Source organism: Calliphora vicina, chromosome 5 (genome assembly GCF_958450345.1).
Source record: "Calliphora vicina chromosome 5, idCalVici1.1, whole genome shotgun sequence".
NCBI lineage: Eukaryota > Metazoa > Arthropoda > Insecta > Diptera > Calliphoridae > Calliphora > Calliphora vicina.
In genome coordinates this window covers 8,135,524-8,207,612 of record NC_088784.1, presented here as the reverse complement: position 1 = coordinate 8,207,612, position 72,089 = coordinate 8,135,524, and the positions used below count along the sequence as shown (strand labels likewise).

General features: G+C 29.5%; 7 protein-coding genes across 7 annotated transcripts; 4 read left to right on the top strand and 3 right to left on the bottom strand.

Annotated features, from left to right (window-relative positions):
• Positions 1-33,681: 33,681 nt before the first annotated feature.
• LOC135959874 (gustatory receptor for bitter taste 22e-like) lies at positions 33,682-35,058 on the bottom strand. The gene is made up of 2 exons (XM_065510990.1): positions 33,997-35,058; positions 33,682-33,927 (listed from the first exon to the last, which is right to left on the bottom strand). The coding sequence occupies exons 1-2, from the start codon at positions 35,056-35,058 to the stop codon at positions 33,682-33,684; spliced, it is 1,308 nt and encodes a 435-aa protein (XP_065367062.1).
• Positions 35,059-37,412: 2,354 nt separating this feature from the next.
• LOC135959871 (putative gustatory receptor 59d) lies at positions 37,413-38,824 on the bottom strand. Its single transcript, XM_065510975.1, has 2 exons — positions 37,790-38,824; positions 37,413-37,574 (listed from the first exon to the last, which is right to left on the bottom strand). Exons 1-2 carry the CDS (start codon positions 38,822-38,824, stop codon positions 37,413-37,415), a joined length of 1,197 nt encoding a protein of 398 aa, XP_065367047.1.
• A 3,354-nt stretch (positions 38,825-42,178) lies between these two features.
• On the bottom strand, positions 42,179-43,424 carry LOC135959867 (putative gustatory receptor 59d). Its single transcript, XM_065510967.1, has 2 exons — positions 42,387-43,424; positions 42,179-42,331 (listed from the first exon to the last, which is right to left on the bottom strand). Exons 1-2 carry the CDS (start codon positions 43,422-43,424, stop codon positions 42,179-42,181), a joined length of 1,191 nt encoding a protein of 396 aa, XP_065367039.1.
• Positions 43,425-47,084: 3,660 nt separating this feature from the next.
• Positions 47,085-48,220, top strand: LOC135959865 (putative gustatory receptor 59d). The gene is made up of 2 exons (XM_065510963.1): positions 47,085-48,140; positions 48,209-48,220. The coding sequence occupies exons 1-2, from the start codon at positions 47,085-47,087 to the stop codon at positions 48,218-48,220; spliced, it is 1,068 nt and encodes a 355-aa protein (XP_065367035.1).
• A 3,663-nt stretch (positions 48,221-51,883) lies between these two features.
• LOC135959863 (putative gustatory receptor 59d) lies at positions 51,884-52,969 on the top strand. Its single transcript, XM_065510962.1, has one exon. The coding sequence runs from the start codon at positions 51,884-51,886 to the stop codon at positions 52,967-52,969; it is 1,086 nt and encodes a 361-aa protein (XP_065367034.1).
• A 2,728-nt stretch (positions 52,970-55,697) lies between these two features.
• LOC135959860 (putative gustatory receptor 59d) lies at positions 55,698-57,169 on the top strand. The gene is made up of 2 exons (XM_065510959.1): positions 55,698-56,753; positions 57,011-57,169. Exons 1-2 carry the CDS (start codon positions 55,698-55,700, stop codon positions 57,167-57,169), a joined length of 1,215 nt encoding a protein of 404 aa, XP_065367031.1.
• Positions 57,170-62,935: 5,766 nt separating this feature from the next.
• On the top strand, positions 62,936-64,479 carry LOC135959859 (uncharacterized). The gene is made up of 2 exons (XM_065510958.1): positions 62,936-63,087; positions 63,148-64,479. Exons 1-2 carry the CDS (start codon positions 62,936-62,938, stop codon positions 64,463-64,465), a joined length of 1,470 nt encoding a protein of 489 aa, XP_065367030.1. The 3' UTR covers positions 64,466-64,479.
• The last annotated feature ends 7,610 nt before the right edge of the window (positions 64,480-72,089 follow it).

Below are 72,089 nucleotides of genomic sequence, written 5' to 3'. Positions count from 1 at the left end.
TAAAGCGAATAACAATTTAATAAAATTAAATTTACTAATATCAAAGCTGCTAATATAAATGTTTAAATTGTTCAAAAAACTAGGATTTTTTTTTGAAAAATATAATTTTAAATATCTATTTTTAAACTTTAACTTTATTTTCTCTTATTTTGATAATCCGATTGTATTAATATAACAACATTTAGACAAGTTTGAGCAAGTATGACAAATAGAGTTTTGGAATCGATATTAAACATGCCATAAATATGTATAGATGTTTTATGCAGCAAACAATTATAAGAAATCAATTCCACCTACAAAAATATTAGTATTTAATAAATTGTAAATATTATAAAATAAGTTGCTTACTTACCTCTTGTGTATTACATTCTACACTCAAATATTCCCTTAAAATCTCAAAGGTTTTGTGAAACGCTGTTATCACCTGATTGCAGATTAAAAAGTACAAGTCCATGTGAATACATAGTAAGATATAAGATCTATCGCCCATTAAATAGGCATAGACATCCGGGTCCATATGAGGATTTGTCAAAAACAAGATATAGAAAAATCCCATCATGGAGTTGGTAATAATTGTGTTTAATTGTACCCACAAATTCACTGGACTATAAATAACATTCAGCTCTTGTATTAAACCAGTTAAATAATAATATATTAAAGCTAATTTGGGATCCTTGATATGTTGCTGCAATTGATAGTTTAATTTTGTAAGGCATTCATAAATGTAAATCAACAGCATGGCATGTTGTATCATTATGGAATGTTGTATAATCAAGACAATACAAACTAAAAACTCATCCATATAGTTCCACCATCTGCCAGTTGCTAGATTTGACCAGGAATTATAATTCATACTCCCCGCATGACTGACCATAAGAAAAATATTCAAATAAATCCATTTTCTTAGTTTTATATCTCGGCATAAATTATGAAATCTATCAAAGTATGAAGTTTGTATCATCACTAACTTCTTTAGGCATAATTTTATATCATTATCACGTTTTCTTCTTCTCAAAATGACCACCAGTATTAAAATCGAACGTGATACAATTGTTAGGGTATTGGCGAAGGCTATAACCTGATTTTTGTCATTGAATCTGACATGATGAAAATTTGTTAATATGGCAATTGGCAAACAGAATAATACCAATATATTATCACTAGTCACATATGTTTGCAATAGTTTTGATATTTTAAAACGCCTTCTCTTAAAATCAATATTAAGTGTGGTGTAGCCCACTAGAATGGGATAGTAAATAATTATGTTAAGTAACCAATATTGCCATCGTTTCATGGCTAAATACAAAAGTCAACTAATGTCGTTTAATAAAGTGCTTAATTTGAAGTTAACCAAAATTTCATAGTGATGAAATAGATGTTTATCTTGTTAGTTCGTTGGTAATTACTTTATTCATAACTTATTATGCTGCTCGTAAGTGCGTCACGACAACAAATACAACAATAAATGTACAGAAATGTCAAAATTCAGGATAATTAAAATATTGTTATTGTTTTTTAAAATAACAAATGTAAACATAAACAAAGTTTGACAGAAGACCTATATTAAACCACTGCGAATTAAGAAACCGCTGATTTTATGCGGTCACCTTATAAATACGAGTAAAGATTTTTATATTCCCAGAAGTTCTAGGAGACAGTCCAGAACTAGTGATTTTATCCATCATTTAGGATGGGAATTTTGACAATTTTCCCAGGAATTTTGACAATTTCCCTGGGAATTTTGACAATTTTTCACTACGCGATTCCCGGGATTTTTAGTCGGGAATCCCGGGAATTAAAAACTGACGAAAATACATAGAAAACAAGTTAAAACTCTATTATTTTCACCAAAAAACAGTGAACAGTTTTTTGCTTATATCTCGGCAATAATAGACCGCTTATTATTATTATTTATTTGGGGTTTTTCGTATGAAAATTTAATAGAATTTATTTCTTATTGAATCATTCTAATGTCTTTTTCAAATCCATAACAAAATAGCCTCAAAAATTTATTAAATGATTAAATTTTTCTTCAATACAAAAAGGCTTAATGCAATTTTTATACCCTTCACCTTCTTGAGAAGGGTATATATAAGTTTGTCATTCCGTTTGTAATTTCTACATTTTTCATTTCCGACCCTATAAAGTATATATATTCTGGATCCTTATAGATAGCGGAGTCGATTAAGCCATGTCCGTCTGTCTGTTGAAATCAATTTTCTGAAGACCCCAGATATCTTCGGGATCCAAATAATTCTGTCAGACATGCTTTCGAGAATTTTGCTATTTAAAATCAGCAAAATCGGTCCACAAATGGCTGAGATATGAGGAAAAAACCAAGACAACCTCGATTTTAGACCTATTTTTGACCTACATATATCTGGATTACTAAGACATTAATATAGACAATATGGATATCTAATGATAGATATAGATATTTCAAAGACATTTGAAACGACGTATATAAGACAATAGTAAGTTGGACCTACAATGGGTCAAAATCGGAAAAAAAATGTAAAAAAAAAAAATTTTAAATTTAAAAAAAAAAATTTTAAAAAAATTAAAAAATTTAAAAAAATTTTTTCCAAAAAATTAAAAAAACAACTGAAAAAAAAAATTAAATTTTGTTTAGCTAAAAATATTTAAAATTTTGAAGTATAATTTGGTGAAGGGTATATAAGATTCGGCAAAGCCGAATATAGCACTCTTGTTTCAATTAATTTTGTAAATGATTTGATTTATCAAAAATTTAATCATTCAAAGTTTGAACAAATTCTGTTATAAATTAACTTTAAAATTAATTAAATTAAAAATTAGGAATGGATTTATGGAATGAAAGGCTGACATTCTTTAATTACGGATTAAGATTTTATTGAATTAAGCTCAAATTTTATTAATTAACTCGAAGCTCTGATATTTAATAATTATAACACTAAGTTTTTTTTATGAAATTTGGCTATAATATTCCTAATTTACAGTATCATTATATATTTCGGGAAGAGCCGGGTACCCGGGAATGTGGAAAAAAATTTCCCGATTCCCGGGAATCGACAAAGGACGGGAAATTAAAAACCCTAGTGGGAACTAGTTACTTCAATAGCTACGTGACTAGTTATTTTAACACGTGCATGTCCTAAGCAGGGGTCAATTGACCCTTTCTAATTAAAATGAGACTGTCTAATTGACCTCAAATAGTCAGCTAAAAAGTCATATCATCCTACAACTCTCCAATAGATTGCTTTCTAAAGTGAAGTAAAAAATAAACGTTTAAAGTGACTTCACTTTAGGTTACTAAGAGACCCTAAAGTGACTAGTGATATACTTAACAAAAATAAAAACAAACTGTATAAGAATTATATCAAAACAATTTGTATAAAACCAGTTTGTACGAATTACTCACAAAACATTTAAAGTGACTGCACTCCAGATTACTTAGAGACACTTAAGTGACAATTGTCTTCACGCTAGATTACTTGGAATGTATAAAGTCTTCTCTCTGCACTACAAACAGCACATACGTGTCAAATGACCAAAATATATAAATTGGAGTCAGCCAAGTGATAAGACATTTGTGACAATTACTGTCTTCAAGGGATACATTGACTACTTGCTTATCTGCTGGGTTGTTAACTTCGCGTCTCCACACAATTTTTATTTTTTAAAAATAGCAATAACGTCGGCAGAATAGTGAATATTTATCACCAACTTTGTGTTTATGTTCAAGGGGCGGAGAACATGCAATTTATTTCTGTAATTTCTTATTTATAAATATTTTTATTTACATACATATATCTTATTATCATAACTATTTAATAAGATTTGCTTTTGCAAAGAAAAAACTGAAATTTAAAAGAAAAATTTATGTTATAATATTATTGCTCAGCCACAAAGCTAACCCCCTGTCTATACTTGACAAATATTTGTCAAGACAAAGACAAAGTTGTCTCAGCAAAAAGCACTAACAATTTTGCCATAACAAAGCAATAATACTAATAAATGGGGACTATACCTGATAAATTTTTATCTTGACAACCATTTTGATATTTATCATGACAAAAATTTATCAGGCATAGACATGGGATTAAAATTGATAGCGCAATAAATGTTCAAACACAAACACATGCGGTCTACATGTAACATTTCTATGTAAGCTGTAGAATTTAATAGTTGCGAACATAAAAGAGAATTTAAGTATATTTTTCATAACATGCCTCTTTTTAAAGCGATTTTGGAGTTTAATTATTTTCTCAACTAAAATGAAAGTCTACATCCTTCTAATCCCAGAGGAAAGGGAAACGGCACAAAACTGATCCTTAGAGGTAGTTTGCATATTCAATTTGCAGTAATATAATCGCATTCAAAATAATCCCAGCAATCAAGGCAAATAATGAACTGAAATTGATATTAAACATGCCACAGATATTGATATTAAGCGGCATAATCACAAATCCCAGATAAACTATTTCAATCTGGAAAGTAAAACAATATTAAAGTGTTTAAAATATTTCATAGCAAACAAACAAACCTCTGGATTTGGTTTCTTAATACTACATTCCAATATAATGCTCTTCGTTTCCCTTGTACACTGGTTAACTCGATCACATATTAGAAAATATAAACAGATATCGATACACATAAATGCGAGAGCACTCAAATCCAATATATACTCGTATAAAAATAGTTTATAATCCATTATTTTCGTAATAATTATCCATTTATAAGCAAATATGGAATTTGTCAGTAGTTGACCCAAGAGTATTAGGAAAATGACGGGGCTATAGATGTCATTCACTTGCAGCAATAGCCTTAAAAGTTGAAAGTAAATGTCGGCAAAGGCTTGCGGCACTGGTTCATATTGCAGCTGTTTATTCAAATTAGAAAAACCGTGACTAATATAACACAATATCAGGCCGTGATGAAACATAATATAATGTTGAAGGGCATGTAAATAACAATGGAAATAAGTGCCCATTAAATTATACCACTGTCCTCTCAGCAATGTTGAAACAATGACAAATAAAATATTCAAACTGTTTGCCATCACAATGATGATATTTAAAATCACTACTATTTTAGTATTTTTATGCTTAGCAGGCTGTTGCAATTTGTCAAAATATTTTATCTGCAATACAAAAAATATTTGAAGCCATTTCTCCAAGGCTTTATCTCTTTTTAGCCGCCATAATATGACCACAATAAATAAAGCTATACGTGAAAAATAAATGCCACGCCGAGTATACGATATGACAGGATTTTTATTATCAAATATTTCAAGTTCAATAACATTTTTCAATTGATATGCCACCGCAATAGCATATAGAAAATGTTGAAAGTACACAAAGATTTTTACAAACTTATAAGATTTAACAATATGTCTCTCAACATCGACATAAACTGAGGTGAAACCCAGAAATATGCCATGACATAAAGTGAAACGCAATAGCCAATTAGACCAATATGTCTTCACCATGTCAATGTTATAAATATACTGAGAAGGATGAATAATTGCTGACTATTAGCACTCAATTATAAGCTACATATTTATTAGATGTTTATCTTTTTATTATTAAAAATTATTGAAACATCCTGTCATCAATATTCAATATTTGCATTTTAACGAGGTTAAATCCTAAATTAAACTGGAAGTATTCGTTACATTTACGATTTGGTACATGTAGTTCTTCAAGATATTTTTTAACCTCAAATATAGATGAATTTTGCTTACAACATGACGATTTTAAGGCAATATACACCCTTTAAAAAGACACACTGGTAATGCGGTTGCTGTTAACTCGAACAGCGCCTACTGCAACTTGCTGTTACTATTTATATACAGAGTGTCATCTAACGAACAAAACTAGAATGTTCTATTTCTACATCTTTTAGCAGATTTAATGTTAATGTTAACAGCTTTAACAGTTAATGGTGTTATACTTATAAACAATGTTAATAAGAGCATATTATGAACATTGTTGATATGTAGAAGTTTCGAGCACTGGAAATGTTTATAAACATGATATATGCTGCAAGAAATCGTTACCGACCGTTAAATACGAATTTTGTAATGCAATTTCGTAACAATATCTTATGTTTATTAAAATCATTCTAGCCGTTTGGAATTTACACATTTATTTCCACTTTCTTTTGGACTTCCATTCCATTGAAGGTTGATGTCATTGATAAACAGGTTGCTTAATTAATTTTTAATAAAGCGATAAACATCTCGTAAATATGTAGCTTATAATTGAGTGCTAATAGTTGCAATTACTCATCCTTCTCAGTATATTTATAGCATCGTCATGGTGAAGACATATTGGTCTAATTGGCTGTTGCGTTTCGCATTATGTCACGGCATATTTTTGGGTTTCATCACAATTTATGTCGATGTTGAGAGACATATTGTGAAATCTTATAAGTTTGTGAAAACCTTTGTGTACTTTCAAAATTGTCTTTATGCTGTAGTGGTGATATATGAGTTTATAGGTACTGAATTTAACTTATTTGAAATAGAAAATCCTGTCATAGCGTATGCTTTACTTGTCAGACATTTTTCTCGTATGGCTTTATTTATTGTTGTCATATTGTGGCGGCTTAAAGGTGATAAAGCCTTGGAGAAATTGCTTAAGATATTCCTTATGTTGCAGACAAAATATTTTGACAAATTGCAACATCTTGCAGCATATAAAAATACTAACAAAATTTTGATTTTAAATATCATCATAGTGATGGCAAACAATTTGACATCTTTATTGATCATTGTGCCAATTTTTCTGAGGAGTGATTGGTATAGTTTAATGGACAATTATTTCCATAGTTATTCAAAAGCCATCCAACATTATATTATGTTTCATCACGGCCTTATATTGTGTTATATTAGTCACTGTTTTTCCAAATTGAATAAACAGCTGCAATATGAACCCGTACAGCAACCCTTTGCCGATATTTACTTTCAACTTTTGGGGTTATTGCAACAAGTGAATGAGATTTATGGCTTCGTTATATTCATGATGCTCTTAAGTCTACTACTGACTAATTGCATTTTTGCTTATACCATCATAATAGTAACGAAAATTGTGGATTATAAAGAGTTTTTATACGAGTATATATTGGAATTAAGTTCTTTCGCATTTATGTGTATCGATATGTATTTATATTTTCTAATATGTGATCGAGTAAACGAGACTGCAAGGGTAACGAAGAGCATTATATTGGAATGTAGTATTAGGAAACCAAATTCAGAGGTTTGTTTATTTTCTATGAGATCTTATGAAACACTTTAATATTGTTTTACTTTCCAGATTGAAATAGTTTATCTGGGATTTGTGATTATGCCGCTTCATATCAATATCTGTGGAATGTTTAATATTAATTTGAGTTCATTATTTGCCTTGATTGCTGGGATTATTTTAAATACTATAATACTACTTCAAATAGATTATGCATTATACACATAGATTTGTTTATTATGTTGATTTTATTAGTATAAACATTTCATTTGTGTATCGTTTTAATAACCGTCTCGATTTCAAAATGATAAATCAGAATACATCTGTACCAAATTAAATAATCTATCATTTTGTCATAATAATAAAATTCGGGGTGTAATAAAAAATGGCTCATTGTTGAGTCGAATTTTGCACACTTAACATAAAGTGTTGTTTTAAAATTTTTTTTTTATAGAATATATTTCTTGTATCATTGTAATTCAGATTTGAAAATTTTGTTTCTATATTCGATAAAAGTTTGTAGTACTAGCTGACCCGGTTTTCTTCGTCACCCCAATTAGAAGAAAGAAAGGTACTATTCATCATGAATGCCTAATTTCATATTTTTGGGTCCATTATTTTAGAAAATACAAAAGAAATTTACCACTGAAGTCACCTTTTGTGAACTCTAGCTCATTCAGAATCATGTGTGCGTAATTTTTAATTTATAGGTTATTATATTATTACAATGAAATATTCAAAAATTACCATTAAAAAATATTCAAAATGATTCAAACTCAGTCATGATCCTATATGTTTAATATCCTGCTTATAGGTTCATTAATATAGAAATTTCAAAAATACCATTTGAAGAACGAAATAATACTAATAGTTTTTGACTTCGTATTTAAATATGAATTATATTTAAGTTCTATTTAAATACGAAAATGAGTTTCTCAGTGCTTTTTTAAATAATACTTAAATGGCCAACGTTGGCCATTTAAATTCTATTTAAGTTTCATAAACTAGCATATGTTTTTGACAGCTGACTTTTGTTGTTTGGTTTTTTTTTCACTCTATTGTAGTGCGTCTTGCTAAAAACAGCGTCTTGCAAAAACTACGATTCCCATGCGGGGCAATTGGAGCTTCTTTTATACATTTTCCTACCAATAATTTTATTGTTTAATAAACTTTTATTTCTTATTGGGCAAAATGTATCAATTTTTGTTTTGGTTGAACAGCTGTTTTAAGCAAAACTATCGATAAATTTTTGAAATTTAGTAGTGCTACCATACTTTTATCTTATTTAAATAAGACAAATTATGTAGCACTGTAAAACTCAAACTGTATTTAAATACAACTTAATTTTAAGTAAAAATTAACTAAATACGTATTTAAATAACAAGTAAAAAACTGGGCATAAGGATAGAGATTTAGTTTTTACTCAGAAGCATATTACCCCATCTTTTATATATATATACAGTAGCCCAATAAAGTCTACATACAGGAATTCAAATTAAATTTCTTTCGTTGAAAGCTGTATTTGTAAGTTAAAAGTAGTGAAATATATTTGTTAAAAAAATAAATTCACACTAAAAAAAATTAAAACAACATCACTTAAGTCGGGTTTAGCAACATTTCCTATCACGTCCAAAATTTCACCGTTATTAAATTTTTTGATTCTGAGTCAAATAACGAATTTTTTTTTTGGCTTTAATGTTCAAAATATTATGAAACTTAATAGCCCCGCCCACCCAAAAGTAGGCGTGACCGAGAATAAATGTTTCCTTACTTTACTCAGAATCAATAACTCTAATCAAATACTGCTAAAATCGACATAAGACATGTATTATTATATATCTCATGTATATATTAGGGTATTCAATTAATCGGGTTTCTGGTTTAGAGCAAATAATTAATCGGGGTTTTGATTTAATCGCTTAATAATCGGTTAATTTTAAATTATTCGATTAACCGAATAATTTCTATTTTAATTTTAAACTGAAAAACAAACAAAACCTAACAATTCAACAATTCTTTTTATATACAAATGTGAGTTTTTTATTAGGATTTTAGTGAGATCTTCTGAAAAAAATCTTTAAAAAATGAAAATAATTTAAATGTTTGCCTTTAAACGGTTTTTTCTTTAGTTTTAATACAAGTTGACTTGGAAAAAACTCTATCACTGATTGTCGATGTTGGAGAAATCAAAAGTAAGGCATGATAAGGATTATCTAATTTCTTAGTTCTTTTTTAGTTTTTTCAATTTTTTTTTAGATTTTGAATACTCTTAATAGTTTCTTTAAGTTCTGATAAAATACTCGTTTCTGTAATATCCTGCGACTCATTTGGACAAAGTTAATCAGAGAACATTCTAGAAAAAAAGTCATTTTCAAATTCCTTAGTTTCAGTTTTGGAGCTATACTTCAAAAAACTATTGTTAGAAGGGAATGTTCATGAGTTAAGACATAAAATTTTAGTGTTTAAAACTATATTTTTATATAAAGTGCAAAAAAAAAAGAAATTCGGTTAATCAACACAAATTTGAGTACTTAAAATTTAATAAATTATCACAAAACCGAAACCGATCGGTTTTGAATTTTTTAAAACTGTATTACTAGTGTATTCTTGTAAATTATAAAGTGTGTGTATTAAAATTGAGGAGCCGCAAAACAAAAGGTACTTTTTCGCATCTTATCAAGAATTGGTTTTTTGGTATTTTTATAATATTTGGCTTGAAATCTTCTAGAAACAATCAAGTCAGCAAAATTTTTTTAATTTATTTACTAAAAAAATTTGTACTTAATAAAACGAAAAAAAAAAATTTATTTAATTTCGATGTGTAATTTGTTTGTATATTAGATCAGGATTAAAAGCATTCATTTAAAATATTATCATTAAAAAAAACTCATAAAAAACATACTTTTTAATTTTTAACAAAACGTACTTTTTTTTGCTTTATTTTTTAAGGTTCTTTTTTTAAGGTTCTTTTTCCGATATTAATATGGTTTTATATCAAACATCCTTAACATTTAATGTGGTGACTTATGGCAGTTATATGTATCTATTGATAAGTAAGAAACTTGTTAACATTTCCAGGTTCATGCAGTTTTCTAAGGGTGTGAAATAAATAAAACTCATATTCCTAAAAATTTTAAATGTGCGAAAAAGTACATTTTGTTCTGCGGCTCCTCAATTGTTGTGTTAATTTAAATACATAAAGAGTTCTTACAATTTTTAACTACTGATCACTTTTATTTGTAATAAAAAGAATACGGTTTATTTAATGAGATGCAAAAACGTAACAATATGTATTTCATATGTTTTATTAAAATCGTAATAATAGTTTTTCGAACATCCTTCACTGTGTCCTGTTAAAATGCAACCATTGAAGATTAATGTCATTTCTGAACAGGGTACTTAAATCATTTTTAATAATAAAAAGAGATAAACATCTAATAAATATGTAGCTTATTATTGAGTGCTAATAATAGTCAGCAATTATTCCTCCTTCTCAGTATATTTATAGCATTGTCATGGTGAAGACATATTGGTCTAATTGGCTGTTGCGTTTTGCTTTATGTCACGGCATATTTCTCGGTTTCACCTCAAGAGACATATCGTGAAATCTTATAAGTTTGTAAAAACCTTTGTGTACTTTCAAAATTGTCTTTATGCTGTAGTGGTGATATATGAGTTTAAAGATGGTATTGGATTTGACATATTTGAAACTGAAAATCCTGTCATAGCGTATGCTTTACTTGTCAGTCATTTTTCTCGTATGGCTTTATTTATTGTGGTCATACTGTGGCGGCTTAAAGGTGATAAAGCCTTGGAGAAATTGCTTAAAATATTGCTTGTATTGCAGACAGAATATTTTGACAATTTCCAAAATCTTGCAGCATATAAAAATACTAAAAAAATTGTGATTTTAAATATCATTATAGTGATGGCAAACGGTTTGACATCTTTATTGATCATTTTGTCAAATTTGCTGAGGAGAGACTGGTATTTTTTATTGGACAGTTGTTTCCAAAGTTATTTAAAAGCCTTACAACATTATATTATGTTTCACCACGGCCTTATATTGTGTTATATTAGTCACTGTATTTCCAAATTGAATAAACAGCTGCAATATGAACCAGTACAGCAACCCTTTACCGATATCTACTTTCAACTTTTGAGGTTATTGCAACAAGTGAATGAAATTTATGGTTTCGTTATATTCATGATGCTCTTGAGTCTACTACTGACTAATTCCATTTTTGGTTATGGCGTCATAATGGAAACGAAATTATTGGATTATAAACTGTTTTTATACGACTTTATATTGGCATTAAGTGCTTTCGCATTTATGTGTATCGATATGTATTTATATTTTCTAATATGTGATCAAGTTAACCAGTGTACAAGGGACACGAAAAGCATTATATTGGAATGTAGTATTAAGAAACCAAATCCAGAGGTTTGTTTGTTGGCTATGAAATATTTTAAACACTTTAATATTGTTTTACTTTCCAGATTGAAATAGTTTATCTGGGATTTGTGATTATGCCGCTTAATATCAATATCTGTGGAATGTTTAATATAAAATTAAGTTCATTATTTGTCTTGATTGCTGCGATTTTTTTAAATGCTATTATATTATTTCAATTAGATTATGCATTACTCTCATAGATTTGTTTATGTTGAATAAAAACAAAAAGGTTAGTAGTATAAGTAGATAGTTTTAGTACTCAAAATTCGAAAAAATATTTCAAAAAAATTAAACCGTCTCGAATTCTAACTAATAAATCAGAATACATCTGTACAAAATTAAAAGAATTTATCGTTTTGTCAAAAAAAAAAAAAAAAAAATTTGGGGTGAAAAAAATGTTTCTGAATTAAACATTTTTTGGTAAAAAAAATATCGTAAACAAATTTTGTTAATAAAAATTCATAAAAAACTATAAAAAAAATTTTCAGCTACAATTTTTTTTCGATATTTTTGCAAAAAATATTCTATGAATTTCATAATTATTAAAAATTTTATACATTTTTGAAAAGAAGGCACTATTTTCTACACTTTGACATATAATATGGTTTCGAAATTGCATTATCAATTTGAATTTAACGCTCTGTAACGGGTATATTCATCAGGAGAAACTTCTACTTATCAACAATGTTGATAACACGGAAATAGAATATTCTAGTTTTGCTCGTTAGAAAATTCATGAAACTACTAGAAGATGGCACTGTGTATATGAACAGTAACAGCGAGTTGCAAAGCAGTTAGTATGTCGTAGGATCTGTTAGGGTTCATTCTACTGTATTACCAGTGTATTCTTGTAAATTATAAAGTGTTGTTTTAAAGTCTATTAAAATAGAGTGTCTATTTAAATTGTTGTGTTAATTTAAATAAAGAGTTGTTACAATATTTCTAATTAAAAGAATGCGGTTTATTTAAAGAAAATAAACCACCGTTTTTAAAGGGTAAAAACTCCAAAATATGTACCTATATCTTATATTTTATTAAAATCATACTAGCCGTTTGGAATTTACACATTTATTTAAACTTTTTTTCGAACATTCTCCACTATGTCCTGTTAAAATGCAACCATTGAAGATTAATGTCATTTCTGAACAGGGGACTTAAATCATTTTTAATAATAAAGAGATACACATCTAATAAATATGCAGCTTATATTTGAGTGCTAATAGTTGCAATTACTCATACTTTATACTCAGTATATTTATAGCATTGTCATGGTGAAGACATATTGGTCTAATTGGCTGTTGCGTTTCGCTTTATGTCACGGCATATTTCTGGGTTTCACCACAATTTATGTCGATGTTGAGAGACATATTGTGAAATCTTATCAGTTTGTAAAAATCTTTGTGTACTTTCAAAATTTTCTTTATGCTTTAGTTGTGATATATGAGTTTAAAGATGGTATTGGATTTGACATATTTGAAATGGAAAATCCTGTACTAGCGTATGCTTTACTTGTCGGTCATTTTTCTCGTATGGCTTTATTTATTGTGGTCATATTGTGGCGGCTTAAAGGTGATAAAGCCTTGGAGAAATTGCTTAAAATATTTCTTGTATTGCAGACAGAATATTTTAATAAATTGCAACATCTTGCAGCATATAAAAATCCAAAAAAAGTTGTGATTTTAAATATCATCATAGTGATGGCAAACAGTTTGACATCTTTATTGATAATTTTGCCAACTTTGCTGAGTAGAGACTGGTATGGTTTATTGGAAACTTATTTCCAAAGTTATTTAAAGGCCCTACAACATTATATTATGTTTCATCACGGCCTTATATTGTGTTATATTAGTCACTGTTTTTCCAAATTGAATAAACAGCTGCAATATGAACCAGTACAGCAACCCTTTGCCGATATTTACTTTCAACTTTTAAGGTTATTGCAACAAGTGAATGAGATTTATGGCTTCATTATATTCATGATGCTCTTAAGTCTACTACCGACTAATTCCATTTTTGCTTATGCCTTCTTAGTAGAAACGAAACTATGGGTTTTTAATCGGTATTTATACGACTTTATATTGACATTAAGTGCTTTCGCATTTATGTGTATCGATATGTATTTATATTACCTAATATGTGATCGAGTAAACGAGACTACAAGGGAAACAAAGAGCATTATATTGGAATCTAGTATTAGGAAACCAAATCCAGAGGTTTGTTTATTTTCTATGAGATCTTATGAAACACTTTAATATTGTTTTACTTTCCAGATTGAAATAGTTTATCTGGGATTTGTGATTATGCCGCTTAATATCAATATCTGTGGCATGTTTAATATCAATTTAAGTTCATTATTTGCCTTGATTGCTGCGATTATTTTAAATGCTATTATATTATTTCAAATAAATTATGTATTATTCACATAGCTTTGTTTATGTTGAATAAAAACAGAGATTTTAGTAGTATAAAAAAAGATAAGTTCTAGTCCTCAAAATTCGAATAAAAATTTCAATAAATTTAAACCATCTCGAATTCAAAATAATAAATCACAATACATCTATACCAAATTTAAAAATCTATCATTTTGTCATAAAAAAAAATTTTGCGGTGAAAAAATGGTTGTGAATTAAAAATTGTTGGGTGAAAAAAAATTCGTAAAAAAATGTGGAATGAAAAGTTTTTCCCGAAATTGAATTCGAATTGATATCTGGATAGGACTTTTATTAGATATGTTGCAGATTGCCTACACTCTAATAAATTTTCCTGTAAATTTACTCTATTTATAGTAGGTAACTTTTCTCCTACTATAATTGGTGTAAAAATACATGTTGCATGTAAATTCAAATATTTACACACATTGTATGTACAAAAAATTAAAAAAAATGTGTAAATTTACTTATTTATGTGTTTAAAAAATGTTTAGCAACATACCAATTTCATATAAATTTTAATTTTGTGTGTCTAACAAAACATAGATAATATGTAAAATTGCATATAAAGTTAATATGTATATATACATTAAAAATGTTTTGTATTAAACAAATTACAGTCCCGAACTTAAGTATTGGCACAGGATGCTCATTGTACTTTAAGGACGATTTAAAGGCCGTATAGTAGAGATTTTTAATAACAAAATATATTTATCAGATAGATTGATGAATTTCCTACAAAATATAACCAACTTCAGTTCAAAAATTTAATACCATTATTTATTAATAACAAAACAACATAAAAAGTTCTGCATTTCAATGAACAAAATTATTGGCACACTTCATTAAAAGCAAAAAAACATTTGATTTTGGAAGCAATATTGCATAATTTAATATTTAGTTCAAGTGATGTTCGTTTTATAACTGCCTCGAGTAGTTTAGGCATGAATCCACCAACTTGTTTGTGATATCTGACCCAATACTTTGCCATTCTTCAAATAATGCCTTTTTCACTCGCTTATCTAGCTCTTCCCACAGATCCTCTATTGGGTTGAGATCCGGAGATTGTGGAGGATGTGGTAGGACATGCGAAATATTGTATGAAAGCCACATACGTCCAGTATAGGCCGAATGTTTAGGATCATTGTCATGTTGAAAAGTGAAAGAAAATGGTAAATTTAACTTTTCTGCACTTTTCCTGAGGTGTATCCGTATATTTCACTTTGTCCATTATTTCGTCAATGAACACCAGCTCTCCAACCCCTGAAGCGGACATACAACCCCACACAATTACCTCTGCAGCACCATGTTTTACTATTGAAGCAATATTTTGTTTTTCCAGCTCTTTATTGGTTTTTTTTCTATACCGTTTGACGGCCATCAGAGCGAAAAATATTAAATTTGTTTGCATCAGAGAATAGCACTTGTTGCTAAAAATCATGTGGCTTACGTAAATTCCTAAACGGCATATTCTAAACGCTTCTTTTGGTTTACAGATTAAATAAATGGTTTACGCCTAGCAATACGATAACTATAGTTTGTCTTCTGGAGCACTCTTCTGGCTATTGCTGCGTGAACTTCTTTCCCACACTCTTCCTTAATCTCTGCAGCAACTTGTGTTGAAGATATTTTTGGACATAACTTGACCTTTTTGATTATATGGCTGTATTTACGCTCACTTAAGAATCTAGGACGACCTGTATGTTTAGCACTTTCAAGTGTTGATGTTGCCTTAAAACGTTGCACGATACTCCAAATTGTAAAACGGCTTCTTTCCATAATCTCTAGAATCTCAGCATATGATTTTATTTGATTGTGCATGTGAAGGATGATTTTGCGCTCAGATTCTGTTGTTTCCTTTTTTCTGTTAGCCATTTTAAGCAAAATTGATAATTATTGTGCTCATTTTTTACAAATTGACATTAACAGTTTTAGAAACGAAAACTGTTAAATAAAAGAAGATAAAATCGCATTTTCAAAGAAAAATAAGTGGATAGATCGATAAAATTTGAAGAATCTGGTTAAGTGTGCCAATAGTTTTGTTCTACGGAATTGTGGAATTTTTCGTCTTTTTATTATTTTTAAATAATATTGCAAAATTGTTGAAATGAAGTTGGTGGTATTTTGTAGGAAATTCATCAATCTATCTGATAAATATATATTTTTATTAAAAATGTCAACAATATGGCCTTTAAATCGACCTTAAAGTACAATGAGCATCCTGTGCCAATACTTAAGTTCGGCACTGTATATGATTCCTAATCCTATTCACAAGATGTGTATTAAAACAGGAAATTTATATTTGAAGAATATTTTATTAAGTTAAAATTGTTTATTAAAATTGAACAAGAACTGAATAAATAAATTAGTGTACTTGGGTCAGGTTATTGATTCTGGTGGATTCGCAATGGTTCACTGCTAATTTAGACACATCATTTTAATAAATTTTGTTCGTCTTTTGTATATTTTTACTTTTAAAAAATCTGTGAAGAAGAAAAATATAATTTTTGGAGCTGGACGTTACCTATTTTGTCCATTATTATAATCATTCACTTAATAAAGATGGAAAATTGATGTTACCTTTTGACAATACGTTCCCAATTAGCATGAAGGAGACGTCACAATTCTCAGCTATCATAATCCTTTTTTGCGTTTGCTTCTATGTTTACCAATACATTCAGCTGTACATACGACCAAAATGTGGGAAAGATCTGATGGGAATATTGCTAAATGACTCAGTTTTATTTATATTATTTTCCGCACTATTTTAATTAATTTTTTAAAAATGTTTGTTCGACATTTGCTCATATTATTCAACATTGAAATTTTTTATTATTTCAGAAACAAAATTTTGACAACTTCTATATTACTACTTCTAGTAAGTAAAATTACACACTTCGTGTTTAAAACTTACAAACATGTTAACCAACATTCAGAATACTACATTTTGTATGTATCTTAACAGAAAAAAGTATGTAATTCACTTTGCTAAACATATTGAGCCTAAATATACACATTTTCTGTAATTTTACATGCAAAATTACTAACTTTGTAGTAGTAATATTACATGCATTTTTTAGAGTAAGCTTAGTAATCGAGACATAGTACGAGATAGTAGTGGAGTTTTGCTTACATCTCAGCAACCGAACCGGGACTGTAAGCTTCGGAAAGTTGATTTCAACAGATAGATGGACATGGCAATCCACAATACAAATAGTTTATGGCGTCGCAAATGATAAATATTTATCATTTTCTTGACCACCTATACGAATAGCTTAATGTATGCCTTCCAAAATCATTTTTGTAAAGCAATAATTTTAGGATGCAATTAATGTAGCAGTAGAAGATGCAGTAATCATATTTATTGCTTCCAAATCCAGAATATTTTTTGCTGGGATATATGGCCTGTGGACTGTTAACGTGTTAACATTGTTAGTACATTCAAAAGGAAAAACAATTTTTTAGTTTCAATAAATTTTTTATTATAATTTTATTACAATTCGTAAATTAAATGTACAATCTTAATATTTTATTTAGTTTTTAATCAATTTCATAAATTAAAGTTTTATAATCAGCACTAATTTAATCTAATAGTAGAGTTTGCATATAGATTTGTAATAAAATGATTATATATTTGAAAATTTGGGACCATATTTCAAACAAGAAGCTTAAATTTATTTTTAAAACTCCATAAACATTAACAGCGATATGTAATAAAGTACAATTCAATGAAAATTCTTCAATCTGCAATAAAAGAAATAAGTTATTCTATCTAACATTGATCGCTTATAAAGAAATACACACACATGTGAATTATTAGTAATAGATATAAATTAGCATTAAGTGTTCCTTAGGAAAACGATTTAATGGTATTAAGAAAATTTTGTTGGAAACAAAATATTATGGGACTATAAATGACACACAGTGGTATGAGAATAAAAAAAGAGGGAAATAAATCTGTAACTTCTAAACTCTTCCTCCGATTTGAACGCAATTTCACATGCGCAAAGAGGAAATGTAGTCGAGTTTATGTTTTGAATTTGGACTTCATGAGCCCACCAGGAGCGGGACCAGGGGTTCCCAAATTATGACACCTCGGGTATGTACAATTTTTAAAATGATCCTATTTCTTCGTCTGTGTTCCGATTTTAAAAAAATTACATATATAGAATCTCCTCGTCGAGCACTACATAAAACTTAGGAGATATTCGCATTTGAAAATTTAATTTTCAACATTTTTACCCACCCTACTCCAGTTTTTTGGTGACCGCGGTTCCAAATATTCCCCGATTTTATCAATTTTTCTTTTATAGGATTAACAATAGATCTATATATCAAATAAAGAAAGAAAGGTAAATTATCTGCGAGTTGTTTAGTTTTTCCAAATTTATTTGACACTTAAAAAAGACAATGTAGACATATTATATATCAATGGATAGGGAATTTTGTCTACTTTTCTAAAATGTATATAACTTTTGACAATTAAAAAATTCATGGAATACTTTTTTGAAAAATATGACAAAAAATGCTTTTTATTGAGTTTTTGCAAATCGGAACACAGACGAAGAAATAGGATCATTTTAAAAATTGAACATACCCGAGGTGTCCTACTTTGGGAACCCCTGGTCCCGCTCCTTATAGGTATGCAACACTTAATAATGTTACATCATACCGCTACCTTATGCTACATTTACGAATGTTTTTCGGTGATAAACAATCAACTGCATTTTGAAGGCCATGTTGGCGTTTTAAAAATGATTTATTGTCGTCTTTGCGAACTTTTAAAACAAGTAAATGTCACACAGTGGTATTAGAATAAAAAAAGAGGGAAATAAATCTGTAACTTCTAAACCCTTACTCGGATTTGAATGAAATTTCACATGCCCAAAGAGGAAGTGTAGTCGAGTTTAAGTTTGAATTTTGGACGCATTATAATGACCAACATGGCCAGTGTTATGCGCATCACAACATGAGAAAAGTATATGAAAATAATATAAAAATCTACTTCATTTACATTACCAAAAGAATAATTTCTGTAGAGTGCTTTTAAATTTAAACACACATTTACTAGATTTATTATAAATACATAGATTTTAACACATTTGTAGGTTTCTAAACGTTTATTATTTAAATCCACAACGATTGTTACATAGCCCAAAAGTAATAAACAATTTCTGTAGTGATCCATGATATTTAAATAGCAAACCGTTTACTTTGGTGTTAAACATATTTTATTATTTTAATCAGCAATTCAATCAGTATTCAATTAATCACTTTTTAATAACCTTCATTTTGAGTTGTGTGGATGCATACCAGTTTGCCATTTCGTATGTAATTTCAATAAATTTATGTTTTTTTATTTTTGAAACCATCACTTTGCAAATTGATTTGTACCAAAATTATGGTATATAAAAATATTTGTGACAATAATTGAAATAAAAATTCTAAATCTATTTTAAAAACACCAAAAATATTAACAGCAATTTGCATTAACGAACGATTAAGACATAATCTATCCATCTGTAATAAAAAAGAAAACAATATAAATTTTGTAAACAATTCCAATATGTAAAACTCACCTCTTTAGTAAATCTGCTTCCATTGTATTGTTGCAAAATCTCATTCGTTTTTCTGGATGTTCGATAGACTCGTTCACATATAATGAAATAACCACACATATGAATAATGAGTAAAATATAAAAATTCCCCGCCAAAGATAACTGAAATAGTTTAGGGTTGATACTGGGATAAACAAGAACTTCAATAACGGTAAATGCCCCTATGGAAACGGTTAAAAGAAAATGTATTTGCATATAAAATATCACCGGACTATAAATTAGATTCAGTTGCTCCAGCAACCAGCAAAGACGGAAATATATTGCAGCAAAATTGTTAGATAACTCTAATTGGCAATCCAACTGATAATTTAACAATGAGAAATATTCATGGATGTAACACAATATAGCCGAATGGTGTAACAATATCAAATGTTCCATGCTTATTTGGGTGCAAACATAAACAAATTCTATACGAGTCCATAAAACATTAGGGGGAAACAAATCCCGTAAAAATAAGTACATGTTAATATGGTGGGGTATTAAAAGCAAAGCCTGAATAAGCCATATTTTCCTCAGATTAGTATCACTAGCCATAGGCTGTTTTACACGAGTACTGTTAAAATATAAAGTTTGTAGGTAAACAATTTCTTTAAACCATTTTATTAGCATACGATTTCTTTTAGTTCGCATTGTTATGACCACCAGTGTTAAGACCATACGTATCACAAACAAACTTATATTTGCATATAAAATTATTATATTTTTATAATTGAAATGTGAACTATAAAAAATATTCCAGAAAATTGAATTCAAAACCATTAAGAAATTTACAAAATTCATTATTGTCACATAGATTTCCGCATAACGAGACTGTTTTATCCGGCCATTTTTTAAATCAATAATAAATGTGGTGAAACCAAAAGTAATACATTCTATTTGTAGAAAATGTATTAACCAATACGACCAACGTTTCATACTAATGGTTTTAAAGAGACTGAACAAGTTGTTTATTTTAAAATTTAAATGCTTACAAAAATATTTTAGAGATAATAATCGTAATAATCGTTAATTTCTTAATTAATTTTGTAGGGGTGAATAATGTTGGATTATGACATTAATATAGAGTATAATTAACAAGTAAATTAAAAAAAGTTATTTTCAACAATGTTTAGCAACATGTTTATGAGAGTTTCTGGCAACAAAAATGCAAATGTAGCCCTTTAAATGAAGTTTGAAGTGTTCTTACTGTGAACCTATAATGGATGGATGGATTACAGTGCATTACATGGGATCAGATTTATAATATTATGGAAATAAATCTAACTGGCTGATCCGCTTGAAATGTAATTTCACATAGGACCTTAAAGCCCCTCAGGAACTGCGCTCTGGGGTGTCTCTATTTAGGGCACTTCACAGACGAAAAAAATTTAAACATTTTTTTAATCTACAATTTCAATATTTTTTTTTTAATTTTTGATATTGGATGTATGACTTGAAAATGTGGGATTTACAATAGAATGTTGAATTTTGTGCGAATAAAGTGTCATATGCGGGAAGTTTTGCTTTACTTCTTTAATTTGAATAAAAAAGTGCAGCTGAAGCACAATGATTGCTTACCAAAGCTAATGGTGAATGTGTTCCATCGGTTTCAAAGTGCGAGATGTGTTTTATGCTGTTCAGAAGTGGTGATTTTAACACAGAAACATAGATCGCCCAGACCAGCCAAAATAATTTGAAGACCAAGAATTGCAGGTATTACTCCTGGAAGATTGTTGTCAAACTCTTTTATTAGCGGCCACTGCATAATTGGAACACACACTAGAAGAATGGGCCTACGGTTTAACGATTGCCGTAGAAGCTGTTTCAACGAACCACCAAAGCCGGGTTCTGACTATCTTGAGAAAATGTATTTTGGATGAATCTGAGACGCATCTATACCTTCATCAGAGAATCTGGTTAATTCACCTTGAAAACAACGGATGTAGTATAAATATCCTGCTGTTTACTTCTTGGGTATCACAATGGGATCAGTTTTAAATGGACCCAAGTGAGCTGCTTGACGAGTGGTTGTCCATGGAAAAATCTGTTTTTAGTTTATATATCTATCTCAATAAATCTCTTATTAAAGACCTGTTCCACGATGTCGAAAGAAAATGATTCCAACAAATTATGAAAACTATTCGAAAGAATTTTAAAAAACTGAGTGTTTTTCATACAAATTTTTTGGACCCATTTTTCTTTCGACATCGTGGAACAGGCATTAAATTTTTAATACATTTCGCAAATTAAATGTACAATTTTAATATTTTATTTAGTTTTTAAACAATTTCGTAAATTAAATTTACACATTCAGCACTTATTTAATCTAATAGTATAGTTTGCATATAGATTTGTAATAAAATTATTATATATTTGAAAATTTGGGACCATATTTCAAACAAGCAACTTAAATTAATTTTTAACACTCCATAAACATTAACAGCGATATGTAATAAAGTACAATTCAATGAAAATTCTTCAATCTGCAATAAAAGAAATAAGTTATTCCATCTAAAAAAAAACTGACAAAAATACTTACCTCTTTACTGTCGCCCCTTTCAGAATATTGTTGCAATATCATATAAGTCGCCCAATTAATACGACACACTTGATCGCATATAAAGAAATACACGCATATGTGAATTATTAGTAATAGATATAAATTAGCATTAAGTGTAAATATTAAGTGTACTTCAGCAAAGCCATTTAATGGTATTAGGATGACATACGAAAAGAGCAGAATAGAAATTACCATAATAAAATTTAGTTGCAAGCAAAATATTATGGGACTATAAATGACATTTACTTGTTTTAAAAGTTTGCAAAGACGACAATAAATCATGTTTAAAAAGCCAACGTGGCATTCAAAATGCAGTTGATTGTTTATTACCGAAAAACATTCGTAAATGTAGCATAAGGTAGCGGTATGATGTAACATTATTAAGTGTTGCATACCTATAAGGCTGTAAACAAAAATTATCTCTATAAGCAAATACAGATATCCAACCTTTAATATTTTCCACACATATACCAATAAGTTAACAGTATGCAGTATTAATAGCAAAACATTGAAACTCCATAATTTCCAAAGCATAGTATCCCAGGGTGTATCCTTATATCTGAATAGATATTTTGAATACAGCGAAAATATTTCATGAAACCATTTTTCAAACTCTTTATCTCTTTTTGGACGCATTATAATGACCAACATGGCCAGTGTTATGCGCATTACAACATGAGAAAAGTATATGAAAATAATATAAAAATTTACTTCATCCACATTACCGAAAGAATAATTTATGTAGAGTGCTTTTAAATTTAGACACACATTTACTAGATTTATTATGATAGCATAGATTTTAACACATTTGTAGGTTTTTAAACGTTTATTATTAAAATCCACAATGATTGTTGTATAGCCCAAAAGTATGCAGTACCATTGCGTGAATTTTAATAAACAATTTCTGCAATGTTCCATGACAAATAGCAAAAGTAAACTAATGGCAAAAGAGAATTGGACAAATTGTTTACTATGGTGTTAAACATCGTTTATTATTAATCAGCAATTAATTAATTAATAAATAATATTAGAGGTGTTCAATTAATCACCTTTTACTAACCTTTTTTTTGAGTTGTCATTCCGTATGTAATTTCTATAACAATTAAAGGTATTTATAGACGGCAATACTGAGTATTAATATATGTCAAAAACTCAAGTATCATAATACAATTTCATCGTCTAAACAAAATTTATATTAGACGGTCGGTATTGAAAATTTGTTTAAAACAATTCAAAAACTTTTTATTTTCATATGTATCGGGTATGTATTTATAAAAAAAAATAAGGCAAATAAAAATGTCAAGAAAATATAAAATAAAAATAAAATTTTAAGTAAAATATCAATCAACAAAGAAATAAAATATTTGTAATACTATCGTGTAAACTTTATTGTTTTTTCGAAACGATTTTTTGAAATACCGACTGATTTCAATAATATTTTAAATTTGAAAAGTGTTAATACTTAGTATTGCCGTCTATAAATACCTTAAATAAGACCCTATAAAATGTATATATGCTGGATTCTTATAGGTAGGGAAGTGGTTATAACGATGTTCGCGTGTTTGTTGGAATACGTTTTCCGAAGAACCCAGATATTCATGAGATTTTTGAAAATCAGCCACATCTGAACTATAAACTAAAATCCACGATCTAATTGATTTAGTGACATTTTTTTTTATCCCATTCTAATAAAGTCTAAAAAATGTTAAGTGAACAAAAATTGTGTGTTGAAAAAAATAATTTGCTTAATTTTTCCCGATTTAACCCTTTTTATTCTTTAATATCAATAGGTTATTGGAAAGGTGTTTCAAATGCATTTCATAATAATCGAGATATAGGCAAATTTTGTTTTGCTTATATCTCTGCCATTTGTTGGCCGATTATACCGATTTTAAATAGCTACCGAACCAGGACTAACTATACCCGATATATTGAAGTATTAAGTTTATAAAATACAAGCTAAACCCAGATGTGCTTCGCTACCCATATAAAAAGTTTAAAGTTAATAATACATATATGTAAAATGAGAGAGCTGTTCGGACTTATTTTGTATAATTTCTAAATTTTCTAATTGAATATCAGAATATTCCAATTATATTTTTGAAATTTCCATGTATAAATTGGAAATTTCTGAAATACAATTAGTATAAAGCTACTTTTAAATTTGAATGTACAATATTTTTTACAAATACTTACTAGATTTTTCAAAAATATGAAGTGTATTTAAGATTCGGCAAGGCCGAACACAGCTCTCTGCTTTCTTTAAAGCGGCAAATATTTATATTACAAGTTGTTCAAGGAATTCATATCTCTCCAATACAGCGTTTATGCTTTTTTATTTTTAATACCACCACTTTGCAAATCGATTTGTACCAAAATGATGGTATATAAAAATATTTGCGACAATAATTGAAATAAAAATTCTAAATCTATTTTAAAAACACCATAAATATTAACAGCTACCTGCGTAATAGAGCGATTAAGACATAATTTATCAATCTGTAATAAAAAAGAAAACAATATAAATTTAATACAAAATTCCAAAATTTTAAATTCACCTCTTTAGTAAACCTGCTTCCATTGTATTGTTGCAAAATCTCATTCGTTTTTCTGGAAGTTCGATAGACTCGATCGCATATAATGAAATAACCATACATGTGAATAATTAGTAAAATATAAAAATTCCCGGCCAAAGATATTTGAAATAATTCCGTGTAGATGCTGGGATAAACAATAACTTCAATAGTAGTTAATGAGGCTATGGAAACGGTTAAAAGGAAATGTATTTGCATATAAAATATCACCGGACTATAAATCAGATTCAGTTGCTCCAGCAACCAGCAAAGACGGAAATATATTGCAGCAAAATTGTTAGATAACTCTAATTGGCAATCCAACTGATAATTTAACAGCGAGAAGCATTCATAGATGTAGCACAATATAGCAGAATGGTGTAACAATATCAAATGTTCAGTGCTTATTTGAGTGCAAACATAAATAACTTCTATACGAGTCCATAAATCGTTAGATGCAAATAAATCCCTAAAGTAGAAGTACATGTTAATATTGTGGGGTATTAAAATCAAAGTCTGAACAAGCCATATTATCCTGAGATTTGTTACACTAGCCATAGGCTGTTTAATACCAGTACTGTCAAAATACGATGTTTGTAGGTTAAAAATTTCTTTAAACCATTTTATTAACATACGATTTCTTTTAGTTTGCATTGTTATAACCACCAGTGTTAATATCATACGTATCACCATTACACTTATAATTGCAGATACAATTATAATATTATTATCTTTGAACTGTGAACTGTTAACAATATTCCAGAAAATTGAATTCAAAACCATTAAGAAATTTACTGAATTCATTATTGTCACATAGATTTCCGCATATCGGCACTGTTTTATCCGGCCATTTTTTAAATCAATAATAAATGTGGTGAAACCCAAAGTAATACATTCTATTTGTAGAAAATTTATTAACCAATATGACCAGCGTTTCATGCTAATGTTTTAAAGAGACTAAACAAATTGTTTATTTTGAATGCTAACAAAATATTTTAGAGATACTAATCGTGGTAATCGTTAATTTCTTAATTAATTTGGTAGGGGTGAGTAATGTTGGATTATGACATTAATATAGAATATTTATTATACCATTTAAAAAGTTATTTTCAACAATGTTTAGCAACATGTTTATGAGAGTTTCTCGTAACAAAAATGTAAATGCAACCCTCTTTAAATGAAGTTTGATGTGTTCTTACACTGAACCAAAAATGGTTGTGGAATTGAAGAAAATTTATTAAACATTACAGTACATATTGGATGAGATTTATAATATGTTGGAAATAAATCTGTCATTTCCAACTGGCTGATCCGCTTGAAATATAATTTCACATATGCATAGCAGTAGAGTATTCGAGTTTAAGTCGGACCCCTATTGAACGGGTCTTAATAACTTATTTGTCATTTTGATATGTTTATCTGTCATTTATTCTCACTTAGTTATTGAACATTCTAGTGTAAACAACAAAGTTTTCTGCTTCGAAAATGTCGATTTTTTTGCCAACAAATCGTCACATGCGGGAAGTTTTGATTTATATCATTAATTTGGAAAAAAGTTTAGCTGAAGAACACCGATTGCCCACCAAAGCTTATGTTGAATGTGTTCCATCGTTTTGTGCAGTTCAGAAGAGGTGATTCTGACATGGAAGACAAAGGGCAGCCAAAAAAGTTTGAAGTCCAAGAATTGAAGGCATTACTCCATGAAGATTGTTGTAAAACTCAACAAGAGCTTGCATAATATTGGGAGCAACACAAGCAGCAATTTTAAAATGTTTGCGGGTAGCAGGATACATCCAAAAGCAGGGAAATTGGGTACAATAGGAGTTGAAGCCGAGAGACGTTGAAAAACGATTTTGCATGTCCGAAATGCAGCTTGAAAGCTATAAAAGGAAATCAATTTTGCACCGAAGCATTATTTGCGACGAAAAATGGATCCATTAACCCTTTGACGGCCATAGGAAATTATGCTTGCCTGAGGATTTTTAGTTTATATCAAATATGTCAAAGACTGTTTAGAAGACAATTGGGGCAACAATAACGTAGTTGAGTGCAAGTGCCTATCTGTTCCCACTTGTTGCCAACGAGGCTACGAATTCGGCCAAACAATGGACTTTATGTCTAGGGCTGCTACGGGGTAAAAATAGGGCGAAAGGGGCTGAGAGTAAATTATGTTTTGGATTCAGCCTTTATCTATCAGAAACTAAAATGGAGAAGTTTTCGTAAACTCCAATCTGCCTTCAGCTAATGAAATTATGTTTGGCAATCAAATACTGATGTCTTGCAGTGAGTAATTGTCTGCATTCGGTGGTAGCTGCTGAAATCTGACCAGACCATCACAGGTAACCTGTACCGAAAGCAACTGATTGGTTTGAAGCGTGCATTGGCCTAATGCGCCAACAATATGTGCCCCGTCCGACTACTGTTTGTTTCGATGGATGCAGAACGCTTGTCTTAATTCGTTCTTGGCCTCAAAAGATGAGTAGTTCTTGTGGCTCAGAGTCCATGGGTTATCAGGAAGAAGGAAAAAGATCATAGCTAAAGCTACGTAATCGTCAGATTGTCAGAAAAATGCTCAGAAAATGGTTAACACAACCATGAGAACTTATGTTGAAACATATTTATTGAACATTTTCTGACAACTTTGCAATAATATGACAACCGTGTATTTGAGGCCTAACATGGATATTTGAAGTTATTTTTTGGTTACAATGGGATTCTTTTTCTAGAAAATATTTTAATTTTTGACAATTTATTTGCGATATTTTAAGTCTAATTGTACTGCATAAAATTTCTGCAAGAACCAATTTTAAGTTAACTTTTTCGGACCAACTAAATTACTCCCCAAACCATGATATTGCAAGGTTTTGTTATGTATCAGTATTATACATTTAATTGCCTTTCCGACGATACCAAACACAAGTATTCCCGTTCAATAACTTCCTAACTATTTTAGGGTAGGCGGAGAACATCTGTGCATCGTAGAAGGAATATTAACCATTTCGAAACGGTTGCCAATTTGGTTTGCCTTTACAAAAATCATTTTACTCTAATGTAAATAATCGTAAAATATAGTTTCTTTAATTACTTTTATTTTGTAATTCTACTTGCACTAAAACAATTGTCAATAGCACAGTATGAGCAATTATTGAAAAGAAACAACTTAAATCGATATTAAACATGCCTCTAATACTAACACGAACATTTGACAGTGAAAGATTTAAAGAAATTATTTCAATCTGTAAAAGAACAAAAAAGAAAACATAAATTATCTACCAATAATAATAAACACATTAATGACTTACCTCCGAGCTATCAGCTCTAACATTAAACCTCTTTAAAATACCAGAAGTCTTTCGTGTTGTTTCTATTACCCGATCACACAACATAAAATATAAATACATATGAACACACAGCAATATATATAGACGTCCTCCCAGTATATAGGCATAGGTATTCAATTCCACATTTGCACTGCTAAAATATAATATGAGAACATAACCCACTATGGAGTTGGTGACTATCAGACACAATTGTAGCCACAACACCACCGGACTATAGATATCATTCACATCGTTTATTAAGCGAGTCATTTGATAATAAATTAGACTCAATTTCGGATCCATTATCAGGTGCTCCAACTGATAATTTAATTTCGAACAACTTTCATGCAGATAAGACAGCAGAGCCACATGATGCCACAATATATAATGTTGAAAGCTAATAATACCACATAGCATGTAGAGGTCGAAAAAGAGCCAGATGTTACCCACAAAATACATTTCCCACAAATTTATCATTATAGTAAAACCATGCAATAGCATGATAAATGTAATGACCACCAGCCACTTGCGTAGCGAGGTATCTGCCGGTATATTTGGAAATCGATTGAAATATGCTGACTGCATTAACCACACTTTCTCAAACCATTTTTCCAATTTCCTATCTCGTGTTCCTCTCATTAATATGACAATGACCAAAAACAAGAAACGTATAAATATGGCGACTGCAATGGCGTAACCAATTAAAGGATTCTTCACATTTAGCTGGATATGGCTGAAATTAATTTTGACAGCTCTGGGCAGAATGCACATAAATAATAAGCTGCTTAAAATCACTACAATATTTAAGATTTTCGATATTTTTAAACGTCTATTTTTGAAATCGATTTTAATTGTGGTATAACCAATCAATATGCCGTAATACATGGTTAAATTGATGATAGTATATTGCCAGTCTCGCATGTTTAACGTTCTTAATGAAACTGAAGGGCAAATGTGGCTAGAAATTAAATTGTTTAGCATGTTGTTGAAATGCTAATGAGTAGTTTATCTTGTGAGCCATCAATTTGGTAATTATTGCCGTCATATTGGTTACACTGGCAGTGGAAAATACGTATAAAAATGTGACTTATTTGCTCAAAATTAAAATGAAATGAAAAACTATTAGAGAAACAATGGTTGGACCTCACTGAAGACTAAGACTAAGACAAAGACAAAGACAAAGACAAAGACAAAGACAAAGACAAAGACAAAGACAAAGACAAAGACAAAGACTAAGACTAAGACTAAGACTAAGACTAAGACTAAGACTAAGACTAAGACTAAGACTAAGACTAAGACAAAGACTAAGACTAAGACTAAGACAAAGACAAAGACAAAGACTAAGACAAAGACTAAGACTAAGACTAAGACTAAGACTAAGACTAAGACTAAGACAAAGACTAAGACTAAGACTAAGACTAAGACTAAGACAAAGACTAAGACTAAGACTAAGACTAAGACTAAGACTAAGACTAAGACTAAGACTAAGACTAAGACTAAGACTAAGACAAAGACTAAGACTAAGACTAAGACTAAGACTAAGACTAAGACTAAGACTAAGACTAAGACAAAGACAAAGACTAAGACTAAGACTAAGACTAAGACTAAGACTAAGACTAAGACTAAGACTAAGACAAAGACTAAGACTAAGACTAAGACTAAGACTAAGACTAAGACTAAGACTAAGACTAAGACTAAGACTAAGACTAAGACTAAGACTAAGACTAAGACTAAGACTAAGACTAAGACTAAGACTAAGACTAAGACTAAGACTAAGACTAAGACTAAGACTAAGACTAAGACTAAGACTAAGACTAAGACTAAGACTAAGACTAAGACTAAGACTAAGACTAAGACTAAGACTAAGACTAAGACTAAGACTAAGACTAAGACTAAGACTAAGACTAAGACTAAGACTAAGACTAAGACTAAGACTAAGACTAAGACTAAGACTAAGACTAAGACTAAGACTAAGACTAAGACTAAGACTAAGACTAAGACTAAGACTAAGACTAAGACTAAGACTAAGACTAAGACTAAGACTAAGACTAAGACTAAGACTAAGACTAAGACTAAGACTAAGACTAAGACTAAGACTAAGACTAAGACTAAGACTAAGACTAAGACTAAGACTAAGACTAAGACTAAGACTAAGACTAAGACTAAGACTAAGACTAAGACTAAGACTAAGACTAAGACTAAGACTAAGACTAAGACTAAGACTAAGACTAAGACTAAGACTAAGACTAAGACTAAGACTAAGACTAAGACTAAGACTAAGACTAAGACTAAGACTAAGACTAAGACTAAGACTAAGACTAAGACTAAGACTAAGACTAAGACTAAGACTAAGACTAAGACTAAGACTAAGACTAAGACTAAGACTAAGACTAAGACTAAGACTAAGACTAAGACTAAGACTAAGACTAAGACTAAGACTAAGACTAAGACTAAGACTAAGACTAAGACTAAGACTAAGACTAAGACTAAGACTAAGACTAAGACTAAGACTAAGACTAAGACTAAGACTAAGACTAAGACTAAGACTAAGACTAAGACTAAGACTAAGACTAAGACTAAGACTAAGACTAAGACTAAGACTAAGACTAAGACTAAGACTAAGACTAAGACTAAGACTAAGACTAAGACTAAGACTAAGACTAAGACTAAGACTAAGACTAAGACTAAGACTAAGACTAAGACTAAGACTAAGACTAAGACTAAGACTAAGACTAAGACTAAGACTAAGACTAAGACTAAGACTAAGACTAAGACTAAGACTAAGACTAAGACTAAGACTAAGACTAAGACTAAGACTAAGACTAAGACTAAGACTAAGACTAAGACTAAGACTAAGACTAAGACTAAGACTAAGACTAAGACTAAGACTAAGACTAAGACTAAGACTAAGACTAAGACTAAGACTAAGACTAAGACTAAGACTAAGACTAAGACTAAGACTAAGACTAAGACTAAGACTAAGACTAAGACTAAGACTAAGACTAAGACTAAGACTAAGACTAAGACTAAGACTAAGACTAAGACTAAGACTAAGACTAAGACTAAGACTAAGACTAAGACTAAGACTAAGACTAAGACTAAGACTAAGACTAAGACTAAGACTAAGACTAAGACTAAGACTAAGACTAAGACTAAGACTAAGACTAAGACTAAGACTAAGACTAAGACTAAGACTAAGACTAAGACTAAGACTAAGACTAAGACTAAGACTAAGACTAAGACTAAGACTAAGACTAAGACTAAGACTAAGACTAAGACTAAGACTAAGACTAAGACTAAGACTAAGACTAAGACTAAGACTAAGACTAAGACTAAGACTAAGACTAAGACTAAGACTAAGACTAAGACTAAGACTAAGACTAAGACTAAGACTAAGACTAAGACTAAGACTAAGACTAAGACTAAGACTAAGACTAAGACTAAGACTAAGACTAAGACTAAGACTAAGACTAAGACTAAGACTAAGACTAAGACTAAGACTAAGACTAAGACTAAGACTAAGACTAAGACTAAGACTAAGACTAAGACTAAGACTAAGACTAAGACTAAGACTAAGACTAAGACTAAGACTAAGACTAAGACTAAGACTAAGACTAAGACTAAGACTAAGACTAAGACTAAGACTAAGACTAAGACTAAGACTAAGACTAAGACTAAGACTAAGACTAAGACTAAGACTAAGACTAAGACTAAGACTAAGACTAAGACTAAGACTAAGACTAAGACTAAGACTAAGACTAAGACTAAGACTAAGACTAAGACTAAGACTAAGACTAAGACTAAGACTAAGACTAAGACTAAGACTAAGACTAAGACTAAGACTAAGACTAAGACTAAGACTAAGACTAAGACTAAGACTAAGACTAAGACTAAGACTAAGACTAAGACTAAGACTAAGACTAAGACTAAGACTCGTACCAATGCATAGTGATACAGAAAAAAAGAGGGAAATAAATCTGTAACTTGTAAACCCTTAGTCCGATTTAAATGAAATTTGAACCGTATGGGTCCATCAGGGGTGCGGCTAGTGGTCCCAAAGTGGACAACTCGGGTATGTTAAATTTTTTTTTTTTTTTTTAAATTTTCAACATTTTTACCAGCCCTACTTCAGCTTTTTGATAACAGCAGGTCCAACATTTCCCGATTTGCTCCATTTTTTATTGGACTTAAAACAAATGTAAAGTATATGTCAAACAAAAAAAATAGTTATTTCAAAATGGTGACTGACTCCAAAGTTATATGCATTTGAATTTAAAAATTTAAAAAACGATTTTTTGCAAGTTTTTGAGAAAAATTTAATTTTAAAGTATCTAAAAAATTTCTAAGAAGATGTATTAGGAATTTATACTAATTTTGAAAAGCTAACTTTACATTAAATATTTTAAATGAAAACAAATTTGAAAATTGTTGATACCAATTGTTGAACCAAGCTGGTCCATCCAAAATACTTCTATTTTTTATGTAAAATTCAAATTTAGGACAAAAATTCTCAAATCGCATAGTCGATATCAAAATGTAGTAACCCATTTTAGATGACGAAATATGTTGTTAATAATTATAATAATATAATATCCATACCAGGAGCAGTGTTATCGGAACTGCCCCTGGTATGGATATTATAGCCAAAAAAACTGAAAAATCTCGTTTTTGGGATTTTTCAACACTTTTTGTGGGAATTGTGGGATTCGTGATTACAAACTTCAAAATTGGTTTTTAGTTTTTTATTTTCAATAGAAAAATCTATATAACTGTAAAATTTCATTAAAAAATATTTATAAATAAAAATTCAATTTCAATTTTAAAAATTTGTATTCTTATTTGCGTATGTCAAATTTCATTCAAATCGGACTTATTTTTTGCTATACCACTGTGCAATGTGTAAAATTAAATTCCCTCAAATTTAATTGTCTTACGAAAGAATTCAATTCAAGCATTCTCGGTGCCCTGGAAAAAGGTTTTATTTCTTTAACGAAACAAAATGTTAACAAAAGTTTTTATGATAATACAAAATTTTATTTAAATAAATGTTCGTTTTTTAATGAGCTTTATTCCCAGTTTAAATAATTTAGATATTTTACCCTTTTTAAACCCATATTACGGATTATAATGATTATGGATTTAATAAATTAACTTTTAAATTACAAAAATTTGTTTTATATAAATATTTGAGGCCATCAGCGCAAAAGTGGTGTAATCCACAATTTTTTTTTGTTGCTGTTCTGGTGTTACATATATAGTAGTCCTTAGATTACCAATATCAATACAAAAGTGGGATAAGCTAATTTTGCTTTTCAAAAGCAGATGGAGCGGAATATAACAAAGTAATATAGAAAAAATGGTGTAAGTTGAATATACCACCAAATAAATTGTTTGGGGTTACACAATTTTTCACTAAAGCCTCATTTGACATGTGACACGAATTATAAATATTAAATTTTAATACAAAAATTAAATATAATAAATATTCAACAATACTAAGAGGGCTTAAAAAGACCTCCCTTATACTTCCTCATTATTAAGATCACTTAAAAATGCTGCCCTAAAACCTGACTGTAAAATCAGGCCCACATCTCGAGAATCTTTCAAAAAACGTATAGTATTGGCCACATCGTTTTGTACTAAAATTAAAACCTGGCGTATGGTGAAACCAAGCATGACAAACGATGTATGTTTATTCAAATTAAACATGCCACAAATGTTAATGAATAGACGCTTTTGCACCAAATGCAAAGACAATAATTCGCACTAAAATTAAAAAGAAGAATTCAAAATTTAATAAAATAAATACAAACAAATAATAAAATTACAACTTACACTTTTAAGCAAACTTGCTTCCAAATCGGAAAAGTCATTGAACTGCTTAAGTATGGAACCCATAGCATCATATGAAGTTTGCACTATATTACAATTAACATCCACCAAATACAAGTCCAAAACCAAACAACAATAACTAAAGCCTCCTATGATGAGATCGTAATAAGTAATATTGAATTTCAGGAAATCTATACACATCATTAGACCATAATAGCCCATGGCGGTATTATTGAAGACATGAGTCATTAAAACGGTTAAAATTTGAAACATATACGAGTCATTTAATTCGGCCACTATATTCATCAGATTACAATGTATGTAGGTAATGCAGTCCATTTCCGCTGCCAAGGCTTTTTGCATTTGCTGCTGAGAACGCAAAGAGGGCCATGACTTAACTCTCATTATGGTGAGATAAATTTCCTGCAGACGATAGTTAATGATGTAGAATCTGGAACCGATATACAGCAGACACATGTAATAGTGCATTACCACGCCATGCAGTATATTCAAGACAATCAGCACATAAATAAAGGACACATACCACCAGCCTGATATATTGGCCATGTAACGATAAACTACATACATAATTGATATAGACTGCAACCAAACACTGGCATATTTCAAAAAGAACAATTCATCAAATGGTTGAATTAACTGGTCGGGATATGAAACTCTATCAAAGTATTCCTCCTCTAGAACTATTAAACGTTCTAGAATTTTTCTCACATGACACTCACGTTTCCAGCGCAGCACCAGAGTCATAACAGCAGCTACACAACGGAGATTTAAATTAATCGAATTGATTAATTTCATTTGTAAATTATCCACATAGAAACAGGCATCATTTATAACATGCCACTGCAACATAGGAGCCAACAATACAATCGTTACATTACTAATGGCCGCATACAGATGCAAATATTTGGAGTTGATGAATTTTCTGGTTTTAAAATCAAAATTCAACGATGTTATACCAATTAAAATGGCAAAATAATATGTTTGCAATACAAAGGAATGCCGGAGTTTTGAATTGATACGTGTGCGACGTGTACTTGTGGCCATAATCGGTTTAGCTTTAGAAATGAACTTTGGAAGACTAATTGGAAGTGTCATTATTTTAAAGAACAGATTGTTTTTGTGGTGATTAAACTGTTTTGATTTTGTTTGGTGATTTGTTATTTAAAGAGATAATCAGTTATGATTTGTTTCGTGTCGGTTTGAGAAATGTAATTAGGTTTTGCTAGGTCAGGAAAATACTATTAGGGTGGTTACATTTTCTCAACGTTAAATATTCATTAAAGAGTTTTTTTACAAAGCATTTGTTTAACAAATAAAGAATGAACTGAACAAAACTAAATGTTTCAAATGAAAGATGAGGAAACTCAGTGCGTAATGTTAAAATAAAAACTCTTTATTAATTTGTAAACCTAAAATTTTCTTAAACAATTGTCCTTTCAGATATTTTATTTGAAAAAAAAACTGTAAAAGAATTTTTTATTATTTTAATTAATAATGAAAGCTGATTAATGCATCAAGCTATGATAAGAATAAAGCAGGCGTATTTGTTAAGCATTCTAACACTTAAAATTTTACAATGTATTTTTTTTTAAATGCGTATGATTAATATTAATTCATAGGTTAAAAAGAGAAATGTTCTATTTGTCCTAAAATTTTTAAGGTAATTTAAATATTTTAATTGTCAACTAACTTCGATAAGTCAGCATAAAATTAAAGATCAGCTAACAAAAACTGTTTAGAAATTTATAAAATTAAAATTTTCTTTTAAATGGAATATTAAAAAAAAAATTAGTAGTTCCACAGAAAATAAACATATTTTTAAACTTGTTAACAGAACTAATATTTCAGTTATATTTTTCTACGAAAACCTTTAACATATACAGACAGACTTAAATGTAAATTTTGAAAATTTTTCTTAGCAGACAAATTATTTAAAGCAACCAAACTGTAAAAGAATCTTTGATTATTTTAATTAATAATAAAAGCTAATGTATCAAGCTATGATAAGAATAAAGCAGGCGTATTTGTTAAGCTTTCTAACAGTTAACATTTTACAATGTAATTTTTTTCAATGCGTATGATTAATATTAATTCATAGGTTAAGAAGGGAAATGTTCTATGGTTCCCTGAATTTTCAAGATAATTTAAATATTTTAATTGCCAACGAAAGGCAATACCTGAAGCTTCAACTACAATAAGTCAGCATATTCTAAAATTAAAGATCAGCCAACGAAAACTTTTTAGGAATAAAAAAATCAAAATTTTCATATTTTTATTAGGGATAATAATATTATTTACAGCCTTATCTTGTATTTTAAATGAGAAAGAAATAAGTTCAAAGGCGATTTAGTTGGATAATGGGATGAATTTTGTCAACAACATTCTCTGCTGATCAGAAATATTTGGTATTTAAAAGGGAATTTTTAAAAAATCGCCCTTGAGTATTGGTTTTATGTACACAAATATCTTACAGTTATCGGTATTGAGATAAAATTGTGCATAAACTAGATTTCTCTAGGATCGTTTCTAAAGTAGTAGCATTTACATTCGATCCTTCATCTGAATATAATATGTTTTGGTGTTGGGTATAAAATATTCGTCACAAATTTTAATTAAAATTATGATTATGAGCGAGTGCCAAACGATAGGAAAGTCTTATTCAAAGATATGGATATTATTATTATGGATATGGATATCTAATGATAGTAATTGCAAAGACCTTTACAACGGCGTATATAAGGCCATAGTAACTCGGACATACATATAATGGGTAGAAATCGCAAAAAATATGTTTAATCCGAATTTTTTTTTCAACAAAAAATAATTTTTTCTCATAAAATTTTTTTTTATTCAAAATAGAAAAAAAATATTGCCATAATTTTTTTTTTCACTAATAAATTAAAAAAAAAATTTAAACACAATTTTTTTTCCACCAAAACAAAATTTTTTTTACTAAAAAATTAAAATAAATTTCATAAATTTTTTCCACTAAACAATTAAAAAAAAAATTGTAAATTTTGTTTCCGAAAAATATTTAAATGTAGCCTCTTACTTTTTGTGATATTATTATAAACTGATTTCCGGAATACCGAATAATCCGGATTAACTGGGTCCATATTATCAAGGTTTTACTGTATTTCAGTTTTGTATATTTTATTTATTTTTAGTTTGTCAAATATTTCTATTCTTTTGTAGAAAATGTGTGTATTGTATATACATACATATCAAAAATTTAGTTTCCCCTCATACTTTGCTACCGTTTGGTACATATTCTATTTAAAATTGTATATTGTTCAATTAAATAAATAAATTGAATGATAAATTATTACAAATACATTTATAAATTTATTTAGTGTATTGCTGTTAAATTAAAGTACATTTAAATTCAGGTAATAATTTCAAATTTTGTTCGTATATTTTAAATCATATTGCATTAAAACAATAGCATTTGAAATGGTAGAACTAAATGTGGCATAAGCCATGGGACGGTTCATTTTAAATAGGCCCACCAAATCGAATTCCAAAGGAAATGCTGCCAGTTGTAAAGAAAAGTTGTTGAGCTAAAAATAAATTAAATATTTTAATAAAGTTAATACAAATAAAATTAAACTTAATAAAATGTAAATAAACGATAATACAAATTTAATTATATTTCAGATCTGTGAATAGAACATTTGCTGCTGCAATTAAAAAAATTAATTGTGGCAATAAAATTCTTTGTACAATGTTTTTAATATTACCCATAAAAGTAGGCAATAAATTCTATTAAACTTACACTTCTCTCCAATCTCTCATCCATATTCAACAACGAAACCTGGCGCTCTTTCAATAACTCTCCTGTTCTCTCCACCAAATCCCTGGTATTTAACATGGCGAATAAAAACAATTTCAAATCCATGTAATAAATAAACATAGCAACTGGTACAAAATATACCACCCATTCTCCATATGAGGCCCACAATTCAAGATGTGCGGACATCATAGTAAACATATAAATCACACAAATATTATTCACATATAAATCCAATATAACACAAACACCTTGCAAGTCATACATGTTATTAATGCGCTTTAAATAATCCTTTATTATATATTGGGCCACAGCCAACTCGTCCAATTGATCAGCCAAATGACAGCAAGCCTGTTCTTGTCTTACACCTGATTCACAAATATGATTGGCTGCATTTAGAATTCTCTTCACCTCATCATTGATTATGATCATTAAAATGTTGATATTTAAAATGGTAAAATAATACAAAGTCATGACGACATTAAGCACGGTGGGTATCAAAGCCAATGGCAGCAGTATATACGGATTCTCCATATCAAATATTTCACGAAAATTTTGCACCGTAACTATAAATAACAACAATTCAGCTATAAATGAACGTTTCAACTTGAATCTTATGCCGCATTCCATATAGTTAACATACTTTTCCTGCATTTGCCATTTTTGTAGGAATTTTTTGCAAAATGTTTGATACGAATTTAACAATTCCACAGAACCTTTACGTTTCGTCCAATTATAGAAAACTGTTAGTATAACGCCGCCTATACGTATGACTGCTGTTAGGAGATTTAATTTATAATGTAGCTCTGCACTGCCGGGCGGCCTGGTTTTGATTTCCATGTTGAAAAGAAAATACGTTAAAACGCCAAACATTGTTAAACTCATTATGGCTGAGTAAGCGGTAACGTGAGCTCTTATGTGAGCTTTACCCGTACGACAATCGTAGCAAAAATTCAAAATGCCCAATAATTGAGCGTAAAAGACGACAGTGCTTATCATGAAGTATGTTGACCGTTTCATGTCTTGATGAAGAATAAATGCATATTGTGTAAATGTTAATCTAAAAGTGGTGGTAATAATTTTCAATGGATTTGTTTAAACAGTTTATTAAAAGAATTTAGTCTTGTAACATTTTAAACATTGTTTATATTTGAGTTTTTACAAAGGATGTTCATATTGATCCTGCGAAATTTGTGGCATAAACATTTTGATGAATATAATGAATAATATTAATCAAATTTAATAAAATAGCAATTCACTGTCTATAAGGAATTAGTTTGCTATTTTGTGTATCGTCGTTTCACCTTCCGTAGATCTATAAAACAGTTTATTTTTTTAAATAAGAGCCTATGTTTCTATTGTTAATTAAATATAAAATAAATATGTTAAATAAACAAATTTTCCAAGAATTTTTAAAATTATAAATGAATTCATTCTATGAAATCCTTCCAGTTGATGACATGGTGTAATTACCTATTGAAAATTAATTTCATTATTACTTAGGGGTATACGTATGAAAAAATATTTACAACTTGCCATTAAGAATGTGTCCTTTGTCTAGAAAATATAAAACGTCATAAAAACAATAGTTGCATTCGTTAAGTATTCACATTATACTTATATCTTTTATAACTAAAAATACAAAAAAATTAAAAAATAGCTTTTACTATTTTATTAAGAACTAACTTAAGTCCGGTGTGCTTCGCTATCCATATCGTAATTAAATAAAAAGTTTAGAGTTAAACAAATATAGTCTATATAAAATGACAGAGCTATTCGGACAAAGTTTGAATAATCTCGTAATTATAGTACTCAAGGTATTTACAAATAAATGGGAGGTGACTCACCCCCTGCACCGATCCCTCCCATTTTATTGTTATACTTCATGTAGTGATACGAAATTGATTCATATAATGCTTGAAGACTTTCACAATATTAGTTCCTGAGATATTGAAATAGGTGTCACGCCCACTAATACAATCCCGCCCATTTTCAGCCAAACTCCGTTTAGCGATAAGAAATTAATTTGTACAAAGTTGAAATACATTTACGATTATAGTTCTTCAGATATTGGGAGGTGCCACGCCCACTAATGTCACACCCATTTTCAGCCAAACTATGTACAATAATAAGGGAGATATGCGGGCGAAATTTTAGGACTTTCACAAATAAAGTTCTCCAGCTATTTGAAAATAACTAATTACTTTGTATGGGAGGGTTCATACCCCCCGTTCCGATTAGTCACATTTTTGGTTAAACTTCATGCATGATTCGTATAAAGTTTGAAGACTCTCACTATTATAGTTATGCAGATATTCGAAATAACTATTTACTTGGTATGGGTGGTGCCACGCCCACTTGAAATTTCAATATAGAAAGTATCCTATTACTCCTTCCAGATATGAAGGAAGATGCAATAAAAATTTCAAGAGGATTGGTCCAATGGTTTAGGCTGATAAAAGTCACAATTGAAATTTGTTTATACCCTTCACCATGAGTGGCGATCCCACAAAGTATATATATTTTGGATAGTTATAGATAGCGCAGTCGATATAGCCATGTCCGTCTGACCATCTGTCCGTGTGTATGTTGAAAACAACTATTTGTAGCCCCCAAATATAACTTACATACATGATTGATATCAATATATTCGCTATAGATCGAGAAAATCGGCCCATAAATGGCTGTGATACATATAAAGAAAAAACCAGGACAACCTCGATTTTTAACCTATTTTTTATCTATATCTGGATTAACACTAAGTCATTAATATAGACAATATGGATGGATATCTAAAGATAGATATTTCAAAGACTTTGGAAAGTCGTATATAGTAAGTCGGACCTACAAAAGATCAAATTGGGGAACAAAATTTTAAACCGAATTTTTTTTTTCACCAAAAAAAAATTTTCCCTATAATTCTTTTCATCAATGAATTTGCAAAAAAAAAATTATAAAATTTTTTTTAAAAAAATTAATTTTTTTTCAAAATTTTTATAATTTTTTTTTTAAATTTTTTTATTTTTTTTTTCAAAATTTTTTATAATTTTTTTTTTGCAAATTCATTGATGAAAAGAATTGTAGGGAAACATTTTTTTAAAAAAAATGTTTGTTTGAGTAAAAAAATTTAAAAAGGCAAAAAACACCGATCCACGAAAAAGTTCCATATCCTTCGCCTTACCAATACCCACCGATTTGACCACATCGATTTTATTGGTTTAATATTTTTTTTAATTTTGTTTCGATTTAAATGAAATATGTACTCACTGAACAAATTCTAGAGTTCTATAGAATTTAATAGAACCATTTTAAACTTTTTATAAGGTTTTTTCAATTTTTTAAAATTTCGTTCGTCGCATATATTTATAGAAGTGAAGTGTCACCCGGGTGGGTATTGGTAAACCATGTACATAAAAAACCTTTGGTAAAGCGAAGGATATTTGTATAACCCCATATGTTTCTTAAAAACCTACTAGTATTTTTATTATCACACGGTAAATAACGTCACAGTAGGTACTTTTCTAAAAAAACTCAGTTTTTGGAACACATTTTCCCCCTTTAGGAATTTCGGTATTTGAAAATAAAAATATTGAAAAATTCTAATGCCATTGATTTAAGGACATTTGAGTCTATGTTGGTTCCAAATTTTGTTATGATATCTTTAATTGTTAAAATTTTACATTAATTCAAATTTTATATTTTTATTCGTGGAAAATCACCATATGAAAATTTTTTTAGTTTTTAAGGTAAAAAAAATTTTATAAAATTATTTAATTTTACTAAAATATCAATCCTCAAGTCATAATGTTTTCAACAATATCAAATACTTATATAAAAATCTTTTATTTACTTCTCAGAAGTTCCACAAACCTTGCCCCATTTGACAAGTTTGTACGTTTTTTCATATAATGCGTGCAAAATCTATTACACCAAAATTTCTGTTAAGTCAGTAAGTGTTGAATTCAAAATTTACATTTGATATGTTAATAACATTTTTCATAAAATATATTAATATTTCCAAAAAAAAATGTTTTTAAACCACTGTCCAGCGACTCTCCTGGGGAACTCGAAACTCCTCTGCTACGCCTAGGGTAAATTTCAAGTCAATTGGATTAGCCAGTTAGAAATGTCAGATGTATTCAAAACATATGTTGATTCTGTCAAACTGTGCAATACTAGGAATTACTGACACAAACTTGAATCAGGAAACGAATCACCGCATTCGATATCGAGTAAAATTTATGGTAATTTACTTATAAAGAGCAAGAAATTTAAAAGATCGAAATTAATTTTCAATACGACAGCTCATTCGATCGCGAATGCGGTAATTCAGCTCCAGGTTTATTGTGCTGCCACATATATAATTCAATACATTTATTTAAACTTAAAATCATATTGCAATAAAACAATAGCATTTGCTATAGTTGAGCCAAAAACAGCGAAAACAGTAGGTTTATTCACTATATATAAACCAAGCAAATCAATTTCCAATGGAAATGCGGCCACTTGCAAAGAAAAGTTCATCAACTACAAAGAAATTTGAATGAAAATGAAAATAGTCACAAATATTAAATAACATTACACTTCTTTTCAATTCTAAATCGGCACATGAAAGCAAGCATTGCTTAAATTTCAATAACTTTCCCAGTTTATTCACCAAACTTGAGGCGTCCAATATGGAATACATAAATAATTTCAAATCGAAATAGTGCATAACTATGGCTAAAACTGCTATAATTATTTTAAAAATATCCCCTGCATTCCACAATTTTTCTGGGGCCGAGGTCATTAAGCCAATGTAAATCACACAAATATTATTGACATAGACAATCATCATGCAGCAGATAACCTGAATATCGTAAATGCGATTAACACGTGTCACATAGTTTAGCAATTGTATGACCATGCCGGCCAACACATTAACATAATCACTCAAGCTTGTAATTTCAATTAAGAAGCGTTTTGAATTTGAAGGGGCTGCACACTGGGACACTTTCAAAATCCACTCCAATTCTTCATTTATCACAAGCAGTAAAACATTAGCATGTTGCAGAGCAAAATAATATTGCGTCATAATCACATTTAAAAATATGGGCATCAGAGCCAAAGCCATCAATATAAATTTGTTATAGATTTCAAAAATTTCAGGAAATACATTAATAGAGCCGACAAACAGTATAACATCAGTGGCTAATGAACTGCGACATTTTATTCGTATTGCCCTTTCCATATATTTCATAAACTTGTCTCGCTTTTGATATTTCTCCAAGTAGCGCTGACAGAACAGTTGATAGGAATTAATAAGTTCTATGAACTTATTTCGATTCGACCAAATAGAGATAAGCGCTGCCAAAACACCTGCAATCCGTATGAATAACATGTAAACGTTTAATTTATATATCAGTTCAGCACTTCCTGGTGGCCTTGTTTTTAATTCCATGGTCATGGCCAAATAAGGTATCAAACCAAATAAAGCCGCATTCATGAGGCCAGCATATATAGTGACATATTTATTTGTATATGCCTTGCGCGTGCGACCGTCAAAAGAAAAGTTTAAAATTCCCAATAATTGTGCGTAATAATAGCAGCAATATATCATTAGATGTGTTGACCGTTTCATATTTGCTGTACGAGTGCTAGCTAGAGAGTATTAATTGACTGAATTAGGGGTTGTGGGAATTGAATGTTATTAATTTAAATACACAGGTGAAGTTAATGTTTGTTTGTATATAAAAGGGTTGTTCATAGTACAGAAATAATTTTGTGATGGTAGAAGGTAACAAACAGTACATACAATGAATTTTAAAGGTTTTTTATACACTTCAGCATGAGTGGTAAGAAGGGTTTAGATAGGTTTGTCATTTCGTTTGTAATTGCAACAAAATTCTGGATTCTTATTGTTCGAGGATTAGATTTTACAACGCCCATTTAATTAGGTGGAGTAGGCGTACCAAATAATAACGGGTATATTTCTGAGAATTTTGCTACTATGGATCCTTATAGTTAGAACAGTCGATATTACGATGTATTTGAAATAATGTATAGGAAGACTGACAGCTTTAATCATCTCCCTCTAATAATCACGCGTACGCTTCCGAGAATAACAAAATTAGAAATTAAAAAAAATTGCCCAAAGTAGTAAAATGAACCAAAGCACTACTATCTCTTATGGCTTAGGAGATATTCGCATTTGAAAATTAAATTTTTACCCACCCTTTTGATAACAGTGGGTCCAAATATTTCCCGATTTTCTCAATTTTTTCTTTAAAAAAAATGATTATTTAAAAACAAGTAAGAGAGCTTTATTCGGCTGTGACGAATTTTTTATACCCTTCACTAAATTATACGTTAAAATTATTTTTTTTAAATATTTTTAGGTAAACAAAATTATTTTTTTTTTTAAATTGTTTTGCAAATTTTTTTTTTTCAAATAGTTTTTTAATTTTTTTAAAAAGTTTTTTTTAAATTTTTTTAAATATTAAATTTTTTTTTTTTTTGAAAAAAGAATTTAGACAAAAAAATTTTTTTGATGTAAAAAAAAATTCGGGTTAAAAAATATTTTTCCCGATTTTGACCCATTGTGGGTCCAACTTACTAAAGTCTTATATACATCGTTGCAATGGACTTTGAAATGTCTATCATTAGATATCCATATTGTCTATATTAATGACTTAGTAATCCAGATATAGATAAAAAATGGAACAAAAATCGAGGTTGTCCCTATATCTCAGCCATTTGTTGACCAACTTTGTCGATTTTAAAAAGCAACCCAGTCTGAAGAATTCCCGATATATTGATGTATGAATCATGTATGTAAGTTATTTGGGGGCTACGGAAATTTGATTTCAACATACACGGACAGATGGAGAGACGGACAGATGGACATGGCTATATCGTCTTCGCTATCTATAACGAATAAAATGGCAAATTAATTAGGTAAAACTTTATATCTGTCCCTAGTAGCCCGATTTTCGCTTACTTTACAGTATAATTTCAGAGTACTTAAAACTAATTTGTGCAAAATTTGATCAGGATTGCTGCATAATCAACATATTTATGACTGCTGAATCAGTATTCCGGGGGACATTGCCCATTTTCAAAACCAATTGTGGAAAATTTCAGTCGGTTAGTTCCTTTCGTTTGGACATACGGACAGATGGAAAGACATAGCTAGATCGTCTTAGAATCTTAACTTACCGCCTTAGAATCTTCTCGAATGACACAATCAATATTTTATGATGGTGGGTATAAAAACGGAACGATATACCCTTGCCATTCATGGTGAATGGTATAATAAGATAACAGTCAGACGTGATCTGTAAAAGCCAATGTAGAAAAAAAACAATTTTCTTACAATTTTTATACCCTTCACCTTCGTGAGAATATAAGTTTGTCATTCCGTTTGTAATTTCTACATTTTTCATTTCCGACCCTATAAAGTATATATATTCTGGATCCTTATAGATAGCGGAGTCGATTAAGCCATGTCCGTCTGTCTGTCTGTTGAAATCAATTTTCTGAAGACCCCAGATATCTTCGGGATCCAAATCTTCAATATTTCTGTCAGACATGCTTTCGAGAAGTTTTCTATTTAAAATCAGCAAAATCGGTCCATAAATAACGGAGATATGAGCAAAAAACCGGGACAACCTCGATTTTTTACGTATTTTTGATCTATATCTGGATTACTAAGTCATTAATATAGACAATATGGATATCTAATGATAGATATTTCAAAGTCCATTGCAACGATGTAGATAAGGCTATAGTAAGTTGGACCTACAATGGGTCAAAATAGGGAAAAATATTTTTTAACCCGAATTTTTTTTCATCAAAAATTTGTTGTCATACATTTTTTTCCAAAAATAAAAAATGGAAAAAACTTTTTTTTAATAAAAATTAAAAAACAATTTAAAAAAAAAAAAATTTCGAAAAACAATTACAAAAAAAAAATAAATTTTGTTTACCTAAAAATATTTAAAAAAAATTATTTTAAAGTATAATTTGGTGAAGGGTATATAAGATTCGGCACAGCCGAATATAGCTCTCTTACTTGTTAAACTGTGAATAGTCTAAATACTTAAACAACTATGAATTATTAACATTGTTTACATGTTTAATGAATTAATAATATGTTAGTAATTTGAGGGAGTCATTAATTGAATTAATATTTAATAACACTGAGCGACATATTTCGGGGGCATCTTTTTTAGCCTCAATGACACCAACGAGAAATGAAAGAAGGATTCAGAAAAGTTGGTACGAATTTAAATTTTGTGAGCTGTAGAATTGGATTTGTTTTTAGCTTAGAGTATTCAAATATCGACTTTTTTTAGAAAATTGGTTTTCGGGTTATTCGAAAAATTGCTTTTTCTAAAAAAACGGTTTCAGGTAAAAAAAACAGTTTAACCGGTTTTTCAATATATACAGGAAGAAACAAAAAATGTACAAAAAAAATCATATTAAGGACTGAGATCGAAAAAATTCTTAACATACGTTTTTCATAAAAACTGTTAACCTAAGTATTATTTGATCAAACAATCAAAGGTCTGCCGTCAAACTGATTCCAATGTTATTAAACAGTATCGGGAGAACTTGATAGAAAACCTGGTTCAGGTAGAAGGAATGGTCCACATGATATTTCTAAAGCCAATAAGTAGAAATCATTTTCAAAAGAGCACCCAACACATCCGGTAGGAAAGCAGTCTGATTTGCTAAGTACTCGGACTATTTGGTACGAAAAGTTAAAGCCAATAGAAGGCTCAAAAAGTTCCGGAGAACTTGAAGTCAAATTTTACACGTTATTGAAATATTCTAAAATATTTATAATTAAAAATGTCTGAAATACAGATTTAAATTTCTGAAGTACAACTAGGAATTTCTGAAATACATATAAATAGAAAATTCTGAAATTTTTTGTTGCTCAGTGAAAAATTCATTAATTGCAAAATAAATGTGATAATGATGTTAAATAATTCCAATTGACATCTAAATACTGAAGTACTATTTAGTGCAAATGCTATTGACGCGACATCCTTATAACTTGGGAAATACGTTGCTGAACAAATTTTACTTCAATGAATATTAAGATTAACGTTAACGAAATATGTATGTAGACATACAATTACAAATAGTTTACGCCATAATACAAAAACAGTGAGTAATCAATTTATTAAAAACTAATCAAAAGTTAATTAACTAATTTGTTATAGCTGACATAGCTAAAAGACAGACAACCTCATTCGTTCCTAAAAATAAACGAATTTATAAACAAAATACCATGAAACGGTCAACACATTTGATGATTGGCATCGTCTATTATATGTCTCAACTACTGGGTGTGTTGGCCTTTTCCTACAACTATGACACTGGTAAATTGCAAACAACAATTGGCATCACCATCTACAGCTGCATGGTAAGCGTGCTGATGTTTTGCTCTTTGCCCATACTATTTCGTGTACAATGGAAACCCAGAAATGTCAATGGTCCCGAATTGCACTATAAAATCAATGCCTTAATGTGTTTGCTACACATAGTCGCTGTCTTAATCACAGTGTTATTGAATTGGTCCAAACGCAAGGAATATATAAGAACCATAAGAGATTTTCAACATGCACGAAATAGATTATTACAAAAGTTTGTAATGTCCGATAAAGTGCAACAGTATTTCGAAAAATCTATAAGATCGAAGTTTTATTGGGGTTTAATGTACAACATAATAACATTTGTGGCTTCGTATGATATACTACGAGGTATTTTTGATATTGAATCACCCATAATAATAATGGGTTTGGGTGCTATAGCCACTGTTTTGAATATCATAATGACCCACTACTTTTTCGCTTTACTCAATGTCAATGTCCTTTTGGCAGTCATCAATGAGGAGCTCAAGAGAATATTAAATACCTCCTCACAGCTGTTTAAGCTACAACGTTTGAAACAAATTAAACCGGGAATCTTAATAACAACATGTTGCCAATTGGCCGATGAATTACAAGATCTGGCCATTAATCAATATAATTTACAAAATATTGGAGATCGTGTTAATCGCATGTATGATTTGCAGGGTTCTTGTGTTGTGCTGACTTTGTATATGAATAATATCAGCGTCATTTACATGACCTACATGATGTTGCTGCATGAGGAGCTGTCACAGGATTATGGTACAATCACGGTTATGATAATTATGCCAATAGCAGTGTTTTTCTACTACATGGATTTGCGTATATTCACGGAGAGTATGTTGAATTTTGGAGACTGTGTGAAGAACACAAAGGATTTGTTGAAAAATCTCCAACATTGCTTGCCAACATTGGACGAGAGATTTGAAAAGAGTGTGAGTAGTAAATTATGTTATTTTTTTTATAGCAAATTATTGAAAATAAAATTGCACATTATATTTAGCACATTCGTTAAAATTCACAAACCTTATGTCACCCTTACACTGTTTTAAATGTTGTCATTAGAAGCTTAATTGTTGACCTATGAAATTAATTTCTTTTAAATATTAAAATTTTGAGATTAAATATATCAATTTAAGGAGTGAGATCGAAAAAATCTTAACATACATAAATGTTAATAAAAAAAAACACTAAACCTACAGCTTTGATTTTTTTTATTTGATTGAAATTCTTATTACAATTTAAAAAAAATATTATTTTTATATTCCTAATCAATAGTGATGATTTTATGAACCTTTTTAGGAAACCCTTCCATTAAGGTTTTTATAGATATCCATCTCCGTTTAAAATCTACCACACTTTTGGATACCTTTTTTGCGTTTTTCAATTCTTTTTTAACAACAATTGATGTAAATATTGATGAAAATGTTCCGCTTTTGGGTCCTTTAGGTCTACAACATCCTCTCCAGCATCAGCAACATAAAAATATTGAAGAACATACGTTTCGTCATCCATTATGCAGCAGGTTTTGTTTTGTTGAAAATATTTAATAATTTTATACACTTTTTTCTCGTCAATCATTTCAATCAGATTAACAACAAATGAATATAATTGACATTAAAAACAAGTAAGAGAGCTAATTCGGCTGTGTCGAATCTTATATACCCTTCACCAAATTATACTTAAAAATAATTCTTTTTTGAACAAAATTATTTTTTCAAAATTTTTTTTTAACATTTTTTTTTTAAGTTTTTTTTTTTTTTTTCTAATTTAAAAAAAAAATTGTAAAAAGAATTTAAGGACAAAAAAATTTTTTTGATGAAAAAAAAAATAATCAGATTAACAGCAAATGAATACAATTTACATTAAAAACAAGTAAGAGAGCTATATTCGGCTGTGTCGAATCTTTTATAACCTTCACCAAATTATACTTAAAAATAATTATTTTTAATTAAACAAAATTAAATGTTTTTTTAAAATTTTTTTTTCCAAATTGTTTTTAATTTTTTTTAATGTTTTTAATTTAAAAAAAAAATTTTGGAAAAAGAATTTATGACAAAAAATTTTTTTTGATGAAAAAAATCTATATTAATGACTTAGTAATCCAGATATAATCACAAATAGGGCCTTATGTCTCAGCCTTTTGTGGGCCCATTTTATCAATTTTTAATAGCATCCGAGCCGGAAGAATTCCCGTTATATTGATATATGAATCATTTATGTATGTAAGTTAATTGGGGGCTACGGAAAGTCGATTTCAGAATACAGACGGACCGACGGACATGGCTATATCGACTTCGCTATCTATAAGGATCCAGAATATATATACTTTGTGGGGTGGCAAATTAAAAATTTAGAAATTAAAAAAGGAATGACAAACTTATATATACACTAGCCACTCATAGCGAAGGGTATAATAAAAACTGACATACTTTACAAAGGTAACATGATCAAAAAAAAAAAAAAATTAAATAATACTTGGGTTAAAAGTTTTAATGAAAAACGTGTGTTAAGAATTTTTCGATCTCAGTCCTTAATCGTTAATTTTGTTAACGTAGACTTTATTGTTTTCTTTTTTTAAATTAAAATAATTTTATTTCGAATTTTATCAATTTCAATTTTCTCAATTTCAATTTGAATTTTCTCAATTTTAAATGGAAACTCCCAATTTCATAGAAATCATAGAGAAAATATACATAGAGCGGAAACTAGAAAAAAACTCAAACAAATAAATTACTCAAAAAAGTTACACACAGAAAGAATTATTGCTAAAATATTTTCAAACAATCGGCTGTCTGAAACTAGTTTTATTTTTTATAAATATTTTTATAGATTCTATTAATGTTTTTGTTTGATTTATATTTTAATACAACACTTGGGATAAAACAACAAAACAAGTATTTAAATAAAGGTGTTTGTTGTTATCATGCGCATCTTACTCACATTCGGTAATTTCGTTTGTACGTGTGTTTTTTATTTTTGCTGATATAATTCTCATTTGGTCAAAACTATTTTTTAAATAAGTAGTTTTGTTTTGTCAAAATCTTTGAAAATTATGTGAATTGTTTATGTTTATTATTATGTTTATGTTATGAATTTTTCTTCTTTACTTTTCTATTTTCTTTCATTATTTTCTTATTTGTAGTATTTTTGTTATTTATGTACCTATTTTTGTTTTCTGAAATTTTTATTTTTACCAAATTTTTTAATTGGTTCAATACCAATTTTGTTTAAAAACATTTTTTTGGATCAGACAAAAATTTGACTGTTTTAAACAAATTTTTGTTTGAATTGTGTTGTAAATTCAAACAACTTTTTTATTTAATATCATATTTTTTTAATTGAAAAAATATTGTTTTTTTTTTCAATTAAATTTTTGCAAAATTTCTTGTTTGAATTTACAAATTTTGTGATAGGTCCTAATTAGAGTGTCCAAAAAAACCGGCAAATTTAAAAAACCGGTTTCCGGTTTAACCGAAAAAGTTTATTTTTGACAAAACCGGTTTTGATTATTGTCTTTTAAAAAAAACTGTTAAACGGTTTCGGTTTTTGTCTTCAAAAAAACCGGTTTATATTAAATTTTAAAGCTCTATCTTTATGCAAATATTTTATATCTTTTACGAAATATTGTCAAATGCTATAATTTTCTATAAATAAATTAATATTTTTAAAAATGGTATCAAAGATTTTCATAAATATGTTTGAATGTGCTTTAGAAAATATATTTCATTAAAACCGGTTAACCGTCTTACCAAATCGGTTTTTCAAAAAACCGAAAAGTTAAAAAAACCGAAACCGTTGGTGTTTACAAAGATGAAAAAACCGGTTGACCGGTTTTCGGTTTCGGTTCTGAATGCTCTAGTCCTAATTCAAACAAATTTTTGTCTGATAGTGCAAATTTCTTGATTTAATCAGAAATTTAATTCTTTCTGTGCACATACGAGTGTTGTTTTTGTTTTCCCATAGTTTTTTTTACTAATACATTCTCACCACTTACGTTTCTGACAACTGAGTTAGGTCTTCGACAGGAGATTTTCCGCTCTATGTGTATTCTCTATGGTTGAAATTCTCAATTTTAATTGGAATTTTCTCAATTTAAAACTGATATTCTAAATATTATTTGGAATTATCTCAATTTAAATTGGAAGTTATCAATTTTATTTGGAATTTTCTCAATTTAAAATGAGAATTCTCAATTTCATATGGAATTTTGCCAATTTCAGTGGAAAATGGTGTAGTCGTTTAGAATATTCATATATATTACCAAATTTTTTCGAAAGAACCCAATGTGTGTTAGTTTTAAATATTTAAATTTCATCACTCCATGTAATTTGTTATCTTTAGTTTTGAATACCTAGGACAAACATAAGAAAATATAAGTAATAAAATTACATATTTGTTGGATCATCTACTAAAGTACTTGTTGCAGTATTTCTGGAAATGTTACTGAACTTTAAACAGTAAATGACCTAAAGGAAACGAAATAAATCAAATAACTAATGACGTTGTAAATGAATGCCTAACACAACCCAATAGTAATGACAAATTATCTAAAACTAATCTATCATTAATTTACTAATAAGTACTTAATACATAATTACACAGTGACCAAACCACCTAGACACATGACCCAAGAATACTCATTAGATCCCAAAACAAAATCAATCCAAAACTCACCATGAAACGGTCAACACGTTGGATGATTGTCATTGTTTATTATACATCACAACTATTGGGAATGGTGGCCTTTACCTACAACTATGATACGGGCAAATTGAAGACAACTTTTCTCAGCACATTCTACAGCTCTATGGTGAGCATGCTGATGTTTAGTTCGGTAACACTAATATTTCGTATACAATGGAAACCCAGAAATGCCAATGGTCCGGAATTACATTTCAAAATCACAGCCTTAATGTGTTTGATACGCATAGTAGCCATAATAATGACGGTGCTATTGAATTGGTCCAGACGCAAGGAATTCATTAGAACCATAAAAGCTTTCCAACATGCACGTGACAGATTATTAAAAAACTCTAAAATGTCGGAAAAAGTGCTGAAGAATTTCGAAAAATCTATAAGAACAAAGTTTTATTGGGGTTTAATATCAAACATAATAATATTTGTGAATTCCTATGATATTCTTCGGGGTATTTTTGATATTGATTCGCCCATAATAATAACGGGTTTGGGTACTATGGCCACTGTGCTGAATCTTATAATGACCCACTACTTTTTCGCTTTACTAAATGTCAATGCTCTGTTGGCCGTCATCAATGAAGAGGTTAAGCAAATATTGAATACCTCCTCGGTGCTGTTTAAGCTACAACGTTTGAAACGCATAAAACCGGGGGCCTTTGTAACGGCTTGTTGCAAATTGTCGGATAAATTGGATGAACTGGCCATTAATCAATATAATTTACAGAATATAGGAGTACGTGTCAATCGCATGTATGATTTGCAGGGTGTTTGTGTTGTGCTGACTTTGTATATGAATAATATCAGTGTCATTTACATGTCCTATATGGTGGTGCAGCATGAAGAGTTGTCACAGGAGTATGGTACTATCACGTTTATGGTAATTATACCAATAGCATTATTTTTCTACTACATGGATTTACATATATTCATGGTGAATATGCTAAATTTTGGAGACTATGTGGAGAAGACCGCGTATTTGTTGAAAAATCGTCAACCCTGGTTGCCGACATTGGACGAGAGGTTTGAGAAGAGTGTGAGTAAATTGGAAATTTTGTGTTATTAGTTAAAATAAAATTGCACATAAGAATGGATGTATCAAAAATTAGCACTATTTTGCAAATTCACCACTTTCTCTCACCCTTTCACTGTTTTCATATCAAAAGTTATCATTTGTTCTTATAATATGTCGTCAAGGATTTCTTTGGTATTTCTTAATGGATAGAAGACTTTAATTCTAATAAATAGATCTTCGATTAGACCCAGACAAAAGTCTTGGTTTAATCAGACTTGCACAACTTCCAGAACTTGGCAAATGATAAAAGCGCAGAAACTGATTCGCTACAAAAAAGGCGATGTCTTCTCCGGGACAGTAACATCTTTTGGTCATTCGTTACAAGAGTAAATTGTTTTTTTTTTATTCCGATTCTTTTGAAGGTAGCAATTCTCACTTTGCGGAAACCACTGTCTGAACTCGAAAAAGTTTTACTGACTTTGCCAATTTCCAATTTTTCTATCCCTTTCCCATACAATAATCAAAATACATAAGTATTTGTTTGTGAGTTGATTTCATCGATGTAGTCAAATCTCTCCATCTCTTTCTTAAGGTTTGGAAACAAGAAATAGTCACTGGAGGCTAAATCCGGTGAATAGAGTGAATAAGGGAGCAATTTGTTGCCCAATTAATTGTTTTTTTTACCATGAAAACTGCACATGCATGCACCCTTTCATGCTCCCGATAGTGATTCAACTCGGCATCCATCTTGTGGAAAGCTTTCTCATACCCAAGTGACCATTCAAAATTGAAACCACTGAGCCATGTGAAATACCTATAGCTTCTACAAACTCTCGCACTTTCAATCTCCTATTGGCCAACACCATATGGTGAAAACTTTCGGCATCTTCCGTGCTTGTATGGCCGGCCACAACGAAATTCCATTTTATTACCATTGAAAATGATGGTGCAGAGTTCCCATTGAATTTATCCAGCATAGCTTTGGTTTGACTGATAGTTTTTCTCCCCAAAAAATAATGCTTAATTCAATTCAGTTTTTACATTTTCTCAACAAGTCACGTGGTAGTCTGCTATCAAGCACAAAATTTTGATAGGTCACAACTGACATATTCCTTTTGACAGGAGCAGTATTGCCCTTTCAATTCAGAGGCGAGAAATTCAAGAAGTCACGTAATTATTGACCCACGCTCTATATTATTTCGAGTTCGAAATCCCCAGCGCCTGATGTCAAACCAGCGATGGTCTCGAATAAAAACTCTTCGACACTAGCTTGTCCATTACCTAACTTTCTATAGTGAGGGCGATTTCCTGGCTGTAACGCATAAAAAGGGAGAGGATAATAACTCGTCCAATAGTAATTTGTTATGCACTTTTAAATGTTATGGAATGAGATTTTAACCATTTTGTTAAATATCTCATTCCATCCACCGTTTTGACAAAAGTTTAATTAGAATACTGTGCGAATCGCCGTATCAATCTTAATATTGCAATTTGACACAGAAACTCGCTTCATCTGTATTTATGGGAGTCGCAAATATTATGCAATCAATATTAACAAAATGCATTGTAAAGTCCGTTTAGCTAAACACTTTCTTCAAGTGTCCAAAAAATTCAAATGCATCGGTTTTCTGAAACTTCACTCCATCTGATCTCCTTACTATTTAGGCCTCCTAGGTTAGGTTCACAGCTCCATTGATTGTACCCTTTGTGTTGCCTGAGGAAGAGAGAGTAAACGAAGTGGGAAAGCTGTAAGTTAAGTGAGAATAGAGTTAGAAAGAGAAAATCTAGATAGAAGTTGTAGAAGTTAGAGGAGAGAAGAATTCAAAAAGCGCAGATCATCGTGCGACAATTACGTTGCCACTATGAGGTTCCATTTGTATGCACGGTTTTATTAAACACCTGCTTTTCCTAGTAATTCCTTCCCGGATAATTCGGAGAGATTGCTAAAGAATCGTTCGTCTAAAAGCATGGCACGCTGATCTCCCTGTGGCGGACAATTGCAAAAGAAGTGTAAGATGGTCTCTATCTCCTCCTCAGCCCAAGTCTTGCAGCATGAGTACCGAAAGTAGAATGCACGGTAGTACGACGCGTCTTGCCTTTGTTTGGACAATGGCACATATGAAGACTATTTCATGCTACATATGAAGTCTATTTCATTTTCCGACGTCGTGGCTCCTATTTGTTATCCAACCGAATATGGAATAGAACTCTCATGTAGGGGCAGCTGGTTCAAAGTATATTTTGGAGCTTCTAGGCCACGTATAGGAGATGGTGAAGGCGCTTATTGCTGACAGTAGGATATCTAACTCATTGATTCACTGTGGGCTGTGTTTCACTGTTCTATTGGTACTACAATGGCATGTGTTCTGTGGAAATTGGGGAACTTATTCCTGAAACCCTCTTAATTTTAACTAATATACGTTTTTCATCAAGTATTCATCCCTTTGCAGTTGGCCTCACAACACACTACAGGCATAATTCGTTCTTTAGCTATACTATCAGCATATGCGAAAGTATTTCCTCTCAATGTAGGAAAGTTCAAGTCGAATGTCCACAAACATTACTCCCTGTTTCCTCGCTCCTATAACTTGCTGGTCCAAGAAGAAAAAATACATTTTCAAATTATGAATGACGTTGCAAATGTATGACATAACAGAACTGAGTAGTAACGGCAAATAATCTAAAATCAATCTATAATTAATTTACCAAACCATCAACCATCTAGCTACATGACCGAATTCACATTAGCTGCAATAATCAATTCAATTTGAAAAATACCATGAAGCGGTCAACACGTTGGATGATTCTCCTCGTACATTACATATCTCAACTACTGGGCATAGTGGCCTTTTCCTACAACTATGATACGGGTAAATTAAAAACAACTTTCGCCATCACTTTATACAGCAGCCTGGTAAGTGTGCTGATGTTTAGTTCGGTGGCTTTACTGTTTCGTATACAGTGGAAGCCTAGAAATGCCAATGGTCCTGAATTGCATTTCAAAATCACTGCCTTAATGTGTTTGATACGCATAGTAGCCGTTTTAATTACGGTGCTGTTGAATTGGTCTAAACGCCAGGAGTTTATAAGAAGCATAAGAGATTTTCAACGTTTGCGACATAATCTGTTGCAGAAATTTGTAATGTCTTCAAAAGTACAGCAGTATTTCGAGAAATCTATAAGATCCAAGTTTTATTGGGGTTTGATATCGAATATTATGATATTTGTTGGTTCATATGACATATTAAGGGGCATTTTTGATCTCGAGTCGCCCATAATTATAACGGGTTTGGGAGCTATGTCCACTGTTTTGAATGTCATAATGACCCATTACTTTTTCGCTTTACTAAATGTCAATGCTCTTTTGGCAGTTGTCAATGAGGAGGTCAAGAGAATATTAAATACCTCCTCACAGCTGTTTAAGCTACAACGTTTGAAACAAATTAAACCGGGTGCCTTAATAACGACATGTTGCCAGTTGGCCGATGAATTGGATGTGTTGGCCATTAATCATTATAAATTACAACTTTTAGGAGAACGTGTCAATCGTTTGTATGGTTTGCAGGGTTCTTGTGTAATGTTGACTTTATACATGAATAATATCAGTGTTATTTATATGACCTATATGATAGTGCAGCATGAGGATTTGTCGCAGCAGTTGGGCATATTATGGACTGTGATAATTTTAAGCATATTATTGTTTTTCTTTTATAAGGATTTGTATTTATTTACATTAAACATGCTGAATTTTGGTGATTATGTGCAGAAAACGGCGGGTTTGTTGAAAAGTCGTCAACCCTGGCTGCCAACATTGGATGAGAGATTTGAGAAGAGTGTGAGTAGTATGGAAAATAATCAGTCGATCAGTTAATAAGACAAATTTATTTTCCACTTTACATCCAAAAAAATCATAAAACACTTATAAAAATTTCAATGTAGGGCATGCACGATTCACCTTCACCTTTTTACTATTCCTGTCATGAATGACATCATGCACTTAATTGTTGACATATCACTTAGCAAGTCATTTCTTTTAAATAATAATACTAACATTCGTATTCGTTGTTGTTCTTTTTATATATTTCTTTGCAGTTAAAAGACTTTTCCGTACAATTGGCTTTATTTCCTTTAGAAATGAAATTGCTGGGTTTATTTCAATTTAATCGTTCCATGTCATTTGCCACCTTCGGTTCCACCATATCGAATGCCATTGTTTTAATGCAATACGATTATAAATATAGTAAAAATTAAAAAAATCACTTTTGTGTAAATTAAAGTAGAAATGCTGCTGCACCTTAAACAAATTGTAAGTTTATTAGAAAAACATTAAATTATTTTCTTTTTTACATTTTAAAAAGCTAAATAAAACAATAATTACTGTCATTTTAAAAGTCAAGCCCTGCAGTTTTTCTAGCTTTGTTTTTTTTTTATTTGTATTTCCTGTTCAGCAGGCACGTCATTTGCTTATTGACCCATTTCATTACTTGGTGTTTTTTACAATAAGTAAAAGTAAAATTTGTTTGAAATAAAAATATTAAGCATTTGTGCATGCCTTTGCATGCCATCTTTAATAATATAAAATTATTTATATTTAAACTCACCTTAAAGTTAAATTAAAAAAAAATACCTGCATGTATGTAGGTAAGTTTATAATAAAAATCATTGCAAATTCCATTAGAAAGATTACTTTTTTCTAAGGGGTGTCTTTTAAAGGTTGTTTGTAAAATAAAGTTGTGTGTAAAAATAATGAATTTCAAGGATATAAAGAAGATAATATGGTTTATTATTTAATTAGAAGCATAAAATTGGCAAACATTTTGTGAGTTTCACTTCATTATTTAAAACAAAATTGTCTACCGTTTCGAAACGGTTACAGTAAAGCAAATTTTTATTATTTCGGTAACGAAATTAATTTAATAATTTAGTTATTAATAAAATTTTCCAAAAAAATAATACATTTTTGGTGAAAAATTAATTTTACGATATTTGAAAATTTTACGATACTCGAAAATTGTACGATTTACAAAGTTTACGATAAACTATATACTATATAAACTATCTATTTGAGCATTACAAATTTTAGAACATTTTGCGATATTTGAAAGATATAAGAATTTGAAAATTTTACGATATTTGAAATGTTCAAATTACCTTTTTTACAAAATTATACAATATTTGAACATTTTATGAAAATTTACGATAATTTTTTAATTTTACGATATTTATAAATATTATTTTATTAAAACAAAAGTTTACAATATTTGTACATTTTAACAAAATTTTACCATAATTTATTAATTTATAAATTTTATGATATTGGAAAAATAAAATGTTTTTTGAAAATGAAAAACGATATTTTGAAGATTTAATATAGTTTCATTTATAAATTTTACAATTGGGGTATTCACATGGTCTGCCATTAGTCATATTGTCATAATGTCCTAATATATTATAATACTTGTTGTTGTGTTTTAAACAAAAAAATTTATTATTTTATGACAAAACAATAAACATAGTTCAAATAGTGTTATTAGTTTAGAACTTTTTTGTTTGAAACACAACAAAAATTTGATTAAACTATCAAAATATATTAGGACATTATGACAATATGACCAAATAGTAGACCGTGTGAATACCCCAAATATGTATTTGAAATTTTTAAGATATTTAAAAATTATACGATTTCAAAATTTTACGATACTTAAAAATTTTACGGTATTTGAGAAAAGGAAAAACATTTTTTGGTGGAACGCGAAATTTTAAGATATTTCAAATATTTAATAATATTAGACCATTTAACAGTCTTAAAAAATTTTTCGATATCAAAATTTTATTTTGAATTTAAAAAATTTTATTGTGTGTATTTGAACAGTTTTCGATGTTTGAAAAATTTAAGAAATTTTAAAAGTTTCTGATATTTGAATGTTTTTTATCCAAAGATATTAGAGAATTTTACGATATTTGAAAAATTTATAAAAAAAAAATGTTTGTGGAAAACGAAAGTTTACGATATTTGAAAATCTTACGAATAAATTTTTGCGATATTTCAAAATTATTTATAATATTCCTAAAATTGTACGATATTAGTAATATTTAAGATATTTGAAAATTTTACGATATTTTAAAATGTTAAAATATTTTAACGAAATTTAAACATTTTTACGATATATGAACATTTTTACGATATTTGAACATTTTTACGATATTTGAAATTTGATGATATTTTAAATATTTTACGATATTTGAAAACTTTTCGGTGTTTGGAAAATTTTTTTTACGATATTTGAAAAATTTTTGATATTTTTTAATAAATTTACGATATTTGAAAAATTTTAAAAAGATGTTTATAGAAAATGAAAGTTTACGATATTTAGACATTTTTACGATAGTTGAAAATATTACGATATTTTTAAAATATTTTAAAATATTTTAAAATATTAATAAAGAAATGTTAAAAGATGTATGTGGGTCAAAGAGTGGCTCACAAAAAGAATATTTCTTTTACAAAAATGAATATTGGCGCTAATTGTCTTCTTTGATTGCCGCACTAGAACACAATAAATATTGTTGTATTTTTAACTTTTTTATTGGTGCATGTTGCCTATCAAGCATTCACATGATTGCCGCACCAGTGTTGCATTTGATTGGGCCAAATAAGCACAATATTGTTGTGGTTTGACATATGAGCCAATAAGTTGTGAAATCACACGATTGACGTATAAAATAGACCAATAATTGGTGCATAGCGGCAATCGTGTGATCCTACCTTAAAATAAAGTTGTGTTTAAAAATAATGGATTTCAAGGATATAAAGAAGATAAAATGTTTTATTTTTTAATTAGCAGCATTAAATTTGCAAACACTTTTTGAGTTTCACTTCATTATTCAAATCAAAAGCAAATTTTTATAATTTCGGTAACAAAATTTATTTAATAATTTCGTTATTAATAAAATTTTCAAAAAAAAAAAAATACATTTTTAGTGAAAAATTAATTTTATGATATTTGAAAATTTTACGATACTCAAAAATTGTACGATTTACAAAGTTTACGATAAACTATCTATTTGAGCATTAAAAATTTTAGAACATTTTGCGATATTTGAAAGATATAAGAATTTGAAAATTTTACGATATTTGAAATGTTCAAATTACTTTTTTATGGAAAACGAAATTATACAATATTTGAACATTTTATGAAAATTTACGATAATTTTTTAATTTTACGATATTTATAAATATTATTTTATTAAAACAAAAGTTTACGATATTTGTAAATTTTAAGAAAATTTTACCATAATTTATTATTTTCACAATACTTATAAATTTTATGATATTGGAAAAATAAAATGTTTTTTTTTTGAAAATGAAAAACGATATTTTGAAGATTTAATATAGTTTCATTTATAAATTTTACAATTGGGGTATTCACATGGTCTGCTATTAGTCATATTGTCATAATGTCCTAATATATTATAATACTTGTTGTTGTGTTTTAAACAAAAAAAAGTATTATTTTATGACAAAACAATAAACATAGTTCAAATAGTGTTATTAGTTTAGAACTTTTTTGTTTGAAACACAACAAAAATTTGATTAAACTATCAAAATATATTAGGACATTATTACAATATGACCAAATAGTAGACCGTGTGAATACCCTAAATATGTATTTGAAATTTTTACGATATTTAAAAATTATACGATTTCAAAATTTTACGTTACTTAAAAATTTTACGGTATTTGAGAAAAGGAAAAACATTTTTTGGTGGAACGCGAAATTTTAAGATATTTCAAATATTTAATAATATTATACCATTTTACAGTCTTAAAAAATTTTTCAATATCAAAATTGAATTTTGAATTTAAAAAATTTTATTGTGTGTATTTAACAGTTTTCGATGTTTGAAAAATTTAAGAAATTTTAAAAGTTTCTGATATTTGAATGTTTTTTATCCAAAGATATTAGAGAATTTTACGATATTTGAAAAATTTACAAAAAAAAAATGCTTGTGGAAAACGAAATTTTACGATATTTGAAAATCTTACGAATAAATTTTTTCGATATTTAAAAATTTTGCAATATTTGAAAATTATTTATAATATTCCTAAAATTTTACGATATTTGTAACATTTAAGATATTTGAAAATTTTACGATATATTAAAATGTTAAAATATTTTAACGAAATTTAAACATTTTTACGATATTTGAAATTTGATGATATTTTACGATATTTGAAAACTTTTCGGTGTTTGGAAATTTTTTTTTACGATATTTGAAAAATTTTAGATATTTTTTAATAAATTTACGATATTTGAAAAATTTTAAAAAGATGTTTATAGAAAATGAAAGTTTACGATATTTAGACATTTTTACGATAGTTGAAAATATTACGATATTTTTAAAATATTTTACGATATCAGAATTTGTATATGAAGTTCAAAATTTTACGACTTTTGAAAAGTTTTCGATAGAATTTTTGCGATCTTTGAACGATTTAAGATATTTGGAAAAATTACGAAATTTGAAAAATCTTAAAAAAATGTTTGTGGGGAACGAAATTTTATGATATTTGGAAATTTTTAAGAAAATTGAAAATGTTACGATATTTTGAAATTTTTAAGACAATTGAAAATTTTACGATATTTGATATTTTTAAGATATTTCACAAAACAAAAAATTTTGCGATATTTGAAAAAAAAATTTTGGAAAACGAAATTTTACGATATTTCAAATACATATAGATATTTGAAAATTTTACGATATCAATATTATGTTATTAATGGTAAATTTTACAATATTTAAAATTTCAGTTCAATATCTCAGAAATTTATTGACCGATGTTTTAAAATTTTACGATAATTGAAAAGTTTTCGATATTTAAAACTTTCATGTTATGTATTTGAAAAATTAAAAAAAATTTTTTTTTGTGGAATACGAAATTTTGTAATATTTCATAATTTTCTAAATGGAAATTATTACGATATTTCAAACACGATATTTGAAGAATTTACGATATCAACTTTTTGTTATATTTTAAAAATTTTAGATATGTATTTGAAAATTTTACGATATTTGAAAATTTTATAAAATATTTGGTCAATTCACAAGGTCTCTTATCATATCATATTGTCATAATGTCCTAATATTTCACAATGGTTTATATTGCTTTTCAAGAAAAAAATGTCCTAAAATAATACTACTCCGTATGCTATGTTTATTGTGTTATCGTAACCAACCAGCAGAGATCAGCAGACGCCGAATGCCTAAGAGTAGGTTAAGCCGAGCCGAGTCATCATATATTAGGACATTATCAAAATATGACTGATAAGAGACCTTGTGAATTGACTAATTGTAATGTATTCAACATTTTACGATAATTGAAAAATTTAAGATAATTAAAAATTTTACTATATTTGAAAACATTTCAAAATTTAACTATATTTGAAAATTATTAATGGACAATTTTGCTATATATAAAATTCGTTTTCAATTTCTAAAATCTCAGACATTTATGGATCGATTTTTTACTGATTTTCAATACAAAAAATACTCTAAGGTATATCTGAGATATAAAGAAACAAAATTGGGGTCCCCAAGATATCCGGGCAGCGGGAAAGTTGATTTCAAACAATATAGACATCGGATTATTTCGGCAAAGATATTTTAGTTAGTTCTCTCTTTACCACATCTTATAATAAATTTGATCTTGATCTGCTATCAAGATTTACTATGTATGTATCAATGAAAATTAAAAAATAACACTTTGTTTAATATTTAAAAATTATTTAATAAACATTCAATTTAGTGTTTAAACTGAAGTTAGTGTTTATGCACCAGTTAAAGTCTATGTCACTCTTAATAATTAGCACTCATGACACGCTTGGGTAATTAAATGCAGTAGCTAATGTCTTTGGAAAAACCATCCAAGATTTTAAAAGAAAATGTTCTGTCACTTGTTTAGCTAAAGTAAAAGAAAACAGTTGTGTTAAGAAAGAAACATAAATATAAAGAAAAATGTCATTTAACGGCTTGTATTATCCCGCATATACAGCAGGCTTTGGCTCAAAGCCCAGATTTCAATCCACACATCCATTTCGTCATCTAATAGCAGCGGGCTCGAATATGAATAATCAATGGTCTGGAGCTACTGATCAATCGGGTTATGGGTAAGTTTAAATTTATTAAATAAAAATAATTATTTATAAAACAAATGTCTTTATTAATAGTGGGGATCCCTCCGACTATGATTATAATTCGGGTCCTTCGGCACATGTGCCCAGTGGTGGCAGTTATTCTTATCAAGCTGCCACCGGTACTGGCTATGGGCCGCCTGCTGCACCTGCTATACATCCTCCCCCTAAATCAGCTTTAGGAGGTGGTGGTGGTGGCGGCAAAAAGGGTATTTTTGGCGGAAATGCTGACAGAAAGAGTTCTTCGACTATGTCGGCTGTGACCTTGTTGTCATTTTTATTTTTCATTAATCTTTTGCAAGGTTGCATCAAAGATCATATGGATGCTATGAATCCCACGGTAATGGTTATGACTACCAATGTTATACGTAATCGTTTTAATAAAATGGGTGAAATGAATTCTAGAGAACAAAGTCCTAGTTATAGCTCGAATGCAGCTAATATAGTAGTGAATCCAGCAGATTTAGTAGCAGCTGCAGCTCAGTTACCCTCAAAAGCACAGTCAACCGGGCCTTCAGTTAATTTGCAATCACCCTATAGCAATAATCCGGCTACATATAATAAACCTTTAGAGCAAAACATACCGGTAGTATCATATCCAGCACAACAGCAGCCTGCTCCACAATATATGCACAATAACCCAGAACCTGAGGTGCCCATAAGTTATGCAAAACCCTCCTATGATCCACATAAACCGGATCCATATGAACATATGACACATTTACCGCCTCCCCAGCAACCTGCTTACTCGTACAACAATCACACTTTGGTGGCTCAACCTCCACCCTACAAACTGCCACCCTTGGAACAACACTACAACTATCATCATACCGAATATAATGCCCAACCTCCACCCCAACCCTCCATAATTATACCACAATATAGCCAATCGCAAAATCCATTTTATGAACAACAACATCCTGAATATAATGCCCAACCACCACCCCAACCCTCCATAATTATACCACAATATAGCAACTCTCAAAATCCATTTTATGAACATCAACATCCTGCTACTTCCAAACCCTATAATGATGAAGCAATTCCTCAATATGGCGGTCCACAAAATGAGTATAATTTTCGTCAAAAACATGAAATGCCTGTGCAACAAAATTCACCAGCTTCCTCGTCTCCTAATAATCCATATCCCTGGTCTTCAAATATGCAGTCCGGTTCGGTGGTATCAGGACCCTTTCGTCGGGCTTCCATTATGGCTGTGTCTCCGAAAACAAAATGGATTACGGTACCAGCTAAAATTACTGATCGTACACATTTCGATGAGCATGTGGATGAAGCGGAAGAGGTGATGGAACATCATGATGATCGTGATGTTTTTCGTAGCAGATTTAATTGAAATTTGAGAAAAGTATTTGAAATAAATATTACTGGAATGTTTAAATTAATTTATTTTGAATAAAAATGTACTGTCTTATAAACGGAATAATAAAATCAGTGGTGGATTTGAACAAACAGTTTTTATTTGTTTTAATTTTCTTATTAATTTTCAAATGAATCAATTTAGCAAAGCTATTTTAGTGTGATCTCCTGACAAGTATTTTATTTAGACCGGCAAACTTTGATCATTATAAAAGTCCTTCAAAAATTTATTAATTCCTTAAGCGGGTTTTGGCTTTTGTTGTGATTATTTCCACTACTTTTGCTCTTGCTACAATTTTCCAAATAATTTCTAATAAATTGTTCATATTGTCCAAATGAATTCATTTAGCTAAAATAAATTGTTAACTCATCAGGCCAAAATTACTCAGACACACGCCTATACATGGGATTCATTCATAACTGTAAAGGACAAGGCTTGCCAGTTTTGGGGATTTGTCGCCAAAATTGGGGATTATAGAATGCTTTTTACAAGAAAGACTCTTTACAAGAAACTTTATTTATGTGATAACAACAAATTTTATATAAAACGTTTGAAAGTTAATTTAAGAGCGTAATTTTAAAAACAAACATTTTAGTTTGTTTAATAAAAACAAGTAAGAGAGCTGTTTCGGCTGTGCTGAATCTTATCATACTTCAAAATAAAAATTTTAAATATTTTTAGGTAAACAAAATTTAATTTTTTTTCCAAAGTGGTTTCTTTTATTTTTTTCGAATTGTTGTTTTTAAATTTTTAATTTTTTTTTTAAATTTAAAAAAAAAATTTTTTTGGTGAAAAAAAAAATTCGGATTAAAAACTATTTTTTCCGATTTGACCCATTGTAGGTCCAACTTACTATAGTCTTATATACGTCGTGGCAAAGGTCTTTGAAATATCTATCATTAGATATCCATATTGTCTATATTAATGTCTTAGTAATCCAGATATAGGTTAAAAATCGAGTTTGTCCTGGTTTTTTCCTCATATTTAAGCCATTTGTGGACCGATTTTGCTGATTTTAAATAGGAAACTTCTCGAAAGCATGTCTGACAGAATTATTGAAGATTCGGATACCGAAGATATATGGGGTCTTCAGAAATAACTGTAGAGGTAACGGTATTTACGATTATGTCGGTAACGGTATTTTAGTGGTAACTGGAATTGCAGTTATTTCGGTAACGGTAATTGTGCTGAAAGGCTAGATTAATGATAGCTTTGATAAAAAACCATATTAAAGAATTTGTGGGGATATTTTGAATTTTGTTTGGGGACATCGAATTAAAATTATCTAGCAATCCTGGTAAAGAAAAAATAATTTTTCATTGTTTTTGTTTGTTTGTTTGTTTTTTTTTTCTCACTCATATTTTTTATTATTACGAATTTGATGTAAAGCAAGAAACCTACAAATCATGTTGATGTCACGCATGGGAAAGTCAAGATATTTACGCAAATTTTTTGTTGGTATTAGGGGGACAAGCAATTACTTTGAACAGCCTTCTTTTAATACCTCCGTTAGAGACGTAAGAAATTTTGTAATTTTTCCTGCGATTAGAAGGGATTTATTGACAAATTTGCTGAATGCTTGAAATACATAGTGTTGGTGGTTTTTGTATTTCACTCATTATATCCTTGACCTATTTTTTTGATTGAAATTACTACTTGGGTTTTTTGCTACTTTTGCTGTAGTTGTTTCTATTTTGGGGTTTTTATTTGTTTTTAACTGTTGGTTGTTTTTCGGACACCACGTGAGAGTATTGTTTTTGGTCTAAATATTTTTGTGAGTTGGTTTTTGTGTGAAGATTTTGTGTTTTTGTCGTGCTAGTTATTTAACAATAACAATTAATGTTAGCTGTTTGTGGTTATTTTTAAAAGAAATATAAAATATGTCCCAAAATTTGAATTTGATTTGGAATTGAAAATTCAATATTCACACAAATATGCAGAAAACAGGATATGCATAGGAAAAGAACTCTCTTCCAAAGACAATTTTCTATAAGAAAACTGTCTTCCAAAGAAACTTTTCTTATATAAAACAGTCTTTGGAAGACAGTTTTCTTATAGAAAATTGTCTTTGGAAGACAGTTTTCTTATAGAAAAGTGGCTTTGGAAGACAGTTTTCTTATAGAAAAGTGGCTTTGGAAGACAGTTTTCTTATAGAAAAGTGGCTTTGGAAGACAGTTTTCTTATAGAAAAGTGGCTTTGGAAGACAGTTTTCTTTTAGAAAAGTGTCTTTGGAAGACAGTTTTCTTATAGAAAAGTGTCTTTGGAAGACAGTTTTCTTATAGAAAAGTGTCTTTGGAAGACAGTTTTCTTATAGAAAAGTGTCTTTGGAAGACAGTTTTCTTATAGAAAAGTGTCTTTGGAAGACAGTTTTCTTATAGAAAAGTGTCTTTGGAAGACAGTTTTCTTATAGAAAAGTGTCTTTGGAAGACAGTTTTCTTATAGAAAAGTGTCTTTGGAAGACAGTTTTCTTATAGAAAAGTGTCTTTGGAAGACAGTTTTCTTATAGAAAAGTGTCTTTGGAAGACAGTTTTCTTATAGAAAAGTGTCTTTGGAAGACAGTTTTCTTATAGAAAAGTGTCTTTGGAAGACAGTTTTCTTATAGAAAAGTGTCTTTGGAAGACAGTTTTCTTATAGAAAAGTGTCTTTGGAAGACAGTTTTCTTATAGAAAAGTGTCTTTGGAAGACAGTTTTCTTATAGAAAAGTGTCTTTGGAAGACAGTTTTCTTATAGAAAAGTGTCTTTGGAAGACAGTTTTCTTATAGAAAAGTGTCTTTGGAAGACAGTTTTCTTATAGAAAACAGTCTTTGGAAGACAGTTTTCTTATAGAAAACAGTCTTTGGAAGACAGTTTTCTTATAGAAAACAGTCTTTGGAAGACAGTTTTCTTATAGAAAACAGTCTTTGGAAGACAGTTTTCTTATAGAAAACAGTCTTTGGAAGACAGTTTTCTTATAGAAAACAGTCTTTGGAAGACAGTTTTCTTATAGAAAACAGTCTTTGGAAGACAGTTTTCTTATAGAAAACAGTCTTTGGAAGACAGTTTTCTTATAGAAAACAGTCTTTGGAAGACAGTTTTCTTATAGAAAACAGTCTTTGGAAGACAGTTTTCTTATAGAAAACAGTCTTTGGAAGACAGTTTTCTTATAGAAAACAGTCTTTGGAAGACAGTTTTCTTATAGAAAACAGTCTTTGGAAGACAGTTTTCTTATAGAAAACAGTCTTTGGAAGACAGTTTTCTTATAGAAAACAGTCTTTGGAATACAGTTTTCTTATAGAAAACAGTCTTTGGAATACAGTTTTCTTATAGAAAACAGTCTTTGGAAGACAGTTTTCTTATAGAAAACTGTCTTTGTAAGACTGGTTTCTTATAGAAAACTGTCTTTGTAAGACTGGTTTCTTATAGAAAACTGTCTTTGTAAGACTGGTTTCTTATAGAAAACTGTCTTTGTAAGACTGGTTTCTTATAGAAAACTGTCTTTGTAAGACTGGTTTCTTATAGAAAACTGTCTTTGTAAGACTGGTTTCTTATAGAAAACTGTCTTTGTAAGACTGGTTTCTTATAGAAAACTGTCTTTGTAAGACTGGTTTCTTATAGAAAACTGTCTTTGTAAGACTGGTTTCTTATAGAAAACTGTCTTTGTAAGACTGATTTCTTATAGAAAACTGTCTTTGTAAGACTGGTTTCTTATAGAAAACTGTCTTTGTAAGACTGGTTTCTTATAGAAAACTGTCTTTGTAAGACTGGTTTCTTATAGAAAACTGTCTTTGTAAGACTGGTTTCTTATAGAAAACTGTCTTTGTAAGACTGGTTTCTTATAGAAAACTGTCTTTGTAAGACTGGTTTCTTATAGAAAACTGTCTTTGTAAGACTGGTTTCTTATAGAAAACTGTCTTTGTAAGACTGGTTTCTTATAGAAAACTGTCTTTGTAAGACTGGTTTCTTATAGAAAACTGTCTTTGTAAGACTGGTTTCTTATAGAAAACTGTCTTTGTAAGACTGGTTTCTTATAGAAAACTGTCTTTGTAAGACTGGTTTCTTATAGAAAACTGTCTTTGTAAGACTGGTTTCTTATAGAAAACTGTCTTTGTAAGACTGGTTTCTTATAGAAAACTGTCTTTGTAAGACTGGTTTCTTATAGAAAACTGTCTTTGTAAGACTAGTTTCTTATAGAAAACTGTCTTTGTAAGACTGGTTTCTTATAGAAAACTGTCTTTGTAAGACTGGTTTCTTATAGAAAACTGTCTTTGTAAGACTGGTTTCTTATAGAAAACTGTCTTTGTAAGACTGGTTTCTTATAGAAAACTGTCTTTGTAAGACTGGTTTCTTATAGAAAACTGTCTTTGTAAGACTGGTTTCTTATAGAAAACTGTCTTTGTAAGACTGGTTTCTTATAGAAAACTGTCTTTGTAAGACTGGTTTCTTATAGAAAACTGTCTTTGTAAGACTGGTTTCTTATAGAAAACTGTCTTTGTAAGACTGGTTTCTTATAGAAAACTGTCTTTGTAAGACTGGTTTCTTATAGAAAACTGTCTTTGTGAGACTGGACAGTTTTCTTATAGAAAACTGTCTTTGTAAGACTGGACAGTTTTCTTATAGAAAACTTTCTTTGTAAGACTGTTTTCTTATGTAAGACTGTTTTCTTATAGAAAACAGTTTTTTTTTTTCAAATTAATAGAAAAGTATTAATAATATGTTTAAAATCTCTTATCTAAAAATCCAAAGCTTATCTAAACAGCATTATTATTCATGTAATAATCCAATTTTAAGTTGTGTGACTGGATTTTACAATCAACAGTCGTCATATTTTGCTGGAAAAAAATCTCAATTGAAAAACCTTTAGTAAGAGATTGCTGTTTTATGGCAAAAATATATAGAAGCCAACCATTAAAAACAATTCAAAATATTTTATACAAATATTGGACGGGCATTACCTACATACAAAATAATAAAATTGTTTAAACACACACACTCTTTCTAAATATGAAAACAGTCCAAAGTTTTCATGTCCAAGGCGAATTTATGTCAACCGGAAGTAGGTTTACTGACCCACGTTTTTCACGTATTATACTAACACAACTACTAACAGCTACTATAACACTAATACTACAACACGAAAACGCTCACACATGACATCAACAGTGGTCTATATAGAAAGAAATTTAAATAAACCTGAAGCGTTAACCGTGCAAGGAATTTAACTGAGGCACTAATAATAAAAAAGTGTATATAGAGGTGTATAAGTTGAATAAGTATGAATGGATGGATGTGTGTGAGTAAAAACAACAACGTAAGCCCTATATATGAGTTTACAACAAAGGCAATCTGAAAAGTTCTTTAAAAATCTTGAATCTAGATTTATATCAGTGGTATGCATTCATGTTGTTCAGGTTACGAAGATTTTCGTCAATTTACGTACACAACCCTAATGTAAACAATAGATAATAGAGCGCAAAAATACAATTATGCATGTCATTAATTTTTTACCCATATATGCACACAACTTAAGTCCCTCTATTTGCCTACTACCAATTTATATTATTATTTTACCAGCTTCGGACCAAACTTTTTGTGCAAAATTAAAAAAAAAACTACGAAAATTTAAATTTGTTATTTTGGGTATTGTGGGATTTTCAAATTAAATGTCGTTGTCTACTTAATTTAATTAGAAAGAAGCTTTTCCTATTGTTGTTGTTTAAAAACTTATCCGTCTGCCTTCGTATTCACAAACCATTGAATGAGTTTCTTTCAAATGTAAGTATGCAAAATGTGTGTGTGTTGGTATAGAAAAATCCACAAAAATTTGTGTTAGCAAAGTATTAAGTCCCTGTTTTTTGACCATAATTGTTTTAGCAAGAAAATCAGTTTTAGTTTCTTAATAGACGGCAAATGCAACGGATCGATTTTGGCAAATAATAAAACACGGTGAAAAAGTGAAAAAAAAATAAATGAAAAAAAATGCTTAAAATAAAAGTTTATACTAGAAATTTAGCTATAAAATTTAAAAATAACGTGTTTAAATAATAAAATTAAATTTGTGTGTATAAAAATAAATATGAAAAGGCTAAAAGCATAAAAAATATTAATAAAGCTAATAATAAAAATAAGCTGACACCTGAAAAGGTCTAAAAATTAAAATTAAAAGCAAATTGATGCTAAATTCTTGTAAAATATAAAAATGTATGTGAAAATGTTTTAATAAAACAAAAGTTTATATGTATTTCTTTAATGCATTTAATCGGTCAAAATGTCGGCTTAAAATGTTTGCATTTTATTGATATTACACTCAAAATAAAATATTAATATAATTGAATACCTTTCCAATAGTTTTTGCAAGTGATTTTATGGAACATTTTTGGGAGAAATTTTGGACATAACATCTTCTGGTCAAAAGTCCAATTGTTTTAAACATTTTAATACCATTCAATAAGTAAGCATACTGAAACTAAGTTGGCCGAAAATCAAAATATTGGTAATTGTGGGCGTGGCATGCTGTTAAAAACAAATATTATAACTTTTACAATTTGAAAGGCGAAAGGGTCCTCTTTAACCCCATATATACTTTTTTATCTGTCTGGGCCGGTCTATAGAACACTTTTTCCATTTGAATAAAAATATTCCCAACATTCAAGAAACTTTCCTATATCAATTCGATCACAGCAACAACTTACAAAAGTCGATACCATTCAAAAAGTGAAATGGTATCGACGCTAGTCCAGTGAAAACAAAACGGATTCTTAAAAGTATTCCATCGCCAAGCGTTAAAAAACAATTCTCAAATGAAGAGGCATTAGCATTATTTTTGGATTTGAAGTTAACAAAACAGCAATATACTCAGCTCAGATTTCGTATGATTAAAAAAGGCTTAAATATCTATCCATCATATCATCATATAACTGCTGCTAAGAAGGACTATTGCTACTAAGGAACACTATTAAAATCACACCGGTTTCAAAATCTACTTAATCATACAGCCCAACGCTTGCTAATGTCATTTAAAGGAAATGATTTGAAGAAATATGGAAAAAGCAAGTTGAGATGGTTCTTCTGGACAAAAACGATGCTATGTTCAGGACGAATTTCTCAAATAGGTCAACCAAAACAAGGATCAAGCACTACGAATGATGGGAACATAGCAAGAAGGTTTTTTTCAGAAAAATAGGTGTTGATATAAATCTTATTTCAATATTTAAAACAGTTATCGATGTACTTGTGTGCAATGAACAAATTGATGCTAGAAAATTTTATGATTATGCGAAATAAACTGCACGAATATATACAACCATATATTCATGGAGAAATATGTATGTCTGCAACAGATCACAAAATCCTTTATCATGGATAAGATGTCATTAAGCCTCATTTACAGAGAGCCTCAAAAGCGTGTAAACACCACAAATTATTTGATTTTTTTTTAAAATAATGAAAATTTTAAAATCTATCCATCGATTACAATTTAAAACTTTCGGTTTGTTGTAGATTGAGCTGAATAATACTTTCAGTTCTGAAAAAAAAAAAGATTTAAGTTGGATTATAATGATTCTCTAGTGTTTACCCACTTTTGAGGCTCTGTGTAGTACCCCTCGGAAATCTATCAGAAGAA

Excerpts from the sequence above, each read along its gene's own strand:
- LOC135959860 (XM_065510959.1), top strand. The coding sequence starts at position 55,698 with ATGAAGCGGTCAACACGTTGGATGATTCTCCTCGTACATTACATATCT. Across the intron at positions 56,754-57,010 it reads ATGAGAGATTTGAGAAGAGT|TTAAAAGACTTTTCCGTACA; the intron begins GTGAGTAGTATG and ends ATTTCTTTGCAG.
- LOC135959867 (XM_065510967.1), bottom strand. The coding sequence starts at position 43,424 with ATGAAACGGTCAACACATCTAATGATATATTGCTGCTATTATTACGCA. Across the intron at positions 42,332-42,386 it reads ATTTAGAATTGAAAAGAAGT|TTGATGAACTTTTCTTTGCA; the intron begins GTAATGTTATTT and ends ATTTCTTTGTAG.
- LOC135959865 (XM_065510963.1), top strand. The coding sequence starts at position 47,085 with ATGAAACGGTCAACACATTTGATGATTGGCATCGTCTATTATATGTCT.
- LOC135959863 (XM_065510962.1), top strand. The coding sequence starts at position 51,884 with ATGAAACGGTCAACACGTTGGATGATTGTCATTGTTTATTATACATCA.
- LOC135959874 (XM_065510990.1), bottom strand. The coding sequence starts at position 35,058 with ATGGCCACAAGTACACGTCGCACACGTATCAATTCAAAACTCCGGCAT. Across the intron at positions 33,928-33,996 it reads AAGCAAGTTTGCTTAAAAGT|TGCGAATTATTGTCTTTGCA; the intron begins GTAAGTTGTAAT and ends TTTTAATTTTAG.
- LOC135959871 (XM_065510975.1), bottom strand. The coding sequence starts at position 38,824 with ATGAAACGGTCAACATACTTCATGATAAGCACTGTCGTCTTTTACGCT. Across the intron at positions 37,575-37,789 it reads ATGAGAGATTGGAGAGAAGT|CTCAACAACTTTTCTTTACA; the intron begins GTAAGTTTAATA and ends ATTTATTTTTAG.
- LOC135959859 (XM_065510958.1), top strand. The coding sequence starts at position 62,936 with ATGTCATTTAACGGCTTGTATTATCCCGCATATACAGCAGGCTTTGGC. Across the intron at positions 63,088-63,147 it reads ACTGATCAATCGGGTTATGG|TGGGGATCCCTCCGACTATG; the intron begins GTAAGTTTAAAT and ends CTTTATTAATAG.